This window comes from Girardinichthys multiradiatus, chromosome X, assembly GCF_021462225.1.
Source record: "Girardinichthys multiradiatus isolate DD_20200921_A chromosome X, DD_fGirMul_XY1, whole genome shotgun sequence".
Lineage (NCBI taxonomy): Eukaryota > Metazoa > Chordata > Actinopteri > Cyprinodontiformes > Goodeidae > Girardinichthys > Girardinichthys multiradiatus.
In genome coordinates, this window is record NC_061817.1 from 12,225,065 (window position 1) to 12,286,184 (window position 61,120).

At 40.4% G+C, this 61,120-nt stretch overlaps 2 protein-coding genes across 4 annotated transcripts; one reads left to right on the forward strand and one right to left on the reverse strand.

Moving 5' to 3' along the window:
* Positions 1 to 1,444: 1,444 nt before the first annotated feature.
* LOC124862190 (transcription factor JunB-like) lies at positions 1,445 to 3,180 on the forward strand. The gene has a single exon (XM_047356008.1). The coding sequence runs from the start codon at positions 1,742 to 1,744 to the stop codon at positions 2,726 to 2,728; it is 987 nt and encodes a 328-aa protein (XP_047211964.1). The 5' UTR covers positions 1,445 to 1,741; the 3' UTR covers positions 2,729 to 3,180.
* Positions 3,181 to 28,254: 25,074 nt separating this feature from the next.
* On the reverse strand, positions 28,255 to 47,898 carry LOC124862192 (riboflavin-binding protein-like). Of its 3 annotated transcripts, none has more exons than XM_047356011.1 (6): positions 47,616 to 47,898; positions 45,404 to 45,577; positions 45,219 to 45,318; positions 44,598 to 44,726; positions 39,757 to 39,853; positions 28,255 to 29,339 (listed from the first exon to the last, which is right to left on the reverse strand). In XM_047356011.1, the coding sequence occupies exons 2-6, from the start codon at positions 45,555 to 45,557 to the stop codon at positions 28,992 to 28,994; spliced, it is 828 nt and encodes a 275-aa protein (XP_047211967.1). In that variant the 5' UTR covers positions 45,558 to 45,577; positions 47,616 to 47,898; the 3' UTR covers positions 28,255 to 28,991. The 3 variants fall into 3 exon arrangements, with proteins under 3 accessions (XP_047211967.1, XP_047211965.1, XP_047211966.1); XM_047356009.1 differs by having other exon boundaries at positions 45,404 to 45,621; positions 47,616 to 47,896; XM_047356010.1 differs by having other exon boundaries at positions 45,404 to 45,597; positions 47,616 to 47,895.
* Between the last annotated feature and the right edge of the window lie 13,222 nt (positions 47,899 to 61,120).

A 61,120-nucleotide genomic window follows, 5' to 3' on the forward strand; every position in this document is an offset into this window, starting at 1 on the left:
AACTGTGACTTTAGGAAATTCATCACACACGATTTCATTTTGGATAATCAGACTAAAACGGGGCTGAATGCACCTGTATGCCACTCTTTTTTATTTGTAAAAAACTGTGTCATTTCCTTTTCCTTTTCACTTACGATTATGCACTACTTTATGTTGGTCTGTCTCAGGTGGACTCCGGGAAGCTTCCTACCTGACCCGTTCTGGCTATGGACGCATACGGGATAATGCGGTGAAGGCACCTGAGTGTGCTTGTGTGGGCGTTGGAAACAGTACAAACAGAAGACAAAGGTGCTCTTCTTAAAAAAAAAAAAAAAAAAACCAGACAGGTGCACAAGTAAAGAATCGTGTTTCCTTTTTCTCTGCTCCTACGAGTTCTCTACCTTTAGCACTAGTGAACAAGAGGTCTTTGTTGGGAAACTGGCTTTAAGGATCAAAGGGGAAATAAGATTAACATGAATCTTTGGTTTAAGATAACTGAGAGTGTTTGTCTTGAATCAGATGAAATTTCCTGTCTTTCCTGTCCCTGATCAAAGTGGTATACCGAGCAGGCAGCATGCCCAACGTTGGCGGTACCTCATAAACCTGTCAGGATGCAAGCGGGAGGTGTTTGTTCTGTAACTGATCACATATAGCTTCTGTTGGCTATTAGACCTCGAATAGAACTTCAGAACCCATCTGTTTTATTTGTTTAAACCAAAGTTTTCAAATGTATTATCTACCTAAATAACTTATTTCAAGACAGCTGACCCCTGGATCTACTGATTTTAAGCTAATTTGCCTTCCATTCTGGGGCAGAAAGTCCCCAGCTTCCCACCGCATGGATTGAGTTTACACAGAAGAAGGAATGCTGCTGGAGGGAGGCCTGAAAGGGCGTGGCTTTCTCGTTGTCCTTCTGGAGGAACACACGTCATCATGCCCATATAAGGGTCACCAACTTCCTTTACTGTATGGCTCGCAATAAACAGCAAAACGTCTCAATATTTACTACATATGTCATGTAAAACAGATAAATTAGCAACCTGAGAGGTGCAATTTTTTAAAACCCCGATCAGATAAAAGGAAAACCGGTGATTTCCCCTGTAGTCTGACAATCAACGAATGATGAGTGAATGTGCAAGTGATTGAGATAAAAAAAACGACAATTTGATTTAACAGTACTTTCACAACCTTGTTTATCTACGAAAGCATTTCTTCAGATTGTATGGGCACAGCATACAGTGCGTGGATGGATGCGTTGGTTTATTTCTTTTTGTCACACTCCGTCGCCATTCCTCCTCGGTGCGCTCTCTTGCCTACAAGCTTGTTTACAGGCGCCTCTTCCCGGCATTGGCGTCACTCAACAACGCAGTGACGTTGCGCGGAGAGGGAGTTGCCTGGCCAATCGGAGCACACCCTGAAACATGTGTCTGTGTGTAGGTATAAATAACTGCTGCAACTGGCCGAGGCAACACACCTCTGCGATCAACAGGAGCAGGCTAGAGAGGAAAACTTGACAGCCCAGTGTAAACAGCAGCCAGATCTTGAGGAGAAAAGCACGTTTACGTGCTGACATTGAAGACCGATTTGTTGGACATTCTACTTTTTTTTATTCCGTTTTCATTTTGGGACACTGTTGACAGATACGTCCGAGCGGCTGAATTGATGCATGCTCTGTGCTGACACTGAATATTGTTTGTTATCAAAAGACTCTTTTTCTTGAAGCAGCCGGTAAGCTTCCACCTTTTTTTCTCCCTACGACTTTATGTCCACAAAGATGGAACAGCCTTTTTATCATGACGACTCTTTTTTGCCGGCTTACGGCCACTCTGATGCAGCCATGCACGACTACAAGGTTCTAAAGCACAATATGAATTTGAACTTGACAGAGCCCTATCGCAACCTGAAATCCCAGCTGAGGGCTGAGGTGGACCCATACCAAGGGGGGCAGCCGGACGTCGGGTCACTGAAGCTCGCCTCCCCGGAGCTGGAGAGGCTCATCATCCAGAACAGTAGTGGGGTGATCACCAGTCCCACGCCGGGACAGTACTTCTACAACCGGGGCATCACCGATGAGCAGGAGGGGTTCGCAGAGGGCTTCGTAAAGGCGCTGGACGAGCTCCACAAGATGAACCAGATGCCCCCTCCTAACGTGTCCATCGGAGCCGGCGGGGTTGCGACGTGTTCTGCGGCGGCCTCTAGCATCTTCGGCTCCGCGCTGCAGCCCGAGGCTCCCATCTACACAACGTTGAACGCCTACTGCCCGAACACAAACCTCTCTTCCGCGTCCAGCTTCCCCACCGCCACCATCAGCTACCTGCCGCCTCACCAGCAGAGCCTCACGCAGACATCCGCGCCCGGCGCACACCACTTTCAGCACACGCTCCCGGGCTCCGGAATGCACCCGCAGCGGCTGGTCGCCCTGAAAGAGGAGCCCCAGACCGTCCCGGACCTGCTCAGCAGCGACGGCTCGCCTCCGATGTCTCCTATTGACCTGGAGACCCAGGAACGCATTAAAGCAGAGCGCAAGCGGCTGCGGAACCGACTCGCCGCCACCAAATGCAGGCGGCGCAAGCTGGAGCGCATCGCCCGGCTGGAAGATAAAGTGAAGGTTCTGAAGAGCGACAACGCAGGGCTCTCCAACACAGCGTCGGTGCTGCGGGATCAGGTGGCCCAGCTCAAACAGAAGGTCCTAACGCATGTTAGCAGCGGCTGTCAGCTGATGCTCACCAGCAAACTTGAGGCGTTTTAGGGACACACAGACTTCTAAATGACTGAAAAGTAATAACACTGGAAACATGTTCTGCACGCACAACACTGGATGTGCGGCCAGCTTCACAGAACCGAGTGTAGACAGCTTTGATTAGGGATGAAAAAGACTGATTGAAATGGTACTTCCGGATGCTGGTCACCGCTCAAAGGACCATTCAACCTTTCAGCATCCAGCCTGAGCAAACACTGAGCAACACAGCGGTCTCTCCCCACAAGTCGGGTTTACTAATGGTAGAAAATGGGAATGACTATTGTACTACTTTGTACTTTTTGCAACTGATAATGTCATGCAATTGTGCATTTATTCTTTGTGTAAATTATTTTATTTGCCTGGTTGATCCAGACAGACTTTTGTCCAATGTTTACGTTGTCTTTTTTTTATTTGTGACTTGTATTTAAGTAAATTGTCTTTTAAAATGAAAGAAAAAATGACTTGAGTGATCTCTTTTTTGAGTCAACCATTTTAAAACAAACCATGAACCCAATAGGAAAAGTACAGAGAACAAATGAGCTATTTTTTCCTGTAATACTACATCCATAACAGTTATTTGCCTATACCTCCCAGTAAGCACTTGCACAAGCAGAGTTCTGGCCTCCGTGTTTTTTTTTTTTTTCTTCTTTTTTTTTACGCAAAGCACGTAGCCTACGTATTTGACTTTCCTAATTACGCACGGGCATGCCCATATATGGACATGTTGTTGTATATTTCATCATAAGGGAGGTTTTCTGGGAATCCCCGCCCAGGTAATACAAACCGGTTTCGCCCAGGGCCCTCCTTGTACTGAAATGATAAGAGCTCCAGGAGGGTGGTGGAGTTTCCTCCTTATTGTGCAACATCTGCAGTGAACTGCCACACCGGGACTGGGCAAAGTGCAGCTTTTTATCGGGTGGACTGATTAAACAAAGTGTTCGAGTTTAAATGAAAACTTTAGACAAGATGTTTCAAGACAAAAACATTGGACTCTATATAATACAAAAATACATGAACAAATGACCAATTAATAAGAAAAAAGTTGAAAAATAATATTTTAATAGGTAAAAAAAAAAAAAAAAAAAAAAAAAAAAAAAAAAACAAGTCCACCAATCTCGGGTTAATTTCAAGAATAAAATTACTAAATCTATTGTCATGTATTTTCCTTGGGTACATTTGTTTCTAAACAGAAATTATAAGCTAAACAGTTAAAATACACTTAAATGACTGACCTTTTGAGCAATTCTAAATGTACTTGATCAACTAAATTAGTTACACATCTGATTATTTTATCTGGATTGTGCTCTTATGTTTAAAAGGAAAAATATTCCAATTAAGGGAGAAAAGGTGAAATAGGAAACTTTTAAAATATACACATTTAAAATGAATCTTTGGGGATATTAAATATTAGGTATTAAAATGATTTTCATTTAAATAAAACATATTACATTGTAAACACGTTTTAATAATGGTTAAAAAACATTAATTCAAATATTTTGGTACCAAATAAACATTTTTATTTGATTTTAACTGAAGATATTAATTCAGTTAGCCATTAGATCTCCTCATTCGTTGTGTGCCCCTTAACCCCGTGATCCGATCCTGAATAAGCGGAAGGGATGGATGGATGGATGGATCAATTATAGAACTGTTATAACTTGTAGTTGAATACGTTTCTATGATGGAGTAAGAATTGAAGTTTCTAGCTTTATCTAGTTTAGCTGCTAAAGTCACACTTGGTAGCAGGCTGGCCTGTCAACTCTGAAGCAGTCACTGAACAGTACAGGTCCTTCTCAAAATATTAGCATATTGTGATAAAGTTCATTATTTTCCATAATGTCATGATGAAAATTTAACATTCATATATTTTAGATTCATTGCACACTAACTGAAATATTTCAGGTCTTTTATTGTCTTAATACGGATGATTGTGACATACAGCTCATGAAAACCCAAAATTCCTATCTCACAAAATTAGCATATTTCATCCGACCAATAAAAGAAAAGTGTTTTTAATACAAAAAACGTCAACCTTCAAATAATCATGTACAGTTATGCACTCAATACTTGGTCGGGAATCCTTTTGCAGAAATGACTGCTTCAATGCGGCGTGGCATGGAGGCAAACAGCCTGTGGCACTGCTGAGGTCTTATGGAGGCCCAGGATGCTTCGATAGCGGCCTTTAGCTCATCCAGAGTGTTGGGTCTTGAGTCTCTCAACGTTCTCTTCACAATATCCCACAGATTCTCTATGGGGTTCAGGTCAGGAGAGTTGGCAGGCCAATTGAGCACAGTCATATTATGGTCAGTAAACCATTTACCAGTGGTTTTGGCACTGTGAGCAGGTGCCAGGTCGTGCTGAAAAATGAAATCTTCATCTCCATAAAGCTTTTCAGCAGATGGAAGCATAAAGTGCTCCAAAATCTCCTGATAGCTAGCTGCATTGACCCTGCCCTTGATAAAACACAGTGGACCAACACCAGCAGCTGACACGGCACCCCAGACCATCACTGACTGTGGGTACTTGACACTGGACTTCTGGCATTTTGGCATTTCCTTCTCCCCAGTCTTCCTCCAGACTCTGGCACCTTGATTTCCGAATGACATGCAGAATTTGCTTTCATCCGAAAATAGTACTTTGGACCACTGAGCAACAGTCCAGTGCTGCTTCTCTGTAGCCCAGGTCAGGCGCTTCTGCCGCTCTTTCTGGTTCAAAAGTGGCTTGACCTGGGGAATGTGGCACGTGTAGCCCATTTCCTGCACACGCCTGTGCACGGTGGCTCTGGATGTTTCTACTCCAGACTCAGTCCACTGCTTCCACAGGTCCCCCAAGGTCTGGAATCGGCCCTTCTCCACAATCTTCCTCAGGGTCCGGTCACCTCTTCTCGTTGTGCAGCGTTTTCTGCCACACTTTTTCCTTCCCACAGACTTCCCACTGAGGTGCCTTGATACAGCACTCTGGGAACAGCCTATTCGTTCAGAAATTTCTTTCTGTGTCTTACCCTCTTGCTTGAGGGTGTCAATAGTGGCCTTCTGGACAGCAGTCAGGTCGGCAGTCTTACCCATGATTGGGGTTTTGAGTGATGAACCAGGCTGGGAGTTTTAAAGGCCTCAGGAATCTTTTGCAGGTGTTTAGAGTTAACTCGTTGATTCAGATGATTAGGTTCATAGCTCGTTTAGAGACCCTTTTAATGATATGCTAATTTTGTGAGATAGGAATTTTGGGTTTTCATGAGCTGTATGTCATAATCATCCGTATTAAGACAATAAAAGACCTGAAATATTTCAGTTAGTGTGCAATGAATCTAAAATATATGAATGTTGAATTTTCATCATGACATTATGGAAAATAATGAACTTTATCACAATATGCTAATATTTTGAGAAGGACCTGTACATCATAGCTGTGGTTGTTTGGGAAAAGGTTTACATGTCACCTTAGTTTGATGCTTGCATTAGCACTGTTGCTAAACTAGTAAAAGGTAGATCTAAGCTTAAATTCTTTCTCCAACACCAAATCTTTCCCAACCTCAAGTCTTACAGCTTTTACTGAGTTGATTCATTCATTTGTAACACAACTCATATAAGCAAATCAGCCTCATGTTCTCTGATGGCTACCAGAACCAAATTCTTCAGTTAAGTTCTTATTGGATTTTTAGGTAGGATTGTTATCAAAACAAAGTAGCTAAGGTAGACTTGAACTATAATATGACTAATATGGCTAATATTAAAAATAAATTTTTAAAGTGCAGTGGTAAAAAGTGTTTGGTCTCAGATGTCAGACAAAAATCACAATCAGATCCAGCAGACAATGGTTTAAAGCTTTAAAGACATAGTCAATCTGTTTGTTTAATTCAGGATTTATTTTACTCTTAAGGAAGTGACATTGGGTTCAGGAATGTCGGGGGCGTCTCAACACGCCACACGAGCTTTGGCACGGGAGTAGGCGTGTGTGGGCGTCCGGTGCAGGATAGCAAAAGGTTTGAGCGCTGCCATTAGTGGCATTCCAGTGGGACGCATCACTGCCCAAATATGTGTGGAAGTGAGGGGTCAAAACAGGAAAAGGAAGGAGCAAATTCAAAGACACCACACAATATTTGTAGCCATCAACATGTTTCTATCATAATTATTGCTGGATATTTGACAACTGTTTATATTAGAGTTATTAGAGTTGTCTTCTTGACATTGATCGGTCTTTTGAGCATAGTCCACACAGTTCATTCAACAGGATTGCAGGCATGGTCATCCTAGAAGCTCATCGTTTGCCTGCTTTTTGTGTTCCAATTCTAGTTTTGATGTGTTTAAAATTTGCATCGAAGTTTCAACCATATGTTGATTTAGAGGTGAATAGGGTTGAAAGCCTCATCTTGACTTTCCCAATAATTTTTATTGTCAGTGCTGCAAAATAATGAATTGTGTCTTGTCTAACTATGAATGTCTGTAAATGATCAAAAAGGCTGGAGCTTGGGGCCATTTGAGAAGTATACCCTGATTTATCCACCCCATAATCAGTTTTTGTTTGGGGTTTTGGATCATTGTCTACTTGTACCACCCAATTGTGTCTGTCTTCTGTCACAAAACAGACCCTTTTAGCATGATGCTGCCACTACCATGCTTGACAGTTATGGAGTGTTCTTATGTGTGAAAGCTTCACATTGACTTCTTTTACTCATTTTTGATGATAAAATAGATAAATCTTTCCAATTTAGATTGGATAGCTGCAAATTTCAGTTCAGCTTAAAGGCGTCAATTATGGACTGTGGACTATGCTTAAAAGTCAGATCTGCCCATGGAAAACATACTATTTAATGAACATAGCATTTCTAATGAAATAATTCACACCCATTAGGACTGTATGTACACTTCTGACATCGTATGTTTACACACCTTGCCAGAAGAACAGATTTACCTAACAGGTTAAAGTTAATAAGTTTAGTTGCTGTACTTGTGATCATTGACCCAGAGAGAGAAACCATGCAGAGAGTGGCCCATGTAGGAAAAGCTCAGGGGGATTTCTCTCCTGTAAAAGCAGTAGGTGACGCTCAAGTAAACAAGCCAACTGATCTGGGCTGTTAAAACTCTCGAAAACCACTTCAAAAGAGTCTGTGAGGGAAGGTTGCGGTTTTTGCGCGCTCTCACCTCATGCTGTTTTGGAGAAGCATACTTTATGCTCTTTTCACCCGCTACGCATTTAAATAGCCTAAATATAGTCTGATTTCCATCAATAACAACTCCTGTTTTTTTCTGTCCTGGACGTGGAAACAGAACCGGGCTCACCCACGCAAGTTTTCTTTTTCTGTCTTTTTTATGGTATAAACCTTTTTTTAAAAGGGGATGTACATCATTTGAGCTGATCTCTCTGTATTCCGCAGTTTCAAACGGCACTAACATGCACATTTCCTTGTTGAAAAAAGACTTGACTTTTAAATACCACTGCAGCACATTAAAAGAAAGTCTCCGTTTACGCACACAGCAGGCCTACATAACACAATGCGCACAAGAACGCCAATAGAAGCCATGCCGGCTCTCCACACGCCTCGGTCCACAACCCACGCTGCCTGTCTGTGGGAACATCTGTGATGTGAACGGTGACGTATAAAGAGCTCTGGGTGGGTTTGACTTTCCTCTACTCGAGCCCCCTCTCCCTCCCACAACCACTTGTTCCCTACCCTCTGTTATCTTCTCGAGAACTATGAATATTCCTCCCACCTTGTTGCGGCCATCTGAGCTTCTTTGAATCACCATTCAGGGCGGTTAATAGGACGGGTGTTTATTTGGAAAGGGGCAATGCTTTCTTTATATGCTTCAGCCCTCGTTCCACATAGTTGGAAGGAGGGCTGAAGCAGCCGTGAAAAACAATTAGAATCACGTAGAATCAGAATATTCACTGGAAGCCTTGAGGTCATGTGTTTTTCAAATGGGTAATGATGAATTATGAATCTCACACTGATAGAATGAATTGCCATGATCTGCTGCCCCAATAAGAGATATCTGTCACATGCAGATCTATAGGCCTTTACATTCTGGGCCTCACAGCTTTTAACTATATATATAATAGAAATAAAGTAACCTGTATTGTCCCTCAATAGGGAAATTCAGGTGTACGAGTAGCAAAGTGGCATGCAGATTCACAGAATAGTAAACAAATACGAACACATAAAGGGATAATAGCAGGCTGTACGGCAAATTGACAGCATAAGAACAAATTCTGTACAGTTGTTTAGCCTAGGATACTCAGATTCAAAGAAACATGCAACTGAGTAGGATGATTTGCATACATGTGCATGTATATTAGCGCATAAAATACAACAGAAACGGAAAAGCTGTGCAAGTAACAGTATATATATATGTAGGATAGTATAGTATTGCTGAGGCATGTAAATTTAGGCTGACGTGCCACAGATAAGTTTTAAGCCATGCTGCAAAGCTTTGCAGCGAGTCTGAGTGGATTTTGTAGTTAAACATTGCCACCTACTGGAGACATTATAGAATTGCAGGTAAGCGCATTGCAAATGCATTCTCGTTTAGTCATGTCCAGAGGTAGGTAGTAACATTTACTTGAGTTACTTTAAAAAGAAATACTTCTAGGAGTAGCTCTACTGCACTTTACTTTTTACTTTGACTTGAGTGATATTTTTTGGAAGTAACGCCACTCGTACTGTATTCTTTAACCTGACAAAGTGACGACTTGTTGTAATAACAGATGAAGGTTGATCTCCCTGAATGTTCTCAAGAGGAACAGCCTGGAAAGAAAGATCGTCTGTTAAGGAAGTTAATCACAAAATCAGTTAAGCTGGAAGATGGTCATTATTCATTACTTTACCCCCGCGGCATACGGATCTGAAAATGCCTAACAATAAGAAAATAGCTAAACAGTTTGTTTAGAATTTTAGGAAGTTTACCAAAGACCATCAGTTCGGTTCTGACTACACTAACTTCATCAATGACACAATTTCCAAGAGCTGTGCTGAGAAAATTTCAGTTGAAGATCTTGGATGATGTAATGGGCACAGAAAACAGGCTTTCTTGTTATATCAAGGACTCTATGCTCTATGCAGGAAAGGCAGAGTCCAAGTCCTCACATAAATAAATAAGTAACTGCTGCCATACCACAGCATAAAAGGTCCATAGAGGTGAGGAACAAAGATATGGATAATGATGGTTTCCATATGTTGGGTGTGCAGTGGTGTGTAAAATCAGACCTACTGAATTTCAAGATCATCCTCAAAGATAGCCCTCTGGCACGAAGAGGAGTCTTATCCACCAAAAGTTCCATTTACGATCCTTTGGTATTTCTGCCACCAGTCATCATGGTTGCAAAAAGAATTGTGAAGGCATGCTGGTTGGGATGATCTACTACAGCCCAGGAGTGGAGGCAGTAGCAGAAGCTATGGAGAACAGCAGCCACTGTTCTTTGTTTACCTTTGCTACTCAACTCAAGGCCCTATGGACCACCTATTCTTCAGAACGGTTAATGTATGACGTAGTGTTTGGGCAGACAAAAATAAGTTTAGGATTAAACAATCTAAATATTATTTATTTCATGGTGTTTTGCTTTGTGGTTTTAAAACTATGGGGTTCCATTAGTGCCATAAATATGTTTATGTGTCTATGCACATCTATGTGTCTAAGTACGCTGTGTATGTACTGTGTTTATGTCTGTGTTCGCTGTATATGTACTGTGCTTCTGTCTATGTAAGCTGTATATGTTAGGTGCTTATGTTAAGTGTATATGTTAAGTGTATCTGTTAGTATGGGGTTCCATTAGTGTTAAAAATATGTTTATATGTCTATGCACATGTCTATGTGTCTGTGTTAGCTGTATATGTACTGTGTTTATGTTTATGTAAGCTGTATATGTTATGCGCTTATGTTAAGTGAATATGTTAGATGTACATGTTAGGCGCTAATGTTAGTTGTTTCTGTTAAGTGTATATGTTGGGTGCTTGTGTCCATGTTAAGTGTATGTTAGGTGCTTATGTTAGTCCCAACCCCCCACCAATACACCACACCCCCAAGCACCCTGCACCTCCCCTCAACCCCAGTAAGCTGCTAGAATGGTGATGATACTGTATCTGTACTTCTGCACCCAACCATCCCCTCACTAGGTTAAAAGAAAAAACAGAGGAGGAGTCAGTAAATATGGAGAGCCCATTCATTCAACATGAAAATAAATACTGTTATTATAAATTATTAATAAATACTACATCCAATAAATAAATGCCCCCATGAAATACAACAAAATATATAATAGAAAAAAAATCTTTTTTTAGTTTGTCATGTATTTACTTACTTCCAGATTTATTCATTTAAGATTTACTTATATTACAATTTATTTCAATATTACTCTATTTTATAATGGTATTTATTTTTTTGATACTTTTATTTAGTAAAGCTACTTTAGGCATTTCTGGGACTTTTATGTTTTAACCCCATTGTGTCTAGCAATCTTAAATGAAAATCCATGCTCTACATCAGAGATCTTCAACATGGAGGTGACACCATATCTACCATATCTATAACCCCACACTGGAATAAAATAAAAACAGTTGGGGAAAGTCACTATATGCTTCATTTGTAAGAATATGTTCCTTAAAAAATAAAATATATCCACTACCAAAACTGCTCATCTCACAAATTACAAACATTTTGGAACCATTACTGACAATTATGAAATTAACTTTTTTTCTATTGGCTAACATAAGCGACTAACATAAGCGCCTAACATACATCTAACATAAACACCTATACAAGCGTTATTCTAACAAATACACTTAACGTATACACTTAACATAAGCACCTAACCTATACAGCTTACATAGACATAAGCACAGTACATATACAGCGTACATAGACACATAGACGTGTTACATAGACATAGACACATTACATATACAGCTTGCATTGACACATAGACACGTGCAAAGACACATAAACATATTTTTGGCACTAATGGAACCCCATATAAACAGCTACCTGATGAAACTAATGCAAGCAGGCCTCTAAGACTTGAGGCTAGTCTGTTCTGTGATTTGTTATAGTTACGACAAACTTTATTTAAATGAGTGGTCTTAAACATAGATCGGCCTACTGGTGCTCATATACATGCTAATAATTGTATTAATGGTATTTCAAGCACGTGTAACTAAAAGGGTCATGAATTAAGCTACACTACTTCATTAACCGAAACCACTAATGGTAGCGCCATCTAAGTCAAATATTTACATACGACTGGTCGCCATCTTGTGAGAGCCCATAGATGTTCCTCTCCACCATTTTAGTAGTCCATTACTCCATGTGATGGCTAAAATAATATTAAGATCAATTTTTCAAAAGATTATTGATTTATAATTCGGCAAATAATATTTCATTAAATATTATTTTGCTAGGATAATGGTTCCTAATTAAAACAGCATTAAGAATCAGTTATCCTAAAAGTTTATTGACTTCTACTTTGGCAAATCATTCTTTAAAATATTATTTTGTCAAAACAATGTTTTACTTACCTTCTGATTTTGCATTGTGATTGGTTGTTTGAAGACATACCAGTTGCTGTCCTCAATTAGTTTGAAACCTGTTTGACCTTATTCCCAAACCCCTCAAGATAATCCTTGGTTCTTAAACATAAATATCCACATTCAACTGTCATATCTAAATTAGCATATTTCATCCGACCAATAAAAGAAAAGTGTTTTCAATACAAAAAACGTCAACCTTCAAATAATCATGTACAATTATGCACTCAATACTTGGTCGGGAATCCTTTGGCAGAAATGACTGCTTCAATGCGGCGTGGCATGGAGGCAATCAGCCTGTGGCACTGCTGAGGTCTTATGGAGGCCCAGGATGCTTCGATAGCGGCCTTTAGCTCATCCAGAGTGTTGGGTCTTGAGTCTCTCAACGTTCTCTTCACAATATCCCACAGATTCTCTATGGGGTTCAGGTCAGGAGTGTTGGCAGGCCAATTGAGCACAGTGATACCATGGTCAGTAAACCATTTACCAGTGGTTTTGGCACTGTGAGCAGGTGCCAGGTCGTGCTGAAGAATGAAATCTTCATCTCCATAAAGCTTTTCAGCAGATGGAAGCATGAAGTGCTCCAAAATCTCCTGATAGCTAGCTGCATTGACCCTGCCCTTGATAAAACACAGTGGATCAACACCAGCAGCTGACACGGCACTCCAGACCATCACTGACTGTGGGTACTTGACACTGGACTTCTGGCATTTTGGCATTTCCTTCTCCCAAGTCTTCCTCCAGACTCTGGCACCTTGATTTCTGAATGACATGCAGAATTTGCTTTCATCCGAAAAAAGTACTTTGGACCACTGAGCAACAGTCCAGTGCTGCTTCTCTGTAGCTCAGGTCAGGCGCTTCTGCCGCTGTTTCTGGTTCAAAAGTGGCTTGACCTGGGGAATGCGGCACCTGTAGCCCATTTCCTGCACACGCCTGTGCACGGTGGCTCTGGATGTTTCTACTCTAGACTCAGTCCACTGCTTCCGCAGGTCCCCCAAGGTCTGGAATCGGCCCTTCTCCACAATCTTCCTCAGGGTCCGGTCACCTCTTCTCGTTGTGCAGCGTTTTCTGCCACACTTTTTCCTTCCCACAGACTTCCCACTGAGGTGCCTTGATACAGCACTCTGGGAACAGCCTATTCGTTCAGAAATTTCTTTCTGTGTCTTACCCTCTTGCTTGAGGGTGTCAATAGTGGCCTTCTGGACAGCAGTCAGGTCGGCAGTCTTACCCATGATTGGGGTTTTGAGTGATGAACCAGGCTGGGAGTTTTAAAGGCCTCAGGAATCTTTTGCAGGTGTTTAGAGTTAACTTGTTGATTCAGATGATTAGGTTCATAGCTCGTTTAGAGACCCTTTTAATAATATGCTAATTTTGTGAGATAGGAATTTTGGGTTTTCATGAGCTGTATGCCAAAATCATCCGTATTAAGACAATAAAAGACCTGAAATATTTCAGTTAGTGTGCAATGAATCTAAAATATATGAATGTTAAATTTTCATCATGACAGTATGGAAAATAATTAACTTTATCACAATATGCTAATATTTTGAGAAGGACCTGTAATATGATCTACAACAACATTTAATTTCCATTTGAAATCAATAAAGTATTTCTGAATTGAATCAAATTGAATTTTTCCGTCCCTGCTCCTGAGCAAGTACGAGCTGAGTTGGGACTACATGTGACGTGAACAGACTGATGTTCACTGATTGTCCATGGGACCAGGAGAAATTAGAAGGTTTTCGACAAAACAGTGCAGGGAAAGGTTAATAAAACTCAAAATCGATTACAATAATATTAAGGACCACATTTTCAAGAGCGGGTCAAATCGAAATGTAATGTTACTATTTACAAATTACAGCCCATGCCGGAAGGCTGAAAGAAAAGAAAAAGGACACTAGTCAGCTTTCTGAATTACACTCAGGTAGGGGGCGCTGTATTTAAAAACATCCTAAACCAACATCCTAACCTCCTAAACCAACGGATCACACATAAAATAAGCTAATCTGAATCAGCACAAAACAATACTGCCATCAAACAGCAAGTTTGGTTCGGAAATTTATTGACGGTCCTTAAGCGAACCAGTGTCTGCAGGAGGAGGGAGCAGGCAGAGAGCAGCTGCCCGTTATTAGACTGCCTGCAGCGGATCAAACAGGAGGAACCCGCTGAATCGGTGGAGCACGAAGATCCAATATCCAACCTTAAACTAACTTCAGCAAACAAATCAGATTTTTTTTTCATAAAAGGTCCAATCACTCCCAGGGGGACCATATACGCTAAGGAAAGTTACCATCATCCCTTCCTGTTATTATTACATATCGGCCTTCTTTATCTTTAATCTCTGAATTGTGTTCATAATGGTCTTGGTTTGAAATGAGAATGGCCGACCCTCTTTGATGTCCTGATCTATAGAATGAGTGAAATTCATATTTGAAGCCTCCTCTTCTCAGTTTCGCATGTTCAGTTTAAGATAAATGTGTTTCCCATAGGAATGCTACCTGTGCTTCATACCCTTCGCTCTCAGTTTTGACAATATCTTGCTTCTCTTAATCAGTTTGAGTATTCTATTTACCACTTTCATAGTATAACTAGCCAGTATCACTCCTAAGAGTTGTTTCACAATTTTTAAATAGGGTCTGTGTGACATCTACATTCGTGCTCTGAACTGCAGAGAACACATGAACAAAACATCAACCAATGGAGTATGTATCATGTAAACCGAAAATGTTTGATAGGCCTTCCAAAGGTGGGGTTAAAAGAAAAAACTTGCGTTAGATGTTTAAATGGGACCTTGGTGAAGGAAAGCCTTTCTTCTCCAGGAGGGCCCTCACTAGTAATGGATTCAGCAGGAATCTCATTTATAGTTTCAAAAAAAGAAAGTGCGCCCCTGGCATGTTAATGATCCTTAATTAGGCTCTTTGATGAACTAAGTAAATTTAAGAAGTATTTTGAGCAGAATCTACATTCTCCCATCTTTATTCTGTGTGATAATATTTTGGAGCCTTGGATAAAATAAAAATAATTCTATTTCTTCCAAACATTAGCCTAGAATATACGGGTCTGTGGCTTATTGCTTTGAACAGTCTTTCTCACAATAAAGAGATTTTACATCCTCTTCAAAAGTCTTACACTTTCTTGTTAGACAACACTCAAGTAAGGAGCTCTTGCTGCTTCTCAGAAACAGCATAAATCAAATGTTTAAATCAAAGATTTGTACAAATAAACTCCTTTTAAACAACACTTGCATAGTCATTTTCTAATCTGCTGAGTCTTGAACTCTATGCGTCGGATCACCAGCTGAATTTCTTACCTAGCTCTGCTTAAACTTTTCCACAACTTCTCACCTGACCAGTCTGCTTGTGCTCCTTGGTCTTCATGATGGCCTTGACAGAACATCTGGATTTATACTGAGATTAAATTATATGCAGGTGGACTCTGTTTAGGCCTATTAGGGGGGATAATACTAAGACATGCCACACGTTTTATGTTTAAAAAAAGGATTACAACATTAATTTATTTTATAAAAAAGTACAAAACCCTTTATCTTTTATACACTATCTTGTGTTGGTCTATCACATAAAACCTTAATTAAATACAGTAAGGTTGGCTGCTGTAACATGTAAATTCATAAAAACATTAAAGGGTTTGAATACTTCTGCAAGGCTCTGTATTCACATTGCCTTATAATGTTTTGTGTCCACCACATTGTCCATTAGATGTAGTTGTTGTGAGAGTAATCCATCTGTAGAGAAGCACTGCCAGCAAACCTGCAGTTCGACTTTCATGCAAGAGACAAAAAGAGAGTCAGAGGATCTCCCGTGAAAGTCAGATTTGGAATTTGCAGAAACAAATTACAAACCTTATCTCAATTATTTCACAGTTTTTTGGAGAAGTTGGCCTTGCAGAAAGTGTGGAGTGATGCTGAAAGAAATCACAAAGATAATCCAGTCTCATCCTTTCCGTGTTGCAGTTTATCTTCTTTTTGAGGCACTGGTGCATTCATAACTTTCAGCTCAAAACTTTCTGTACTGAATGAAGTTTAACCCCGTTAGTTCTGTCTTCACACTTACAATGATGACTTTCAAAGAGGACATGTTATTAGCTAACATATTCAAGAAACAGCAGCTGAACACAAAAAAGCTGCAGAACACACACACACACGCACACACACACACACACACACACACACACACACACACACACACACACACACACACACACACACACACACACACTCTTGTTTTGCCATATGTAGTGAGGACCATGTGTTGACTCCCATTGACTTCCATTGATTTTCAGTCATTTTCAACCATTTCTATGCCCTAACCCTGACAATAACCCCAAACCTAATCATTACCAGTGCATGCCTAACCCTAACCTTAACCTAAACTCAGTTCACACCTTAGTCCTAAACCTAACCGTTAGCAAAATAGGTCGTGAGGACCAGCAAAATGTCCTCACTTTGGTACAAACGGTCCTCAATTTGATGGTGAAATCGGAAAAATGGTTCTCACTGTGATGTCAAGACAGGAACACACACAAACTGACTTCTATTCATTCTCTTTTGATTTCTATGCTCTAACCCTGAACCTAACCCTAAACCTAAGGTCACGGGTACATACACTACTAGTCAAAAGTTTTAGACACACTTTTTCTTTGAATGGTTTTCTTTATTTTCATGATCATTTACATTGTATGTAGATTCTCACTGAAGGCATCATAACTGACAATAAACACATATAGCAAACAAAAATTAGTAAAATAACTTTAAATATATTTTTTATTTTAGATTCCTTAAAGTAGCCGCCCTTTGCTGTAATGACTGAAATATTAGCCTTGGGCTGCTTCTCAAGGAACTTCTGGGAAGTTCCTCAGACTCTTTGGAAACCATTTCAGGTGACCACCTCATGAAGCTCATGGAGAGAACACCAAGACAGCAAATCAGTCATCAAAGCAAAGGGTGGCTATTTGGAAGAATCTCAAATGTAAAATGTTTAGAGTCATTTCACATTTTTTGTTTACTACATAATTCCATGTGTTTTCATTCATAGTTTTGATGCCTTTGGTGAAAATCTACGATGTAAATATTTGTGAAAATAAAGAGACCCATTAAGTGAGAAAGTGTATCAAAACGTTCGACTGGTAGTGTAACCCTAAACTCAATTCACAACTTAGCCCTAAACCTAAGCATTAGCCGAATTTGCATTACAGTTAGTTTTCCTCCCTACATTATCTTACATGTAGAATGCACAACTAAAAGCTGTCAGTTGATTAAACAGCTGCATTTATACCTAGATGAAAGTACACTGCTCAAAAAAGGGAACCTCCAAAGAAATGCCACCCCACACCGTTACTGACCCACTGCCAAACTGGTCTTGCTGAAGGATGCTGCAGGCAGCAGATCGCTCTCCACGGTGTCTCCAGACTCTGTCACGTCTGTCACATGTGCTCAGTGTGAACCTGCTTTCATCTGTGAAGAGCACAGGGCGCCAGTGGCGAATTTGCCAATCCTGGTGTTCTCTGGCAAATTCCAAGCGTCCTGCACGGTGTTGGGGTGTGACCACAACCCCCATTTGTGGACGTCGGGCCTTCATACCATCCTCATGGAGTCGGTTTCTAACCGTTTGTGCAGACACATGCACATTTGTGGCCTGCTGGAGGTCATTTTGCAGGGCTCTGGCAGTGCTCCTCCTGTTCCTCCTTGCACAAAGACGGAGGCAGCGGTCCTGCTGCTGGGTTGTTGCCCTCCTAGGGCCTCCTCCACGTCTCCTGGTGTACTGGCCTGTCTCCTGGTAGCGCCTCCAGGCTCTGGACACTACGCTGACAGACACAACAAACCTTCTTGCCACAGCTCGCATTGATGTGCCATCCTGGATGAGCTGCACTACCTGAGCCACTTGTGTGGGTTGTAGAGTCCGTCTCATGCTACCACGAGTGTGAAAGCACCACCAATATTCAAAAGTGACCAAAACATCAGCCAGAAAGCATAGGTACTGAGAAGTGGTCTGTGGTCCCCACCTGCAGAACCACTCCTTTATTGAGAGTGTCTTTCTAATCGCCAAAGATTTCCCCCTGTTGTCTATTTCATTTGCACTACAGCTGTGAAATTGATTGTCAATCAGTGTTGCTTCCTAAGTGGACAGTTTGATTTCACATAAGTTTGATTTACTTGGAGTTATATCGTGTTGTTTAAGTGTTCCCTTTATTTTTTGAGCAGTGTATATAGAATTAAGTGGATTCTGAAGAAAATAGGAAAAACTTGATTTTAATTAGGGGCATCAAATGAACAATACATTAAATTTTTTTTTTTTGTTGAACGTGTAGGAGATCACAAATGATACATGGTTTGTGCACTGTCAAAAAATCCCAATGAATTACATTATAGTTTGTTTTTAATGTGACAAAATGAATAAAAGCTCAAGGGCTCAAGGACTACTTCAGCAAAGGACTGTATATGTGCAAAATTGGACAGTGTAAAAGTACACTGAGCTGGTATAGTACACTGTAAACATGCAAGCATTTAGATTCCTCCCTCACAGCAGTAGATGTGAAAGCAGAAAGAGTGAGTGACAGCTGTTTGAGTGGGAGGGTAAACACACTTGTCATGATGTATTTGTAAATGAGGATCTGATGGTAGTGAGAAGCCATTACTAAAACAAGAAACTGTCAAAAGTGGTTGAGGACATGCTTCAGGACACACTACGCATTACTGGAGTGGAGGAGGAGCTGAATTTGATAAAATAATTTTTTAGCGATGTCCTAATTTTGCTGAGGAAAAAAAACATATTTTGGGTTATATCTTAGTGCAATAAGCAGATATGGGAGTAGCTAGTGAGAACACAAGGCGAGATCTGGGGTGCATGGTCTATTTCCAGAACTATGAGGTTTCTGATTCATGGAGCAGAGACAGTGCGCCCGGTTCCACTCAGCAGGAGGTTCAATTTTTGAAGAAATGGAGAGCACAGAAGCATTTCTGAATAAGGTGACAAGTTTGCAGAACCCATCTCTGATGAGATGAATGGATCTTCAGTGTGGATAGATATGCATATTTCCAAACGGTTCCAGATAAAGCCAACAACATTGTTCTGATGAAGTTATTTAAAAATCTTTTAATTTTTTCTCTTGTCTAAACTCCATATAGGAATCTGTGATGAACAAAACCTTGCTTTTTCCTTTTTCTAGACTTTAAAATCTCTCAAAAGTTGTCTGTCATTTAGGTGTGTATTCATTAAAATTTACAAAAAACTGTTTAACATACAGTGCCTCGCTAAAGTGCTCACACACCTTCTCATCATTGAAGGCCTGAAAGTCAGCTGCACCCCATCGTTTTCATCTCCACTGAGTCAGCATGGACCAAGTAAACACAAACGCTAAAAACAAATCCGAAACATGCAAATAATTCTAATTTACACATTTGATCAAACAATTCGAAATAATTTACTCCCCAACTGACACTTAGATTAAAGCACAATTATACTCTACACTGTGTTGGTCTTTCAAATTAAAATTCAGCTCAAATACCCTGAGGATTAAGGGGAAAAGAAACACTTGTCATCGTTTTACGGATAGTTCTGACCCACATGCAGTAAACGCTCAAAGGAAACCAGGAAGTGTTTTACAGATTTATTGAAAGCACAGAAGTAAGTATGGTCTTGGCACAGTAGGCAAAGCTGTAAGGAAGAAAGCATAGTTAAGACGGTAACTAAGATGGGAAACTAATGGTGTTCTGTTTCTTACTAGTTGGTTGTTGACAAACCACCAGGAGGAGAGGGAGTCGGGCCGGAGGAAACAGCATGGGACTACGGAGGTGAGTTCTGCCACGATACTTAGTCCCTTGGACGTTAACGGTGTTTGGAGGATTGTATGGTGGGCACGAGTGGAGCGGTGGAGGGTGGACAGGTTTCGTGGAGGCAGGATCGGAGGCCGAATCCAGGAAAAGATCAGCAGGAGGAAATCCAGCAGCACAGCGTTAACGAGACACCTGTTTGCAGATCCATCCATGGGAAAACGAACTGTTGACAATGACTGGCTTAACCTGAGATACAGTGCCTTGCGAAAGTATTCGGCCCCCTTGAACTTTTCAACCTCTTGCCATATTTCAGGCTTCAAACATAAAGATATAAAATAAATATTTTTTGTGAAGAATCAACCACAAGTGGGACACAATCGTCAAGTGGAATAAAATTTATTGGATGTGTCAAACTTTTTTAACAAATAAAAAACTGAAAAGTGCTGCGTGCAATATTATTCAGCCCCTTTACTTTCAGTGCAGCAATCTCACTCCAGAGGTTCAGAGAGGATCTCTGAATGATCCAATGTTGTCCCAAATGACTGATGATGATAAATAGAATCCACCTGTGTGTAATCAAGTCTCCGTATAAATGCACCTGCTCTGTGATAGTCTCAGGGTTCTGTTCAAAGCGCAGAGAGCATCATGAAGACCAAGGAACACACCAGGCAGGTCCAAGATACTGTTCTGGAGAAGTTTAAAGCCGGATTTGGATACAAAAAGATTTCCCAAGCTTTAAACATCCCAAGGACCACTGTGCAGGCAATCATATTGAAATGGAAGGAGTATCAGACCACTGCAAATCTACCAAGACCCGGCCGTCACTCTAAACTTTCATCTCGAACAAGGAGAAGACTGATCAGAGATGCAGCCAAGAGGCCCATGATCACTCTGGATGAACTGCAGAGATCTACAACTGAGGTGGGAGAGTCTGTCCATAGGACAACAATCAGTCGTACACTGAACAAATCTGGCCTTTATGGAAGAGTGGCAAGAAGAAAGCCATTTCTCAAAGATATCCATAAAAAGTCTCGTTTAAAGTTTGCCACAAGCCACCTGGGAGACACACCAAACATGTGGAAGAAGGTGCTCTGGTCAGATGAAACCAAAATTGAACTGTTTGGCCACAACGCAAAACGATATGTTTAGTGTAAAAGCAACACAGCTCATGACCCTGAACACACCATCCCCACTGTCAAACATGGTGGTGGCAGTATCATGGTTTGGGCCTGCTTTTCATCAGCAGGGACAGGAAAGATGGTCAAAATTGATGTGAAGATGGATGGGGCCAAATACAGGACCATTCTGGAAGAAAACCTGTTGGAGTCTGCAAGAGACCTGAGACTGGGACAGAGATTTATCTTCCAACAAGACAATGATCCAAAACATAAAGCCAAATCTACAATGGAATGGTTCACAAATAAACGTATCCAGGTGTTGGAATGGCCAAGTCAAAGTCCAGACCTGAATCCAATCGAGAATCTGTGGAAAGAGCTGAAGACTGCTGTTCACGAACGCTCTCCATCCAACCTCACTGAGCTTGAGCTGTTTTGCAAGGAAGAATGGGCAAGAATTTCAGTCTTTCGATTTGCAAAACTGATAGAGACATACCCCAAGCGACTTGCAGCTGTAATTGCGGCAAAGGGTGGCGCTACAAAGTATTAACGCAAGGGGGCAGAATAATATCACACACCCCACTTTTCAGTTTTTTATTTGTTAAAACAGTTTGACACATCCAATAAATTTCATTCCACTTCACGATTGTGTCCCACTTGTGGTTGATTCTACACAAAAAATTAGAATTTTATATCTTTATGTTTGAAGCCTGAAATGTGGCAAGAGGTTGAAAAGTTCAAGGGGGCCGATTACTTTCGCAAGGCACTGTACATGAAAAGTGGGGTGAACACGTAAGGAGGAAGGTAACCGAAGACAAACGGCAGAAGGACCAATGAGGGACTCGATAACATAAGGACCAATAAACCGAGGGGACAGCTTCTTAGACATCGCCTTTATTGGGATGTCCCGAGAGGACAACCAGACTTTCTGTCCTGGCTGATAAACCGGGGAGATGCCTCTTGCGGTCAGTGATGCGCTTGTTCTGGGCGGCGGTGCGTTGGAGGGCTTCAACAGTTCTTCTCCAAATAAGCGTGCACCGGCGAACATGGTGACGGACAGAGGTAATGGCTACGTCACGCTCATCCGCTGCAAAAAGGGGCGGCTGATACCCTGAAGAGGCTTCAAATGGGGAAACACCAGTAGCAGACGAAACCTGAGAATTTATGATGTACTCTACCCAGTTAAGATGCTCTGTCCAGTCTAACGGAGAGGAGGAGGTAAAACGCACCTGAGCGTGGACTCGAGTTGTTGGTTGAGTCTCTCAACTTGGCCATTAGACAGGGGGTGGTAACCCGAGGTCAGCGAGACCTTGGCTCCCAAAGCGGAGCAAAACTGGCGCCAGACCTGGGAGACAAACTGGGGCCCTCGGTGAGATGAAATATCCTGGGGTATACCGTGTAGCCGCATAACATGTTTGATGAGGAGCTGAGCTGTCTGGAAAGCCGAGGGAAGCTTCCTCAACGGCCCGAAGTGACAAGCCTTAGAAAAACGATCTATAATAGTCAAAATGACAGTCATGCCTCTGGATGAAGGTAACCCGGTTACAAAGTCCAAAGCTACAGGGGTTGGACAATGAAACTGAAACACCTGGTTTTAGACCACAATAATTTATTAGTATGTTGTAGGGCCTCCTTTTGCGGCCAATACAGCATCAATTCATCTTGGGAATGACATATACAAGTCCTGCACAGTGGTCAGAGGGATTTTAAGCCATTCTTCTTGCAGGATAGTGGCCAGGTCACTACGTGATACAGGTGGAGGAAAACGTTTCCTGACTCTCTCCTCCAAAACACCCCAAAGTGGCTCAATAATATTTAGATCTGGTGACTGTGCAGGCCATGGGAGATGTTCAACTTCACTTTCATGTTCATCAAACCAATCTTTCACCAGTCCTGCTGTGTGTATTGGTGCATTGTCATCCTGATACACGGCACCGCCTTCAGGATACAATGTTTGAACCATTGGATGCACATGGTCCTCAAGAATGGTTCGGTAGTCCTTGGCAGTGACACTTCCTTCTAGCACAAGTATTGGACCAAGGGAATGCCATGATATGGCAGCCCAAACCATCACTGATCCACCCCCATGCTTCACTCTGGGCATGCAACAGTCTGGGTGGTACGCTTCTTTGGGGCTTCTCCACACCGTAACTCTCCCGGATGTGGGGAAAACAGTAAAGGTGGACTCATCAGAGAACAATACATGTTTCACATTGTCCACAGCCTAAGATTTGCGCTCCTTGCACCATTGAAACCGACGTTTGGCATTGGCATGAGTGACCAAAGGTTTGGCTATAGCAGCCCGGCCGTGTATATTGACCCTGTGGAGCTCCCGACGGACAGTTCTGGTGGAAACAGGAGAGATGAGGTGCACATTAAATCCCCCTGGTGGATCCTAACTAAATGGTAAGCATTTCTAAGGTCTAGTTTCGTGAAAACTGTGGCCTCACGTACAGGCTCGAAAGCAGGGGAAAGCAGTGGAAGAGGGTAACTATTCCTACTGGTGATGTTGTTTAATCCCCGGTAATCAATGCATAGTCGCAAAGAACTATCCTTAACAAAAAAGAAACCTGCACCTAGGGGTGAAGAGGATGGCCGAATTAAACCTGCAGAGGGACTCGTCAATATATTTCTCCATAGACTGTCGCTCATGTTGAGAAATGGGATAAAGTCTGCTAGAGGGAAAAGTGGCTCCAGGAAGTTGATTGATAGGACAATCATAAGGCCATGAGCAGGCAAGGAAAGTGCCTTGGATTTACTGAAGGCCTGCTTAAGGTCAAGGTAGAGCTCAGGAATGTGTGATAAATCAGGAAAATCACTTTCATTGATAGCGGGATCGATGGAAGTGGGTACGACTGCAACCTTAAGGCAAGAACCGTGACAGCTGGTGGACCATAATTCTACTCTACCCTCAGCCCAATTAAGGTGTGGGTTATGTTTACATAGCCAAGGGAATCCCAAAACCAAAGCATGTTTAGCTGCTGGGAACACATAAAAGGAGATAAGTTCCCGGTGATTACCGGATAAAATAAGTACAATAGGTCTAGTCTGTCATCGTTTTACGGATAGTTCTGACCCGCATGCAGTAAACGCTCAAAGGAAACCAGGAAGTATTTTACAGATTTATTGAAAGCACAGAAGTAAGTACGGTCTTGGCACAGTAGGCAAATCTGTAAGGAAGAAAGCATAGGTAAGTTAAGACGGTAACTAAGATGGGAAACTAATGGTGTTCTGTTTCTTACTAGTTGGTTGTTGACAAACCGCCAGGAGGAGAGGAAGTCGGGCCGGAGGAAACAGCATGGAACTACGGAGGTGAGTTATGCCACGATACATAGTCCCTTGGACGTTAATGGTGTTTGGAGGATTGTATGGTGGACACGAGTGGAGCAGTGGAGGGTGGACAGGTTTTGTGGAGGCAGGATTGGAGGTCTGAAAAGACAAAATAGGTTAACAAAGTTGAGGCAAGCAATACGAGAAGCGGCTCAAAGGTCGGCTTGGATAGTACCACTGAAGGCTAACACTTGAACGCTGACATGCTTGCTGCCTCCTGCTTAAATACTCCAGGAGCCTCATCACCGGTGCATGGAGAACACCTGTCTCACCGCTCCTGCTCTCCAACGCCCTCTAGAAAACCAAACACAAACATGCAAAAAAACACAGAGAACTCCAACCCTGACAATACTTTTTTAAGGCACTGTATAAACAGTGTTTATTATTCATCACTGCTGAATTTGAACAATACATATTATTGTGCAATATAAAATAAGAGCGACTGCATGTCACTGGTGAAGTAATTTAGACGTAACGTTTCATTCAATAATACGAAGTCAAAGGCATAAAAAATGTCTTGTGGTGTTTTACAAGGTCCCGTGCTGGGACTGGAAGTTTTTAGGGTTATTATAAATGTTTGGACTGCAATTTTATAACCCATAATTTCTGAAGATTTTACCATTGAAATCAGTTCAGGGTTAGATGTGAAATCAATAAAATAATGTATCATGATGGCTTCATGTTAACAAATGTGAGTAATAATAAATAATAATATATATTAAATAATAATAATAATAATAATAATAATACATGTTATGGTGCTTTATGGTGCAAGGGACAATCCGAATATACAGGTACATCTCAAAAATTTAAATGTCGTGAAAAAGTTAGATATTTATTGTCCCTCATTTCAGAAGGTGAAACTCATATATCACAGTAGTTCAATTTCAAGCCATTATTATAATTTAGATTATTTTGGCTAACAGGTAATGAAAACCCAAAAGTGTCTCATAAAATTAGAAAATTACATAAGATCAATACAAAAATGAAGTTTCACACAGAAATATCAGGCTTCTGCGCAGTATGCTCATTTCTATGCTCTTAAAACTTGGTTAGGGGTCCCTTCATGAATTACTGCATCAGTGCTTTACTTTCATCTGAAGAGGGCGTCACTTGATACGCTGACTCCAGCCTCACTCCACTCCTTGTGAAGCTCCCCCAAATTCCTGAATTGATTTTGCTTGATGGTTATCCCTGTTGCTGGTGCAACTTTTTCTTCCATACATTTTCCTTCTACTCAACTTTCCATGAATATGCTTAGATACAGCAGATTATGAACAACCAGCTTTTTGCAGTGATGCAGATGGAGACATTTGTTTTTTTCATTCGAGCAAAACTATTGATGACGAATAAAATTCTTCCTACAATGGAAATGTTGGGTACAACACAAAGTATTTGTCTTTGTAGACCCAATCTTTCCTAGTTAATAAGATCACATCTATCCAGTAACGTTTACTGAAAAACAGAGTCTGCTTTTAATTAATTTACTAAACTTGGATAAATACAGCAAGTGTTTTGAAAGAAATAATGACCCAAATCCTCTTCTTATAACTGAGAATAGACTACATTTGTTCAAAAAAGCCCAAAAGTTTGTAAACTAGATGCCTTTTAGCAAACATGCAAAAACCTTTTTAGGTTTTGGATCTATTATGATTTACACATCCCTTATCAAAGCAAATCGGACTTCTTTATTTGCTTAATGGAAATATTGCATGTTCAGTTTATCATTAAGCAGGTAAAAAAAGTTCTCAATACAATTTTTTGTGATTTTAGTTTTTTAAAACATTGTATTTTTTTGACCTGTAAGTACTTTTGACCCAACAACTTTGCCCCAAACAAAACAAAAAGTTTGGACACCACTGATGTAGATTTAGGTTTATTGCCCTGTTGGTTAATCCTCTAACTAAAGATGCAGTAGGGAGTTCTGACAAAACCATGGATATAGCCTGAAAATTTGAACACAATTTGAAGCACAATTTACAGGTCCCTTCCTCTTGCTCTCTCCTGTGCTAGACAGGTCCTTCTCAAAATATTAGCATATTGTGATAAAGTTCATTATTTTCCATAATGTCATGATGAAAATTTAACATTCATATATTTTAGATTCATTGCACACTAACTGAAATATTTCAGGTCTTTTATTGTCTTAATACGGATGATTTTGGCATACAGCTCATGAAAACCCAAAATTCCTATCTCACAAAATTAGCATATTTCATCCGACCAATAAAAGAAAAGTGTTTTTAATTCAAAAAACGTCAACCTTCAAATAATCATGTACAGTTATGCACTCAATACTTGGTCGGGAATCTTTTGGCAGAAATGACTGCTTCAATGTGGCGTGGCGTGGAGGCAATCAGCCTGTGGCACTGCTGAGGCCCAGGATGCTTCGATAGCGGCCTTTAGCTCATCCAGAGTGTTGGGTCTTGAGTCTCTCAACGTTCTCTTCACAATATCCCACAGATTCTCTATGGGGTTCAGGTCAGGAGAGTTGGCAGGCCAATTGAGCACAGTGATACCATGGTCAGTAAACCATTTACCAGTGGTTTTGGCACTGTGAGCAGGTGCCAGGTCGTGCTGAAAAATGAAATCTTCATCTCCATAAAGCTTTTCAGCAGATGGAAGCATGAAGTGCTCCAAAATCTCCTGATAGCTAGCTGCATTGACCCTGCCCTTGATAAAACACAGTGGACCAACACCAGCAGCTGACACAGCACCCCAGACCATCACTGACTGTGGGTACTTGACACTGGACTTCTGGCATTTTGGCATTTCCTTCTCCCCAGTCTTCCTCCAGACTCTGGCACCTTGATTTCCGAATGACATGCAGAATTTGCTTTCATCCGAAAAAAGTACTTTGGACCACTGAGCAACAGTCCAATGCTGCTTCTCTGTAGCCCAGGTCAGGCGCTTCTGCCGCTGTTTCTGGTTCAAAAGTGGCTTGACCTGGAGAATGCGGCACCTGTAGCCCATATCCTGCTCTGGATGTTTCTACTCCAGACTCAGTCCACTGCTTCCGCAGGTCCCCCAAGGTCTGGAATCGGCCCTTCTCCACAATCTTCCTCAGGGTCCGGTCACCTCTTCTCGTTGTGCAGCGTTTTCTGCCACACTTTTTCCTTCCCACAGACTTCCCACTGAGGTGCCTTGATACAGCACTCTGGGAACAGCCTATTTGTTCAGAAATTTCTTTCTGTGTTTTACCCTCTTGCTTGAGGGTATCAATAGTGGCCTTCTGGACAGCAGTCAGGTCGGCAGTCTTACCCATGATTGGGGTTTTGAGTGATGAACCAGGCTGGGAGTTTTAAAGGCCTCAGGAATCTTTTGCAGGTGTTTAGAGTTAACTCGTTGATTCAGATGATTAGGTTCATAGCTCGTTTAGAGACCCTTTTAATGATATGCTAATTTTGTGAGATAGGAATTTTGGGTTTTCATGAGCTGTATGCCAAAATCATCCGTATTAAGACAATAAAAGACCTGAAATATTTCAGTTAGTGTGCAATGAATCTAAAATATATGAATGTTAAATTTTCATCATGACATTATGGAAAATAATTAACTTTATCACAATATGCTAATATTTTGAGAAGGACCTGTACAGCCCTCACTCCACAGCTCCTCTCCCACAGTGGAGCCTGCCGTGAACGCCGATGTCTTGATAGGTTTGCATTTGTGCCATACTGTTTCCATTTCCAGATGTTAAACCTGGGATATTGTTTTATAGCCTAATCCTGCTTTAAAACCTGTCCACATATGTATGCTGAGGGGTTTATAAATGACAAAGTCAGTGTTACGTTTAGAATGGCTGTCTTTATTCAGAACGTCAAGAAAAACACAAAAACACAAATTTAAACAAGCTCACCTTCCTCCAGACAAACCAGATTTCCTTTTTTACAAAACATACATCTAACATTACTTTACCCTACACATAATTATAAAAGAGACACCAACAGAACATTAGTAATGAAACTACCAATGAAACTTTGTTTTGAAATCCGAATATTCCACCCCCTCTCTGGTATCAAACACATCCCAACTCTTTGCCCACATGCAGGCCAGTTTCCTGTCAAAGAAAACTTAGATTGGATTCATAATTATGACTACGAGTGACTGTCTCTACTACTTCACAGCAGACTGCACAGAATGGTATCACAACAGTAAGATCTGCATTTAAGAAATAAGTAATGAATAGCCTAAAGTTAGGTAGATGTCTCAGAAGAGCAGAACGGTGGTTTATATGCAGGTAAATTATGTTTTTAATACTTTCATAGGAGAAGTAACCCGATAATGAAGGGTGACACACTGGATTCAGATATTACTGCAGTTTTTATTTTACCACATGTAGAACATGGCATATTACCATGCTGATGGATTGTTGTTCAAAAATCTCTTGATTTAAATATCTTTGTCTGAGTAAGTGTGGTGAGTTTTATTAGAGGATCAAGGTTATGCCTTTATTTTTAGAGTTAAGCTGTATGCATTGGAAACTAGAGAGATAACTTTTCCTAGACGGCCACCGAACCTGATCTACAAACCGCTTCCACTCCCCTCCACATCTTCAATCTCCACCGAGCGCTTGTGGATCACAGAGTTTACCCTCTTGCCACTCTTGGCCTGTATCAGCATCTTGGCTTTGCAGGGAGCCCGGTACTGAGGCAGGCCAGTCTTGGTGGTGTCCAGCTCCTCCGGGTCATCCTGCTGGGCCCGGAGGGCTGCGATCACATCCTTGTCCGAGGGACTGAGGGTCAGGCAGCCACAGGGGCGACCCTCCGCTCCAGTCTCTCCTGCCTCTCCTACTTCCTGCTGGTCATCCTCCACCGTCATGAAGGCATCACCCCAGAGGCTCTCGCAGAGATCCCTGCCATGCTGATACATCTGCAGGCACACAAACCACACAAATGGATAAATTTGGTAAAATCAAAAAATTTACTATAAACACCAATGCATTCATTTATGAATCATACTGGTCGTCTGTGACTAGAGAGTGAAAACTTTATTTCCTTCAGCTTCAATTTCAGATGTCTTTTCAGATTTAAAATGTTTAAAACATAAACACATAGACTAAATTCACAATGTTTAGAAATAAATACTCTAAGGGCATCATATGGTATCAGTGTTTTGAGGATACTTTTCAAATGTGTAGAAAAAGACAAGTAAAGAACGCTTGATTGACTATAGCTGAAATATGTCAATCATAAATTTGCCACTCACATGTTTGTTCTCATATCGTCGTTTTATTTTAGAACCTAAAATAAAACACCAGGCCTCACATGTCTCAGTTAAGGTCAGAGTTCACAATTCAATAGCAACTATGGCATCTGTTGGAGAGTTCCAAAGTGCTACTGACTAAAACAAAAAGAAACACAAAGACCAGTCTTCTATTTGCCAAAAACATCTTGCTGATGCCCATGACTTTTGGGAAAATATTCTGGGGACTGACGAGACAAAAGTGGAAAATTTTGTCTGTCCCATTACATCTAGGGTAAAACTGACAGGATTTCAGAAAAGGAACATCATATTTAGACTCAAACATGGTGGTGGTAGTGTAATGGTCTGGGGCTGCTTTGATTGATAAAACTATTAATTCTGGTATATAGACAACTTAAAAAAAAAACTATAAATCTTTTCAGATTTTTTAAAGCTCATTTGGGGCTGCATGGTGGGGCAGTTGGTAGCACTGTTGCCTTGCAGCAAGAAGGTCCTGGGTTCGATTCCTGGCCGGGGGTCTTTCTGCATGGAGTTTGCATGTTCTCCCAGTGCATGCGTGGGTTCTCACCGGGTACTCCGGCTTCCTCCCAAAGTCCAAAGACATGCCTGTTAGGTTAATTGATCACTCTAAATAGCCCTTAGGAGTGTGAATGAGTGTGTGCATGGTTGTATGTGTGTTGCCCTGCGATGGACTGGCGATCTATCCAGGGTGTACCCCGCCTCTCGCCCATAGACTGCTGGAGATAGGCACCAGCTCCCCTGTGACCCACTATGGAATAAGTTGTAGAAAATGACTGACTGACTAAAGCTCATTTAACAAATAATCTTTGGGAATGAACAATGGACTGACACAAACAGTGGCACTGTAGAGCTTCCTGCTACCTCCCAGAAAGGTGGGCATCACCAAAGCAACCAATGACTTATTTGCATATTCTTGGTCTCTGGCTTCTTACATTATTCAGCAGGTTATTTTTCTCATATTAATGCATAATCAAGCCAGTCTTCTGTAGAAATACTGCGTGTATACAAACAGAAGGTGTATCACTGTGTGAAGGGCATCTGTGCATCTTTAGCAAGGACATGCTTATAAAACAAATTTTTATTTAAAGAAGTCTTTCCTGCTTAAATAAATGTAAGGAATTCCAATTTGCAATCCGGAGTTGCCAACTCACAAATGTCATGATGGTTTTAATCTAATCTGGGCTGAGCTTGTCCCTTCAACTGCATTGTTGTGGACCATGATAATGTAATTCAGGGTGGAGGTCCTGCATGCAAAATCAAGCTTTGCTCTCTGGCTATAGGGGAGGATAAGCGGAACGTGGTGTAAAATGTAATTACTGAACACAGCCCTTACCACTACTGAGAAGCATTTGCATTTTGGGATCCGTGCACGGGGTATTCACATGTTGTCAGTTCTTTTTGTGGGTTGTGTATGTGATGGAAATTCTTACTGTTAAGTGTTCCAAAGTGTATGACCCTTAGGTTACCTCTCACCTCAGAACATCTGTGTTGGAAGCTGTAAAGCCATTATCAGAAGTTTAATGGTTAAAACCCATCCTTTAGGGTGATGTCTCAGGAAGAGCAGATGGTCTGCTCATAGATAACTTGAGGAGGGTCTAGGGCCATAAAACACAGACTCTTTGAAGTTTAGATAACACTGTCATGTTTGGTATAAATACATGTGTGGGACTGGTGTTCGGGGCTCTGCTTAACTGACTTGCTTAGTGACAGAGTCATTCAAACGCTGACTGCCTTTGAATAAATTTTAAAAAGACAAAGTCCAGATTTTCTCTTGTTGTGAGTCAACTTCTCTCCCACTTTGATAAGAAAATTCCACTACATGTACAAGTGGGGAGGATATTGGAATCTGTTTAATACATCATCCATGATGAATTTGACGGGGATTAAGATATCCGGTGTGTCGCAAAAATACTCGTGTAAGTTAAATTTTGTTTTTGGGTGGGATTTTATACAATAGATTAGGACAAATTCATGTTTAATTGTGAAGAGGAAGGAAAATGTCAGATTGTTTTCAATCTTTTGCACTGCAGCCATATTGTATTTCTAACAAATCTTGTACTATGAGTTATCCTGACCACTTTGTAGAGATGCATTTAGACAGTTTGGACTGATACTCCTACTGGTAAGAAGGCAAACTAGGCTGATTGTTAGAAGCCCAGCACAAGCACCACCATGAGTTGTGGAAAATATTTTGAACGTTTTTCTGTTTTTGTTTAACCTTCTTGGTGCCAGGAATAAATGGATGCTTGTTTTTTTCAGCTCTCCACCCCTGCCAGCTTTGTGCTGAGTCCTCCTCACGCTTCCCCTTGGGCCTGCCTGAGCTTTACCTCACTGCGATAAACATCCACTGTAATAATTGATTTGCCCTTTTTACGGCTGCTCTGGCCTTGAAAATCTGTTGCTTCTGCCAGGTGTTTTCTCTCTCAGGTGGCTTTGCTGTGCTCCTGCTGCTCTCCTCACCTTGACTACAACATCGTCCTTGAGAGAAAATCAGAATGTATGACTATGAAAACCTTCAGGGTTCACATAACAGCCTCCGACGCCTCTAACATGCCTTTGAGAGAGGATTAATAGAGCTAAACGGCCCCTCAGACTAGACAGAATTAATAAAACTCAAATTACTGCTGACAAAGATGATGTTTTTTACAAGATAGACATTTCTAACCATCTCTAATAAAGGTATACCTGCAAATTTAGGCTGGTTACAATGTGTGGCAAACGTATACATATCTCCTGAACTCCTGTCACATTTTGACCACGGTAAAATGTCGATTTTCAAAGTGCGTGATTAGGATTTTATGTCATAAAACAACACAAAGTAGTGCTTAATTCTGAAGTGGAATAAAGGTAATACAAAAAGTGTTTTATGCGCATGTGTTCTACTCATTCACTCTGATACCCCTAAATAAAATCACAGTGCACAGCACAATCACGATGTCACCTCTTTAGCATGTCCATGTGTGTGCAAATTAATTCCAGTATAAATACTGTGAAAAATTATGACCCAACTGCAAACCCCATAGGAGATGGTGGTCCGTCTAAACTGAATGGCTGGATACGGACTGCATTAATCAGAGAAGCAGCCAAGTCCTGTGCACTCCCCAAATCTGGAAGTGCTGTTAAAAAATGCTACAGCTGAAACGCCATAAAAGTCCAGTCTTAAAATAATAATAAACTTTACTTATATAGGACTTTTTTAAAACAAAGTTACACAGTGCTTCATGTAGATAAAAACAAACCAAAAAATACATACAATTTTATAATAAAATACAAAAGCTGATATTAAAAGAATAAGAGCTCAATCAAAATAAGCTGATTTACAAAATTGTTTTAAGGAGTTTTAAAAGAGGACATGGAGGCCTGCCTGATATCAAATGGAAGAGCATTCAACAAAAGAGGAGCTCTGATTATGAAATCCTCTCCTTTGCATGCATTCCTCTGGGAAGAGAAAGCAACAGTCGGTTTGACAACCAGTCCTAGAAGGAGTGTAAGGAGAAAGAAGCTCAGAAAAAAAACACTGGGATGAGACCGTTCACAGCTAGCCAGCTCAGTGAAGAAAAAGTTGGAAGGAAATGTTAGGATCTGTGTGTTTTGTATAAGCTGTAGACAATTTAGAGCTTTTAGTGGCAGGTTAGCAAATAATGAATTACAGTTATCAAGATGGCAAGAAACAAAGGCATAAATAAGGATATGTATGTCAATGACAGATGACAACTCTGATTTCTGTTCTTATTGGGAAAATAGCTGTTGTTTTATTTTACTAAAGTGTTTTGTAGAGTTTACATCTAAATCCAGGACTACTAGCAGGTTCCTGGCCTCAGGGGTGCAACAGAAACCAAAAGAAAGAAGTGTCTGTATGACAGGATCTCTGTGGGCTCCAGGTTCAAAAACCATCACCTCAGATATATCATCATTCAATAAGATGTTCCAAGACATCGATTCCTTTATGTCTGAGAGACAGGTAATGGGATCAATGATTGCAGAGACGTCAGAGGCATTTAAGGATAAATACATTTCAGAGTCATCTGCATAAAAATGAAAAGAGATGTTCTGATTGTGGATGACCTGACCCGGTGGTAGCATGTAAATAGAGAACAATAAAGAACCAAGTATTGACCCATGGAGTACACCACTGGTAGGTTTTACAAATCTGGAGGATGTATTACTAATAGATAGAGAGACATATCTGTCCCTTAGGTAAGATGTGAACAACTCCAGAGCGGTCTCAGTCAACAATACCAGAGACGATTTAATAAAACTGTGTGATCAACTGTATCAAACGCAGCAGAGAGGTCTAGGAATACCAGAACAGAACAATAACCAGCATCTAAGTACATCCTAATGCCTTTCATAGCTTTTAGAAGAAGAGAACCCACATTCAAATTTCTCAAGAAGTAAGTTTTCTATTCAAGATGGTTAAAAACGGAATGTAAAGCACTTTCTTTAAATGTTGGCAATTAAAGGTAATTTGGAAATCGGCCGTTAATTGTTAAAATCATCAGTGTCAAGGCCAGGTTTCTTCGATTATGTTTGGACAACAGCTAATTTAAAAATCAAGAGAACAAACCCATAGGATGAATACTTATTAAACATTGTTAAAATTTCTAGAGATTAAAAGGTTTAAACTTTTAAAAATACATTTGTTGTTAAACATCTAAAATAGAGGAAGAGGACTTCATGCTATTCGTTGTTCTCATTAATTAAGACTGAGAAAGTGGATGAAATAAATTAAACTTCTGCTGTACCTCTAAATACTGAGAGGTAAAGGAAGAAGATACACTTTAGTTTCTGATGTAAGAAATCTTATTAACAAAAAGGAGCAAAATGATTCACATTTCTCAGTAAAAGATACAGTATTTCATTTCTCACATGAGGGCAATCGATTAAAGAGTTAATTGTCTTAAAAGCAATTTAGGTTCTTGGGAATTTGAGTTGTAAGAAGTATTTAGATCTTTCTTGATGTGATAAAAATGTTCTATACTCTGGAAATTGATAGGTGTAAAACATCGAGTGCCTCTCTGGTTACCAGTCACAGAAGCTAGTGTAAAATTAAAACAGTAAAAATGAGCTGAAATGTGTATTTTATTAGTTAAAAGATTAACTGGACTGAAACCAAATGTGATGATCTGATCAAGGGTGTGTCCATGTTCATGAGTTTTTGGACTGGAAAACTAAGTATAATTTTCTGCAAGTCATGTAGGGGACACAACAAACATGTAGAAGAAGAGGCTCAGGTCCAAATTTATACTTTTTCGCCCTTGAAACAAAAAGATAAACATGCCAAAAAAGGTCTGCACATCACCCTGAATACATCATCCCCACTGTTACACGTGGTGGTGGCAGCATCATGTTGTGGGGATTTTTTTCTTTATAAGGGACAAGTGAGCTGGTTGGAGTTGGTTGGAAGATGGATGGAGCTAAACACAGGGTAATTCTGGAAGAAAACCTATAAAAGGCTGCAAAAGACTTGAGCCTGGGGTGGAGGTTCACCTTTCAGCAGGACAACGACCCTGAAAATACAGCCAGAACTACAGTAGAGTGGTTTAGATTACATTGCCAGCCCTACTAAAGGATTATTACCTTGGAACATTATTGGCACATCTATTTGTACTGAGATTCTATTTTGAAAAAGCAATCTGGGACACACTCTGATGTCAGCATTTGAACTTGAAAAGGAATGGGTTTCTTACCAGCCCCAACCCCATGTTGACACATGGTGGTGGCAGCATCATGCTGTGGGGATATTTTTCTTCAACTGGGACAGCAAGCTAGTCAGAAGTGATGAGAAGATATATGGAGCCATTTACAGGGCAATCCTTGAGGCACTTCTTTCAAATTTTTGTGAAATCATGCATCTCTTTGCTTCCGCTTCAGTTATGCAATACTTTGGGTTAATGTTTGCAAAAAAATCCCAATGAAATACACTGAAGTGTGTGGTTGTAATGTGACCAAATGTGAAAAAAAGATTCAGGGCTATGAAAACCTTTGCTGGGCGCTGGTACTTCAAATTATGTAGGAAGCAACAGATGGCAGTAAGCTTCAGCCTCTTTCCCTCTCTGGTGACTTCTTGTAAAGGACGTTGCATTGCCATGTGTATGAATGGTGCTGTATAAATAAACTTGCCTTGCCTTCCCTATAATCAGTCATTAGGATGCCGAGTCACCACCTCCTATAGTTCCCCTGTCTCCTTCCTGCATTAATCATTTCCTGCTTATCCCTGTACTCGCTGTATGTCTCCCTGCTATATCTCTAGCTTTTCCCCACAAAACCTCCTGCCACCTTTCATGCTCTTGCCTGTTGGAAGATTGAGAGCCACAGACGATGCTCAGAGCAGATAAAAAAAAAGATGTAATATGTTTACTGTGTTTGAAGGACAAAATGGATGATGGCTGCATCTCTTAACTACATATGCTCTCTGCCTGACACTTTGGTCTTATCACATCGACCCAATAATACCCACGAGAGCACAAACACAAACATGAACATTTCTGTCCTCCCTCGGGCGGGCATGGTTTGCTGCCAAACTTAATTCAGTAGAAGAAAAAGCAGCTTTACAGGACATGCTGTGATTAAATAAGTGAGATAGACATTTTTCTCCATCTCGCTTTCAAGGTTCTTCCTTTCCTTATCTTATTTAATTTTAACCTTTACATCCTGAAAGCATCAACACTATGCCAAGAAGCAAACTGGAGAAGGAAACAAAAATCCACCTTAGACTTTCACTGAATTAAAACATTTGGAAAATGTATTTCTTATTTTTAATCCTATTTAATTGGGAATATGGTCACTTTACCATGTGTAGTACCTGACTTATGAAAGATTTTGCAGACATCTAATGAAACCAGTTAGTATAAAGCATTCCATTTATGTCACGAGTCAGACTTTGTCTCTCAGGATGATTTAACTGTATTCTAGTTATAAGTTAGTAAACCAATAGGAGTTCCAAACTGTTTTGCTCAGTCACCAGGTTGCTATAGCAATATTACCTGATAACAGTGTATTTCTATTAATTTTATATATTTAATGTGTGAAACTAATTTAATGTTATACAAACAATTCAGGTGTAAACAAAAGAGTCTATTTTGGCAACTATTGATACTTTTCCTACATGTGGCAGCTATATTGAAATTTGATGTTTGGCTTGGTTAAGTGCCTTTAACTTGGAATTTCAACTTTAGGGGTGTGTTCAAACTCAGTCATTTTGACTTATTTGTACAAATGAAACGCACCAACAATATTCTAGTTTTATGCTGTTTCTAGGGTTGGCTATGTGATCTAAACCATGCCATTGTAAATCTGGCTGTATGTTTAGGGTCTCGAGATCTCTAACATGTTTTCTCTCACCCTTGCCCTGTATTTAGCTCCTTTGATTTTCCCATCAACTCTGACCAGCCTCTGCTCTGAAGAGAAGCATCCCCACAGCATGATACTGCGACTTCTGTGTCATCTTTAACTCTGTGTATAGTGTGTTCAGAGTAATGTTCAGTGTTAGTAAGCATGTGGGTCAAAAAGTTCAAATTTGGGTGCATCTGACCAGAGCACCTTCTTTCACCTGTTCACTGTGTGCCCAACTGGTTTGTGGTAAACTGCAAACAGGACTTCTTACAGCTTTCTTCCAACAATGGCTTTCTTTTTGCCACTGTTCCATAAAGGCCAAATGACAGGAGTCCAAAACCATTAGTTGGTCTATTGATAGATTCTCCCCACCTGAGTGTGATTATCTGCAGCCCTTTCAGAGTTCCGTTTCTTAGCTGCTTCTTAGATTATTGCTCTTCTCACCTGACCTTTTAGTTTAGGTAGAGAGCCATGTCTTGTTAGATTTGCATTTGCGCTACTCGTGAAAAGGTTCAAGGCAAAGGATTACTTTTGCAACCCACTATATTTCTGCTACGTCTTGTTGTGTTATGTTTTGTTATTATAAATTATATAGGTTCTAGTGTCCTTTTAGTCTCCTGATTTACTAGAAAATGCCACAAATGTAGTGCTGGAAGTCTTGTGTCAGAGTGCAGAAAACAGATATGCATTGTTTTTGCAGTTCTAACCTCTCTCCTACATAGTCAGAGACACTGAGTGTCTCTGTGAGAGGATCTAGGGAGGCAAATGATGTAACAAAAAAACTACAAAAAACAGAGTGATGCAGAGAGTGCCAGATAGTTTTTTTTTTTGTAGGTGTGCTTCTAAATGTATTAACTTGCTATTCTAACTGACATCTTCCACAATCTGCGTTCTCACATCCTACCTTCATCTATGTATATTTGCTATTCACTCACACATTTACCCACATCATCAGAGACAGAGCTGTGGTGGAAACCAAACAAGGCCTGCAGGTTTAGAGTTTTGCTTTGCAGTGCGGCACACGTGAGGTGAGCTGCGCCAGCCTTGAGTAAATCAGCCCTTTCTCTGCTGCCTGGACAGAAAGCGAGCAACTGCACCGCTGTGAACCTTTTAAGAACAAGAGAGGCAAGCTCTTTTGTTTGTGTTCTCTTCAGAAGCGGTGATTTGTTGAATTTGCTGACTGCTCTCACATTTTTCTAATTGCATCCATTTGTTTAAGACATTTCTGTACTCATCCATTTCAGAGCGGCTTAAATTTCTTGCAGCCTATTTGCGGCATTAGTGTTGCCCTACATGAAAATGAGCCAAGGCAAGCGCAAAAAGCCCCAGAAATTTGCAGACAATACACCCACAGAAACACACAGAGATCTTCCCTCTGCATTCTCGCTCTTAATACACTCTGCGATTTCTGCTTATCATCTAATAACCAGCAGGCAGCCTTATTAGATCTGTGGTCTGTGGGTGTGTGCTCATTCATTTGTGCATGAGAACAGTATTATAGAAGGAGAGGATAAGGAAGATAAGGAGGGGCAGTGGAAACAGGGAGACAGAGAGACAGACAGGCACATTATGAGACAGATTGTCATAGGGTGTGATGTGTGAGAGTTAGTTTGCTGCAGGCCTCGGCTGCACACCAGCCTCCACTGTCACTCCGCTTCTTTTTAAATCACCCAGCTGGCTCCTGCCCAGCGAAGCAGGGCCAGACTCTTTCACGCTTCAGCCTACTGTGTTGGCCTGCTCTGTTAACCCTTCTCTCACATACTGTGACGCAGTTTCACGCCGTCTACTTGCACTCTGGGACTCAGAGGATGGAGGACAATAAGGGGATCTGAGGGATTCCAGCCTATAACTAGTTCTCATCCGGTTTGTATGTTTCAGCTGAGGTGATGACGGGCTCAGCTTAACAAATGCTAAAAGGGTTGGATAGACTCTGTTCATTTGAATTTTACAGTGCTCTGCAAAACTATTCACACCCATTTGACTTTTTCCTGTTTTGTTTTTCACAACCACAAAATTTAAGCGTGGTTAGAGTTGCTAAAAGGTACTCGAAAGACTCCCATTTGCAGTTTGTCACAAACCATGCATAGAACACAGCAAGGTACTCTGGGCAGCAAAGATCAAAACTGAAAATTTTGGCCTACGTACAAAACAAAAGGTGTGGCAGAAAACAGACACTGCATACCACCTTGAGGATAAACAGACCATCCTTGTGGTGAAACATGGTGGTGAAACCAATAAACCTAACAGTCATGTTTTTGGACAGTGGGAGGAAGCTGGAGTACCCAGTGAGAACCCACACATGCACGGAGAGAACAAGCAAACTTCATGCAGAAAGACCCCCGGCTGGGAGTCAAACCCAGGACCTTCTTGCTGCAAGGCAACAGTGCTACCAACTGCGTCACCGTGCAGCCTTAGTGCCCAGCGTTCAGAAGAAAACACTGAGACAATAATCTATGAGTGGTTAAAGGTGTATGAATACTTCTGCAACGCCCTGCTGTCAAGCATCTGTAATTGGGCAACAATCAAGAACCGTTAAATACAAAGTACACCTAATAGTAACAGGAACAGTGGCAATTTTTATGGTGTGTGTTTCCATTGTATTATGATGATAAATAAAATATCTTTGTAGGACTGCCACACTGAAAATATCAGTGTGCGTGTTTTTTTTGTGAGTGGAAAATAACTAGTAAAAAAAATGAAATGATAAGTGTAAAAGGATTTGGTTTACCTGCTGATACTGAACACAGGTTCCAGTGCAGTTCTGCCCTCTGGGGTCTCTGGCCCAGTTACGAGCACATGTCATGTCCATCCTACAGGCGTCAAACCTGAAGAAAGATACCAGACAATTCACAAATGGCAAAAAACTAGCTGCTGATTGATAAATATTATTTCTGTAATAACATATTTTTCATAATTATTTTCATAATAAAAGTTATATAATGTCAAATATTCATGTTTCCGCATGTAATATAAGACTGCAGTTGCTCAGCTGCTCAGATGAAATTACCAATAGGATACAAAATAGATTTAAACAGCATGCAGCTTATCTTAAGCTCACAATTTGACATGCCGTTGTGTATTTTGTCTTTTTTTGCTTGCATGATAAACTGTAAAGAAACACTGACCGATGTGAAATGTGTGAGCACATTATTTTAAATCCTGCAGAATATTGCAGTAGAACAAAAACATATTTGATCTAAAACACAAAAACCCCCACAGCAGATTCACTGAATAGATGATGTCACATGATAAATACAATTAACCCCAAAGTTATCTATACCCTTGGTAGATTTAGATTTAAAATAATTTTGATCTAACCAAGGCATTTGCTTCTGATGGGGAAAAGGACAGGCATCTATGAAAAGATAATAAACAGGATAATGTTTTTTTGCATTTTATTGAAAAATGGCATGTCAAAAATTTCTTATACACCTTCTCAATAATCTGTGTAAAATATTTACTGGCATTACAGAAATTAAACCCTTTTTATAATTGCTGACCAGCTTTTTGTAGTTTTCCCCTGGCCCCCCTTGCCATCACCCTAATCTTTAGTTTCCACAGATTCTCTCTCTGGCCAGACCACCACAAAACATTAATATTACTTGCAGTCAGAAAAATCACATTCTTTAAATTAAAAGATTAATTTAAACCTATATCTGCCAGGGTTATAAATATTTTCCAGACAAGAAAATACATAGTTAGGCTGTTCCAGGCAGAGAACATAATTTTAATGCTATCAGAGTAGCATTTGCCATCCAGGAATGGTGATATAGAGATAAAACTATGAATTAAATAAATTTGAATTACTGTTTAAAACTGTAAAATGAAGTTTAAATATTCCACAGTTGTAGCAGTGCAGTTTTGGTCAAAAAGAATTTGGCTCATTTTAGCAGAACCAGATCAGCTCATTTTAGTCTTTATGCCGAGTTAAGCTTATAAGCTTCTCTTGGTCAGTTCAAGCTCATCTCATGATAAATTGTTACAGGGACACATATTTGGGACATATAAACCTTTCCATGAATGTCAATTTTTACCAGTACTGTCTAAATAATGTCATGTGAGGACCTAGCTTGTACACTGCGAGTGTTAGCAGGACATAAGCTGCTTTCCAGTTAGGAAATTAATATTAACCTCCTGAGACCCAGCAATTAATTTTTTGTACACAGTAGTACACATTAGTTTTTTCTTAATTCCTCACATACGTTACTGGTGACTCTAATGAGTCCTGATGTTCCTTAAAGAAGACAACCATAGCTTTCCAATGAAATATTATTTCAACCTGAAAAGACTCACAAAGAGAGGGTTGGCAATTAGAAAGGTTTAATGATGTGAAATTACATAATTATATCTTTGGCGCTCAGACCTGGGAGGAAGACATGAATGTTGAGAATGATATGAGCTAGGATGAACATTGTAAAGCTTATATTTAGAGATGTCTTCCACCTGATCCGACACTGGTGGTGGATTGGCGGCCAGGGAGCGAGGAAGCCAGGAGTAGATGGGAAGGAAGATGGTGGAGGTGGGGTGGAGGAGGGATGAGCTCAGCTGACAAGCGAGGAGGAACACAGCCGAAGGTCCTTTTAAAACAAGGCGTCGGAAGGCGATTGGATGATGAATCAGGCGGACTGAATGCCGATTGGAAGGCCGGGAGACGCATTGGACGGCGAGACGGCGAGGGTGAGTCTTTCATTCTGAATTTTTGTTAAACTCCATATGTGGGAGTGTGGCCATGCATGCCAAGCATCCTTTTCCTGTCTTTTGAAAATGGCTGCAATCTCGATGAACCCACTTTATGGAACAAGGAAAGGTAAGCATGATTTTCATATCTAAGATGTTTTTCAACGTTATACTTTGATTGTTTTTAGCGTGTAAACATCTAAGGAATATTTTGAGTGAGTTTCCAGGGCACAACTATTTTCATGGGCAAAACGACTGATTTATTCATGTTCACTGTAGTGCACATCAGGACTTTCTTTATGTTTGTTTCATATTAATTTAGACAGCTCTATGACAGAGTGAGAGAAGATTCTCAATAGAATCATTACAGGAGACTCAGACACACTCACATCTTCTCAGAAGAAGAGAGCGAAGAGAGAATAGCTGAGATAGGAGAGGATGATGCAGATGAGGAGCAAGAGGAATTTGACCAAGATGCAGAGCCAGAGGAAGGGGAGGAAGACACAGAGCCAGCTGAAGTGCGCCATCGTCCATTATCAGCCAAAACCAGCTTTTAAATCGAAGCTACTGTTTAAATGAATTAACAACACACGTTGATAACTTAAATCAATCGAGTGTGTTTTGTTTTTCCCTTAGGTTCTTGCCTCTATCAGAAGAATGCAGAATTGCAGATGATGGTACACAGCAGTACTTCCAGCAGTACATTGACCAGAAACTAATTGAGGATCTGTCCTTCTTTACCAACCAATGCATGGTACTTGATTCAGGCATCAGCATGAACACAATACCAGAGGGGATCAGAACCTTTAAAGGAATATAGGTGTACATGGCATACCTTGGTTATCCCAGAATTAAAATGTACTGGGTGCTAAAACAAGACTCCCAATCATACCTGACTGCCGGCCAAGAGATCGTTTCTACAAGATCTGGTCTTCACTGAGACTAGGCATTGACTTGGAATTGCCAGAAGAGGAAAAGAAAAAGGATCCCCTCTGGGAAGTCAGACCAGTTCTGAAGAGAGTCCTCCAAGGTTTCCTAAACCTACCCAGGCCAACAAAGGTCTGTATTGATGAACAGATGGTGCCATTCACCAGCAGGTGTCCAGTCCATCAGTTAGTACCTGGAAAACCAAATCCAACAGGATTAAAGGTGTTCGTTCTTGCAACTCCAGGTGGCCTAGTATTGGACTTTGAAATTTATATAGGCAAGAACACCTTTGTTCAAAACCAACTGTTGGGAATAGGTGACAATTCAGTCATGTGCTTGACTGACACAGTCCCCAGAGGAACACAGGTCTACTTTGACCGGTATTTCACCACTATCAGTCTTCTGGATGCTCTTCAGGAAAGGGGCCTGTCTGCTACAGGAACAATTCAGAAGAATCGATTCCAAAAGAGTGCCACAAGGTCCTGAGCAAAAAATAACAGGGGTCATCATAAATGATTGTATGGAGACCTTGATGAAATTGCAGTCACCAAGTGGATGGACAACAAGCTTATTGTGATGGCATCAACTTCCCATGGGGTTGTGCCCCAGGATACCTGTTCCAGATGGTTAAAAAAAAAGCAGCAAGTTCAAGTCACAAGACCTGCAGTGGTTGTAGAATACAACAGCAACATGGGAGTGGTGGAAATGTGTGATCGCATGCTCAGCTTCTGCAGAACGTCCAAAAAAGACAATTGAAGGGCTGCATTTAAAATATTCACTCTAATATCATTTATGTACAAGGTAAATAACAATGGCCAAGTACAGAGCCTTGTGGCACCCCCTTATGGATAGACTGAACCTTAGAAGAAGACCGTCTAACTGACCGTCAACTACCTGGGTTCTATCTTAAAGGAATTCAATTCAAACTTGAGAAAGAGCTTATTCACTTAGGATGACTTTAACCCTTTACCCGCTTATAGCACAAACTAGTGCTAGCTATGTTCAATACATTTTGACCAAACAATTGGTAAAACAAAATCAGTACAGACAGGCTACCTTCCGTGTTCTATACTGAGCATAATGTTTGTTATTTAGAGTCAACTGTTGATTAAGTCTTTATACATTATGAGGTTGTTTTTATTATTTTATCTGGTGATTTTTATACAGAAATAAATAATAAAATCCAATTTTTTTTTCTCAACACTTCATGGAAGCTTTAATGATAGAGATTAGAAACTTAACTCTAACCCAGTTTGCTGGGTAAAACCCTTAACCCAACCCTTTTGTGTTTATCGACCAAAGCCTGGACGAGTCCATATCTCACAAAGTAATGAGTTGTCAAATTGTGTTGTCTTTAACATCACCGTTTTTAGAGTGTAGAAAATGCAATTGTTGCACATTTTGGGCTTTCGACCACATGATCTACTGTTGGGCTGTGGATTTGTCTCTCCAAATAATCTGCACAAATAGGATATTGTTTCTCTCATCTTGGTCTTGGAAGCAAAAGCCGGCATATATTTCCATAATGTCAGACTGTTTATTCAGATGCAGCTTACAGTCAGTCAGAATAAATTCCCAAAGCATGAAAGCAGATTAAATGTTTGAGTTCATTGGGAAGTTTATAGATTTATTTCTTTGCAGGTGCTCAAAGGACTTGCCTCAGCCTCTTAACATTCTCGTTCTGTGTTTGCATTAGTCATTTTCCAACATTTAAAGAATTATCTCCTGTTCTGTTATTTTTTTCACAAAACATCAAGAATAAACCTCCAGATCTATTATTGACTTGTTAACCCAGAAATTTCAGAAAAATCTGTCGACTGTTTTTATGTATAGGGCACTTTGCCTTGATGCTGACCACTGTTGTTTTACAAACTATAACCTTTTCCCTGGAGAGCTTTATATGTGAGGGGGGACAGGGACTGAGTTTGATTTATTCTCGCTGGGCGCCGTGTTTGGCATCCTCACCAGTCACGACAGAAGCTGTGGCAGAGTGGCACCGCCTGGATGTAGGAGCGGCGGTGAGGATGAGGCCAGCGGGAGGCGTCAGGGGAGCAGCGGTAAAAACACGACACACGCTTCAGAAAGCCTTCGCACCTAGGGAGACACATGTAATCAGTTTTCAACCAACATTAGGAGCCGTCAAGTGGAGACTGCAAACTCTCACTGACCCACATTGTCACTGGGAAGGCAAAGACAGCAAGGGTAAATATAAGCACATGACTGGTACTGTGCACATGTGTGGGAAAAAAACACTTTTTATCATGGTTTTCATGATGGGGGAAGACTTTCAAAAGTATTCACCCCTTTGAATATTTTTACATTACGTCCTGTCAAACGTCAATGTATTTTACTGGGATTTATATGCATAAACTTGTCTTCATCTGTCACATAAAGTTCTGATAAAATACATTGAATGTGGTGGGTTGTAATTTGACCTAATGTGGAAAGGTTCAAGGGGTATGAATACTTTTGCATGGCTCTGTATGTGACTCACAATTCCAATATGAAATAGAGAAATATTAAAAAATATACATTATTAGCAAGCGGTTGAAAGAATGGTGTAGCAGGAGAATGGATGTGACTTACTCAAGGCTCAGAGGGCCACACTTGTCCCAGGGTTCATTCTTATTGCTGTCAGAAGGAACATAGGCAATATCCTGGATGTCTTCCTCAGTACAGCAGTTGTCTGCAGCAGCAAAGGCAGAAAAAAATGTTTTGCCACTTCTGCCCACTCACATTTATGGTGAACCTCACGGAGTGTGCACACTCACTGTCGGCATACATCCCACACTCAGACAAGTGTGGCTCTGGACTGGGCGTGGTCTTATGCTTGCCGTCCTGGAGACAGACCCCTTCTGAGAGGGCCCCGTGGACAGCTGCCAGGTGTATGCATATCAACAGCAGAGTGGGAGAAGTGACACCCATCTCTGCTGATATAAGAAGGTCTGGAAAGGAGTTCAGCACACTGGAGAGCGGCAGACAATGAGTCCTAATATTAAAACGCAACAGGTAAAATAACACAACCACTGATTAATACAGAATAACACACAGAACTGAGGGTAGATTTATTCAGGTTTATTTAAAAAAAAAACAGAATTATAGCAATTGTTTTCATTTTGGGCGAGTTGTTTTGTGTAGTGTGAGTCTGTGCTGTCTCCAGGGCTTGCGTTTGATATGAGTGATATGGATAGTTGCCCAGGGCGCACTTCAGTGATGTGGCGGGACCACGTTTCAATTAAAAAAACAAAAATCGAGTTCCTTTCGAACAATGCCCAACAAGTTTTCTACTACTTATGTGCATGTCTAGTCAGATTTGAGGCCCCCCACTCCCATATTGTGCACAATTTTAGCACTGTTAGAATATATGGTTGTGATGTTGACGACACTGATGATTTGTGCTAAACTAAAGGATTATTTCTTTCAAGGTATTTGGAATCTTTGACCGAAATTCAAAATATCTCGAGTGCTTAAAGTTGAACTGAGATATCCTACACTGTACAGAGATTTTTTAAAACACTTTTTGAGATTTATCAAATCTGAAATATGTCTATATATTTGTAGTAATAATCAGATATATACATATTTGATCAACATTGCGCACTATTTATAAGATCAAATAGGGATCAATTAGCGAATAAATGCATAGGAATTGAATTATAATCATCTAAATGTCGGAATATTTTTAAATGCATAACTGAATAATAAAGTTGATATATAATAAAATAAGTTGAATAATTAAATTATTTATTTTATGATTTTACGGTTGCTGTGCCACAAACTATGAAATAATTTAAATTGTCACTATGCCTCATCAAATAGGCTCTAACATCTGATTAGTTAATTGCACAGCCACTCAACTTCTGATCAATTATACTGATTTGAGCAGTGTTAGACCCGCCCACAAAATGTGCATAAATTATAACATTTTGTATTGATGACATATTTAACAAATTATAGATGTAATAACTATTTATGTATTTGTTTGCTATTTTTATTTTTTAATTTACATGTCTAAGTCATAATTTAAACATTTATATATTTATTACATTGTGCCACTTTTGGACTTCCACAGTGGGGGACAGCATGCATGGAAGAACTGCCAACCAGCTGACCCATACATGGTGGGCCTAATTAGCTGGCACTGAGGCACCGTGCAGAGATGGCTGACATGCATAGTTGTTTATTCTGAACAGCTACTGGCTGGTGTGCAGACTAACCTACATAGCACTACTTAAACAAATCTGTTGGACGTGATCAAAATAAACTCAGGATTGGCCCTTGATGTGTTTGTTGTTACACATTTGGAGCTACAGGGTAATATACCATTTGTCCAATATACAAGATTTCACTATTAAAAAAAGAGAGCTTATACTCTCAAAAAATTAACTGATGGATTTCTATTAATAAAATGAGCTTAAAGACTCCCACAGGTTTTATGTGTAGATTTTAATCAATATTTCTGAAGAAAACATTCTGTGATTTAGATACCTAAAAATGTTACAATTTTACCATTGTTGAACATGTGCATTATTATAAATTCATGCACATGGTTGAAATGTAAATTATTTTAATGGCAATAATTCCGTATCTTGTAAAATTCATTTTTATAGTGTAGGGAAGCTGCTGAGCCAACCTGCAGGAAGAATGAAATGTAATGGAGAAGAGATTTGCCTGACCTGGACTGCAATGTTAAAAGCGAGACTCCAGCAATAAGCTGAAGCCTGCATAACTCGGGCTAAAAAGGATATTTTCAAGTTAAGGCGATTTATTAAAGCTGCAAGTTAAACATTTCAACGTGCGTTTCATTAGTGAGTTTGTGACCCGATGACCTTTAATTTGAATTTTCCTCCTTTATGACGCATTTTTTTCTCATGCATTTTGACCATAATGAATACAATTGGCTTTGACACCCTTCTCAGTGTCACTCCTTAACAAAAACAAATTGAATCTGTTGAATTTATTTGATCCGCGCTCCTTTCTCACCTGTTCGCAGGGTTATAAAACGTCGCTCCGTCCGCAGTACTCGGTTCCCCGCTGCTCCCCTCCCCGATGTGTTGCTCTGGCTCCAGCGGCTGCAGGCTGCGCGGTGCTCGGTTCTCCTCCTGCTCCTGTCTCCGCGACTCTCTCTGTGGTGGCTGTGTTGTCCGCTGCTCCGGGGGCCACTGCTCGCCACTTTATCACCGGTTCAGATGAAAAACATGTCAGCCCCTTCCACCAGGCTCCTCACCCCCACCTCCCTCCTCCATCTGCCACACGCTGGGATGTCCTGTCCCTCCCTCCGTCCCTGTCTCTCCTGCACGCACGTACTCACACATCCACAGACAGCACCGGGCTCTGTCCTTGTTAATCTCCCAATAGGATGTTTTCCAAATCCTCCTTGTTGACAGCTTTCCTTCCACACGTCCAAGCAATACTTTAGGTGTAAACCCAGAAAATTGTATTTAAAACTGATGGTTATCCTTCAGCCCCAGAGGCTTACAAACAGGTGCTGAGTCACACCTGTGGAGCCCCAGCTCCATTGCTTACACATTCTGAGGTCAGGACTTTTTCCAGATGACAGGGTCGGAGGAGGATACTGCTGAGATTTAATACTGGATGATATGCTGAGGGCAGAGAACATGAATCTCTGCGGAACAAAGCACAGTGAACTCACTAGGAAGCTGCTTCATGTTGCAAAAACCATTTCCCCTTCACAAAGACAGAGTTCAACTGATTTTTCTGTTTCCTGTGTTGCTCAGGACAAAAGCTGATCAAGTTCTTATAAGACATTAAAATTCATTTAACAGACGTGCTGAAGTGCCTGAGTTGAACTGTTATGTAAACATGTGAGCAGGTTAACCCTCTGTGTGTGTTGTTACTCCTGTCTTATAATCTTACATCCTCTTGGGCCTGTTGTGCCAGCCTAATCCCTGGTAGGGTTCATCTCTTTCTCTCTGGTTCCAGAGCCTTCCTAAGACTTTAGGCCCTAGCAGCAGATGGGGACTGTCTTGTGGCCTACATTCACAGCCTTGCACTCATTCTCCTTGAACTTTTTAAAATTTTGTCAAATCAAAGTCAAAAACTTCAGCGTAAATTTCAATAGGTTGTCGTGCATTCATGTTCCGCCCCCTTTACCATAATACTCCTCAATAAAATCCAGTGCAATTTAATCTTAGTATAAAGGTCTTAGATTTTTATTAGAGAACATTAGTGAACAAACAACACCATCCCATGCTGGTTCAGTCCATCATCTGAAAATGGATGGAGTATGGTCTCTATCAAGAGGCAAACCTATCGACATTCCGGTCCACATAAACTGACGAGGTGGGCATTAGTCAGAGAACCAGTCAAATTTGTGGAATACCTTATCTGTACATGTTTGTACCACACAGATTGTAGAAACCTTTAAAAGTCTATTAAAAACAAATTTCATTTCCCTGGCCTTTGACTGAATAGAACATTAGACACTAAATAGTATTAGTATGATTTTTAGTTACTTTTATAGTTAACTTATTGTGTACTCTTTATTATATTTAATTGTTTGTTTGGTAAAACTGGTCCACTTTGGTCAACTATAGTTGTTTTTAAATGTGCTATACAAATAACGTCACATTAACATGGTAACTCTGGTGGAGACGGATTGGCCATTAAAAACAAATGAAAAACAGACAGGGAGCAGATAAAATAGCCTCAGTGGTGAAGAAATCCTGATAGTTTTTATAAAGCTCAGAGGAGAAAATGAGGGCTCACATTGGCCCTGTGATCCACCAGACTGTTTCATAACTGTTGAGGGTCATCACCAGCGAACACTTTATTTCTGTGGATGAGAGCGGTGGAGCGAGAGGCATTCAGACAAACAGCTCTTCATCTTGTAATTAGAGATGAAATAACAATATCTTTGTGTGAGAGCTATTCAGGGAACTGAGAAAGAGAGAGAGAGGACAAAGCAGGCCAACAGAAATCTCTGTGTGTACCTCATTCTCATTTAACCAGGTTGGGGCGCTGCCTGTGTTTAAACCCTGCAGCGGCCCTCAGTTGCCATGAAGCCTCGCTTGTACTTTTTGATTGACTGATTTCCCTGTTTGGTGCTTCTTTGATTTGCTCCACTGACATATTTTTCCAAAATGGCAAACACCATTTAGTGGAAACAAAAGTCAAGGAATGAAATAATTTACTGCATATTCTAGGTTTTAAAGATTTAGTGAATGTCTCAGAATATTTGTCTCAGAATATTTGTCTCAGAATATTTGATCCTTCAGCAAAACATGACTTAGTACTTGCTGGAAAGATTGTTTGCAGCAGTAGGGTCTTTCTTGTTGTTGGTCATCAGATTATTGGACCTCTCAAAAGGGATTCTGGAGCATTCTTGAGTACAGAACCCCTCTAAACCCATCAGGTTTCTTGGTTGCCACTTGGTAATTTAAAGTTCAGCTTGCTACGCAGATTTCCTGCAGGACAGAGGTCTATAGACTGGCTTGAAAAATTCCTTCATCTTAGTGGGTTCTTTTTTAGCCGTACAACAATATGTTGGTTTGGCTATGAATACCTTTTAGCAAGTGTCAAAGGCAATTATTAACAAAGTTAGTCATTTGGGTCAAAATTACCAGGTCAGGGCACTACCTGGATACCAGGAATTAACAGCAAAACAGCTCTTGGCCTCTGTCAGTTATTGTTTTATGAATACCTTAAAAATTAATACAACTCCAAGGTAAAATACTTAAGTAAATAAACTCTTTAACTAGACTAATGGCATTTAACTACACTACCAAGTGCAAGGAAAAGATTTAAGAAAACGTATAAAATCCTGGAAAGAAAATTGTAAAAGGAACAAATGAGTATAAACTGAAACCAGTAACTAATAGAATGATGCAGTGATACCACAGTGCAATAGTAGAATATATATTTAAGACCCAAGGTTTTTTTTGATGAATTGGAATGAGGCCAGATTAGCTTTAAAAGCTAGCAGGGTGCAGTGCGTGGCAGGATCCGACCAATATATGGAGGCCTCAGTCCTCGACACAGTTGTCCTGAGTTTGGAGCCTGACCCTGGAGGCCTGTGCTGCATGTCTTCCCCTTCTCTCCACCCCTACCCCACATCCTGTCTGCCTACTTTAAAACTATATCAAACGCCATTACTGCTGCAAAAAAAAAAAAAACTTAAAAAAGTTAACAAAGAACAAAAGTTGTTTGGTGAGTTTTCCTCCACAGTGATGGTAGTTGTCGTTGCCAAAAACAACCAGATATTAAGGTTGGAGGGCAGTGACTATTTCAAATAGAACTATTTCGGTCTGGGTAGCTTTTATCTCTCAATAAGTAAAATATTCATTTGTAAACTGCATTTTGTATTTACTCAGGTTATCTTTGATATTAAAATTTATTTGATCATTGGAAACATTTCAATGTGGCAAAAACCCGAAGCAATATATAAGAGGGTAAATACTGCTCCAAATACTGTATTTAGAATAATAGAATAAATGATTAATTTTATAGAAGTAGATAGGTGACTTTTATAGATTAGTGGATTAAATCTTATTTTAAGGTGACATCTCTTCCTTAGGAAGTTGGACACTACGTACTTTGCTCAACTGAAGTATGTCTTTATATCATGTTGGTCCCATGAGGTTACTGTAAAGTAAATTTAGGACCAGTCAGATATTGTTTGTTTAACACATCTCAATTTGAGTGAGATGTCTTTACTGAAATATGATTTATAATGTTGTTAGTATCCTGAAGTTTTAGGATTAGCTGGGGTGCCAAATCTTTAGCAATAAATATAGCATCCAGAGGTCGAGGAAACTTGAAAACATGCTTCCTTATCTTGAGAAAATCCGAGGTGACGCTTCGACTACTTAGCACCAGATGCACCCTAAGCTGTTCGAAAGCTTCCAGGTCATTTGGAAAATTACCCGAACTTTACTCTCCATCAGGTGTAGCTACATGTACCTTGGAATACCTAAACTGCAAAATAAACTGTTGATTCCAGTGTGCAAGCTGCTTCAGTCACCGTTTAGCGGAGAAACCTCTCATTGGTGGTTAGATTTATGATGAGAGCGTGTCTTATGTTTTTTTTTTATTATATCACACTTAGATTGAAATATAAGCGACTAGAGGGTATTTTCTTTTTCTATCTATATTCTGCTGTCTGTCAAAAACCCTCTGCTGTGACCTTTCTGTGTGATTGCTTGCAGAGCAGGTGACTGTAGATCAATACAAATCAAAGTAGGAAATTAGAACAGTAGACTTTATTTCAACTTTTATTTAAACACAATGCTTGGATCCAGATTGGATTTTTTTATCTGCACATAATTTTATCTACAAGCAAACTCAGGCAATGTATTTACCAGCAAACTTTCAAGGCTACTTCAGGACTCAAATTTAAACACATGGGTACTTTTTTTAAATGCTTATTTTGGTCAGGACTTGTATCCTTTGCTGGGTTTTGCTTGGTAATGTCCATGTTACTAAAATAGAAGTTGAGCTAATATACAGCGACCATATGCAGTATCCTTTGGGGTGGTGGCCTGCTAGAGCCGCACATTGTAACAGGAAGTGGTCCAACATCGCCACCCCGTGGCCTTATGGCAGCACTGCTTCAAGGTTACTGTCCATTCATGCACTTACAGTATTGAGTAAAGTCAGATGAAACTATCCCCTCCTTTTCCACACCTTGGCAGAATGAAGGTGAGGTTCGTTGGGTTGAATCGGTGGATCTGACTCAGGAAGTGACCCATTTCAGTAGTAAAGGCAATGTCCAGGTTTTTGATTCTAGCTGCCATTTGGTCTCATTCTTCTCTCCTGGATGTTTTTCCCTAAGTTCATTGTCATGGTGGCTACAGCATAAGTGGACAAAATCATAATGGTACTTCCCACAAACTGAGACGATGCTCCCCGCTTTGGCACACACCTCCAGTGAGTGGATGTTTGTGGCCTCTGAGCATCCGTTGCCTCCATTGTCTGAGAGACGGGCTCCATGGCTGCTGCTCTGACAAACGGCTGCTGAAAAACTCCTGGAAAAGATGGATGGATGCCTCGTTCTGTTTGTCCGGATGATGGATGGTGTTCTTCTAGCTGAAGCTGCAGTGCACCTGCTTGTCTTTCCCCAAACATGCTTCTTTATCTACTCAGCCTTGTCTGCACACGTCAAATCCTCAGACTCAGCTTGACGCCAGAGTGCGTCAGCAGCAGCTGTTGGAGGCCGACAGGAAGAACTAGGTCTCCTGTCCCTGGTGCAAACTGTGCTGACAGGACTCATTATTAGAGCAAACAGAAGTCATTGAGTCGTCTTAATGGAGGTTCAGGATCAATGTCGGCTCAGACAGATCATTTAACCTGTAAGGTGCAGGATTAAGGTACAGTTCCAGTCAAAGGTTTATATACACTCTTATTATAGGCATGATGATAATCTTGGGCTTTTATTAATTTATCTCAGCAGGTTTTCTTTTCTCAGAGTAAAATAATAATAATATATACAATGTCAATTATTTTTTTTAAATAAGAACTTTGTGCACAATAACTCAGGTTTGAAAGCCAATAGCTCCTGGTATAACTGGTGGGATATTTGACCACTCTCAAAAATGGTAGGGTTCAATTAAATTGATTGATACCTTGCTTTTAGGCATAGTCCATAAAATTTTTAGGTTGAGGTCATTACAGAAGCTTAATATTATCCTGTTTTACCAATTGCAGAACCAGTCTGGATTTGAGTTTTGGATAATTGTCAAACTGTGATTGACATGAGGGGAACTTCACACATTGCATCCACTTGGTGCAATCAACCATTGACAATGAAACAGAACCACAGCATGATGCTGCCACCACCATGCTTGTCACTTGGTACAATATTCCTTGACTGAAAAGCTTCGACTTGTGTAAACATACGTCTTTTCAATGTGGTCAAAGATCTCGTCTCACCATAAAGCTTTTCTCTTCTTTTGCTCTTCTTATTTAAATTGTTTTAAGGTGTTCTTTGTTTTGTTGTACAATCCAGTGTTGTTCTCTGACCTTGATGGACAAAATGCGTAATACTGTGAAATACAATCTGTCAGTTTTTAGGCACATCAGAAATATGCTCACTTATGAGGCTGCACAAATGTATTTAAATTCAATGATCATTTCTCTAAATAATTATTGTATTTCTTCTTAGTTCCAAGCAAATGCGTCAATATTAAAACCCTTAAAATCACTCTATAATCAGGCTTTAAAGATACTAGATAAAAAAAAACCTTTAAGGCATCATCTTTATGAGATCCTTAGTAAATATAATATATTAAGATTTGACAATTTAATTGTATACTAGATGTGCCACTAATTTTGATGATTTTAAACAACAACGCCTCACCACCACTGAAGCAATTTGTACAGCTTTGCTCTGAGCAGGTAACTAGAACATCTAGGTCCACAGCCCATAATGACTGTAGACTACCTCAAAGAAGCTCAACCATTGCACAGACTGTCTTTTCATATAGAGCCATCACAGAATGGAACAAACTCCCAAATAGTCTGAAATTATGCTCTGACCTCCATGATTTCTCACAAAATGTTAGAGGAGCCACTGGGAAACCATCAATGTCAACATTAACTATGGCCATGTTTACTATAATGTATGTACTTATTTTAAATTGTAGACTTAAGTTTTTTGTAAATGGCGGTAAATAGAATAGATTGGTTTTTGTGAATGGCTGAAGATGCAGTATATGGCTGGATGTACTCTTTGCACGTTGAATGTATTTTATTGTTGTGACCTGGCCAGGGACTGCAGATGGAAATGAGCTATAGCTAAATTAGGAGTACGCACATACACACTATTTTAGGAAGGCTTCTTGACTGGTGTCCCCAAAGCCTTGGCCACATACTTATTCAACACTTGTGGACTATGCATATTCTTATACAATGGAAACCAACTGATTTAAACAAGCTCAGCCAATTCTGATAAGAAGAGTGGTCAAATCTCCAGCTGTGGTTATGCTGGAAGCTTGTTGCTGGCTACAAGAACTGCGTGAGCTATGTGTAACTTACTAAGGAACAATTTACCACATATCAGTAGAAGTGTATTTGCACATCTAAGCCCACAACACGTGTTTGGACTCTTGGTGGACTAGAAAAAAACCCACATTAAATATCTACATGTTCACCTAGATCTTGCTTTTAACTTCCAATGAAGTTATATATTGTATCATGATTCCACCCTAGAAAAAAAGAATGGTTAAAATTAATCAAACAGATGAAAAGAATAATTTAAAATTCTCCTCCTCACATATAAAGCCCTTAATGATCTAGCTCCATCATACATCAGAGATCTGATTGTTCCATATGTTCCTAACAGAGCACTTTGTTCTCAGACTGCAGGTTTACTGGTGGTTCCTAGAGTCTCTAGAAGTAGAATGTGAGGCAGATCCTTTAGTTATCAGGCTCCTCTCCTGTGGAACCAGCTCCCAGCTTTAGTCCTTGAGGCAGACACCCTGTCTACTTTTAAGGCTAGACTTAAAACTTTCCTTTTTGATAAAGCTTATAGTTAGAGTGGCTTAGGTTATCCTGAGCCATCTCTGTAGTTATGCTGCCATAGGCTTAGGCTGCTGGAGGACATAACGACCACTTTCTCCCTCTTCGCTACATTCTCACACTACTCTCCAATTTTGCATTATTTGCTATTATTTCAGCTTTTAACCTTGTTCTCTCTTTTCTCTTCCTAGAAGCTACACCTGGCCTGGCTCTGTGTCTACCTGTGACACCTTTCTGGAGAGGGGAATCGTCCGAGCTTCTGCTGGCAACAACTTAATGCTCACCCTCTACCAACGATCCACATAGCCCTGTCTTTTAATGTTTAACCCTTTCTATGTCCTAGACATGGCGATTGACTGAGCTTCTACTGTAACTAACTCTATGTGCTCTCTTTCAGACTCTAACCTTGAAAACTGGCTCAGAGTTTATCTGTTCTTTCTTTCTAGATGAAACAACTAAAGGAGCTACATCCATTAACATTTACTTTTCCTTCCCATAGAAAGTACTTCTGGATCAGTGCTTCTGTCTTCTTTTTGTGTCTCTGCTCTGTTCTCTCAAACCCCCAGTCGGTCGTGGCAGATGGCCGTTCACACTGAGCCTGGTTCTGCTGGAGGTTTCTTCCTATTAAAAGGGAGTTTTTCCTCTCCACTGTCGCTACATGCATGTTCAGTATGAAGGATTGCTTCAAAGTCAACGCCAGTGACTGTCCACTGTCTCTACATGCTCATCCAGGAGGAGGGAATGCTGCAAGTCACTGACTGGATGCAATCTGCTGGGTTTCCTTAGACAGAAAAACGTTTTATCCAATTTAAATAAATAACTGAATCTGACTGCACTGTTCAATTGTTAGGATTAATTGGAATGTATGTACCTGACTGTTGTGGAGTGCCTTGAGACGACATGTGTTGTGAATTGGCGCTATATAAATAAAACTGAATTGAATTGAATTGAATGAAAAGCTCCATATTAATGTGACCTCCATTTTGATAATGGATGAATGCAAACTTCTGGTCAAAGCAGTGTTTTGTTCCAAATAAAAGGTCACCAATGCTTTATTCCCATCAAAAGCTTGTTAAATGTGATCTATTAGACAGTGATTGTGTATGAGTTAAATCTTCACGCCATTCCCCAGTGACATCACTAATAATTTAGATTTAATCCTTAAAACACTGCACCAAACGTTACAAATACTGTGATCCAAAAATATTTAACCCTTTTAAAAACAATTTCATTTTCACTACAGAAGATCTGGGCCAATTCCTTAAGTAAATCCTTTAACATGGTTTAACATCTTTACAATAATCTCTTTTATATCCAGGTTAATATCCTGTTATCTGACCTCATTTCCTCTCATTTCAGCAGCCAGAAAAAGAGCCACTGCATACAAAGAAGGAGTCTCTCAGTCATGATCCAACCTATTTTATGACAATAAGGATGGGATAAAGAGGCACAAACAAGAGACAGATCCCACCGTTTGAGCCTGTGTTGGCGCACCTTTGGGAGGATGTACAACTTGACAGAGGCCCAGACAGATTCATTTCTGCCTAACAAGTGCAGACGGATGACTGAGGAGAATCCTGACAAACAGCTTTGTTTGATCCATAACTCTGCTGCAGAGATGACATCTGCAGTGGGAGCGCATCAATAGGAGAGACAAATCATGTTGCTCCTTTCACTTTGTCAGCAGCAGTTCTGTCCTCAGGTGTGTCTGCAGCATTAAATCACTTCATGCCTTATATTTTCCTTTGTTATAGTCAATTCAAACCCAAAATACATTACTGTTTTAACAAAGGCTGCTCAGAAATTTGTTATTGAAATCAGCCCCCCTTATTTTGATACCCCTAAATGAAATCCTATGTAACTGATTCCTTTCAGAAGTCATCATATTAATAAACTTAATTAATAGGCTTAATTGTAATTTAATCTTTGCATAAATATCCCTATTCAGTAAAGGCCTCAGAGGAACAACCTATCGTCATAATGGCTGTCCACCTTAACTTACAAGAAGAGCATTAATAACAATAGAAGCCAAGAGAAGAAATGGTGGAGGAGCAGCAGAGATCTATTGCTCAGGTGGAGCAATCAGCTCACTGGACAACTATTCATGCACTCCACAAATCTGGCCTTGCAAGAGTGGCAAGAATGAAGCTGTTGTTGTAAGAAAGCCAGAAGAGCAGACATATAAGAGACACAGCACACATGTGAAAGAAGGGGTTCTGGTCAGAGATCAAAGTTGAATTCCTCGGCATACATACAATGCACTGTGTATGACAGAAAACCAACTCTGTACATCACTCTCAACACATCATCCGCATGGTGAAAGACAGTAATGAGAAGATAGAGGAATAGCAATAAAATATTTTGAAGTTTGTGGTTGTAATGCAGAAATGTAAAAAAGTCATTAATATTTTTGCAAGGAATAGTATCAGGTCAGATCTGTAAACCTTTCTCATCAGGCTCAGCAGAAAGCAGCAGATTTGCTTTTTCTGCTTTTTGGATCCAGTCATGTATTCTTTTTTTAACTGCGTCTTTGTAAGTAGATTACCTGGGCATTTTGACAGGAAAGTCTTTATCTCCACTGCCTAAAGGGCTAAGAGCTAAGGTTAGGCCTTTGTTGGGTATGTTCTGCTTTAAAACTGTACCCAATTACAAGTTGAACCACCATATGGAAACATAGCGACCTTAAACAAGTCTACTCTTAGGTATGCACTTCACTGAGAGGCTGTTTAGTTCCCATTCATGTTACTTTGTTAACTTATTATTTTTGCTTCAGTTCAGTGATGAATAACAAAACCTATTTTGTGTCATTTCTTTCCATTCCACCCTGATCATTGGGGTTTTTCCTATTCAGGTCGACTGATACAATATAAAGGAGGTAAATACAACTATTTGGGGACACAAATGAAACAAAAATCTAAACTGAATCTAAATGAAAGAGAAGGAGCCGGTCAGCAGCTTTTGAAACATTACAACACATGTTTTTAAAGTTAGATTTTCACAAGTGACAATTTTGATTATATTGAAAAACTGGTTCAGTAATTCTAACTGAATTCAACAATGGCTGCATTTCAGTAGGAAAAAAATAATTGTTTTGCCCACTGTAATGCCTAAATCACATCAGGAACTATCAACTCCTGTTGTAAGACCTCACAAAAGTATTCATACCCCTGGAACATTCACATTTTGTAATGTTATGATCACAAACTATTTTAATGGGAATTTATGTAATAGGCAAACGCAGTGAAGTAGAGGGAAAATGATGCATGTTTTTTTACATTTTTCAACAAAAAGAATCAAAAAAATTATTGCATGCATTCCAGCTTGTAAGACTTTTGGGATATGTCTCTCTCAACCTTGCACAAGTAGAAGCTGAATGTTTTGCTCTTTTTTTGCACAACAGCTCAAACTCATTACATGCAGAACACTTGTGATGAGCAAATTTAAGGCCTTTGCACAGATTTTCGACATGATTCAGATGTGCTTTGACTGGGCCACTCTAACACATGAATTTGCGATGTTTTAACACATATTGTTGCCGCTCGGGGTGTTTGTTTAGGGTTGTGTCCTCCTGGAAAATCAACCTCAGTCCAAGTTTCAAGTTGTTTTCAGCCCCTAACAGGTTTTGTTCCAGGAATACCCTGGATTTAGGTCAATTCCCCTGCCAATTGATTCTGAATGGTTTCCATTTCTCTGCTAAGGAAATGCACACACAGCATCATGGAGATGGTGTGTTCAGGATGATGTGCTATGTCAGTGTTCTGCCACACATAGAGTTTGAATGTGGCCGCAAAAGTTCAGTTTTTGTCACAATTTCCAAGGTTTTGTGTTTTGATTTTCCTTGGTGTGAGTTTTCCAATTCAATTCATTTTTCAGGATTTATTTATGGGATATTCTCTTATGAGTTTGGACTTTTGTGTTTGGTTTCTTAGTTTAGTCTTATGTTATGTTCTTTGTACATCTAGAGTTTCTCTGTTTATATTCTCTCCATGTTTAATTTTGTTTCTATTCAACTCCATTCATGTTAATTAGTTTTCCCGCTCTCTGCCACAGCCAAAGTGTAATTAGGAAATTCAGCCCACCTGTGCCTGATCGCTACTCCTATGCCACACACCTATTTCCCCTTGTAGTTGCTGCTTCTGCCTGTCTGTCTGCCATTTGGATTCAGCTCCAAGACCCTTCCTGATGTTTTTTTTTTTTCTAAGCAGAGCACCTGCTGTCACATACAGGGGTTGGACAATGAAACTGAAACACCTGGTTTTAGAACACAATAATTTATTAGTATGGTGTAGGGCCTCCTTTTGCGGCCAATACAGGGTCAATTCATCTTGGGAATGACATATACAAGTCCTGCACAGTGGTCAGAGGGATTTTAAGCCATTCTTCTTGCAGGATAGTGGCCAGGTCACTATGTGATACTGGTGGAGGAAAACGTTTCCTGACTCGCTCCTCCAAAACACCCAAAGTGGCTCAATAATATTTAGATCTGGTGACTGTGCAGGCATGGGAGATGTTCAACTTCACTTTCATGTTCATCAAACCAATCTTTCACCAGTCTTGCTGTGTGTATTGGTGCATTGTCATCCTGATACACGCACCACCTTCAGGATACAATGTTTGAACCATTGGATGCACATGGTCCTCAAGAATGGTTCGGTAGTCCTTGGCAGTGACGCGCCCATCTAGCACAAGTATTGGGCCAAGGGAATGCCATGATATGGCAGCCCAAACCATCACTGATCCACCCCCATGCTTCACTCTGGGCATGCAACAGTCTGGGTGGTACGCTTCTTTGGGGCTTCTCCACACCATAACTCTCCCAGATGTGGGGAAAACAGTAAAGGTGGACCATCAGAGAACAATACATGTTTCACATTGTCCACAGCCAAGATTTGCGCTCCTGCACCATTGAAACCAACGTTTGGCATTGGCATGAGTGACCAAAGGTTTGGCTATAGCAGCCTGGCCGTGTATATTGACCCTGTGGAGCTCCTGATGGACAGTTTGTGGAAACAGGAGAGTTGAGGTGCACATTTTAATTCTGCCGTGATTTGGGCAGCCGTGGTTTATGTTTTTTGGGTACAATCGGGTTAGCACTCCGAACATCCCTTTCAGACAGCTTCCTCTTGCGTCCACAGTTAATCCTGTTGGATGTGGTTCGTCCTTCTTGGTGGTATGCTGACATTACCCTGGATACCGTGGCTCTTGATACATCACAAAGACTTGCTGTCTTGGTCACAGAGCGCAGCAAGACGTGCACCAATAATTTGTCCTCTTTTTGAACTCTGGTTGTCACCCCTAATGTTGTGTGCATTCAATATTTTGAGCAAAAACTGTGCTCTTACCCTGCTAATTGAACCTTCACACTCTGCTCTTACTGGTGCAATGTGCAATCAATGAGACTGGCTACCAGGCTGGTCCAATTTAGCCATGAAACCTCCCACACTAAAATGACAGGTGTTTCAGTTTCATTGTCCAACCTCTGTAAATACTTTGTCCTTTTTAACTTCAACAGGAACTTCTTATGGTCTTCTTTCAAGAGTGGCTTTCTTTTTGCCATTGGCCATATTCGTGGAAATCTCTACAGCTCCTCCAGAGTTATCAAAACCCTCTTTGCTGATTCTGTGATTAATGTTCTTCTAGTTTGACCCATCAGATGTTTACATACACTGTATAAATGACACATAACCTTTTTTTTCTGAACTCAAATGTTGAGAATTAACATATTCATTTATCTTTTAAAGAAAATATAAATATATGGTTTCAAATATATGGTTTCAACTGTATATATTGCCGTCTGGCCAGAGATATATTTTAACTATTGTAGTAATTTTCACAAGCTTCACCTACCACATCTTAAAAACTAGTTTGGTTGTCTTTAGAGCTTCAGTAATGCTACTGAGTCTTTGACTTGGCAGATTCTGTGTTTTGTCTGTCTTTTAATTCGTCTGTGTGTTTTAGCCGATCCTCTTGCAGAGTAAATTTGTCAGGGACACCCGTGTACCGATATAAGC

What these genes read in the sequence shown, in the direction of transcription:
- LOC124862190 (XM_047356008.1), top strand. Translation starts at nt 1,742, where the DNA reads ATGTCCACAAAGATGGAACAGCCTTTTTATCATGACGACTCTTTTTTG.
- LOC124862192 (XM_047356011.1), bottom strand. Translation starts at nt 45,557, where the DNA reads ATGGGTGTCACTTCTCCCACTCTGCTGTTGATATGCATACACCTGGCA. An exon ending in GTGTGGGATGTATGCCGACA is followed by an intron (nt 45,319 to 45,403) that starts GTGAGTGTGCAC and finishes TTGCTGCTGCAG; the next exon opens with ACAACTGCTGTACTGAGGAA. An exon ending in CCTGTGTTCAGTATCAGCAG is followed by an intron (nt 29,340 to 39,756) that starts GTAAACCAAATC and finishes GTGTGCCTGCAG; the next exon opens with ATGTATCAGCATGGCAGGGA.